The sequence below is a fragment of the Mercenaria mercenaria genome, unplaced genomic scaffold, assembly GCF_021730395.1.
Source record: "Mercenaria mercenaria strain notata unplaced genomic scaffold, MADL_Memer_1 contig_4680, whole genome shotgun sequence".
Classification (NCBI taxonomy): Eukaryota; Metazoa; Mollusca; class Bivalvia; order Venerida; family Veneridae; genus Mercenaria; species Mercenaria mercenaria.
In genome coordinates this window covers 1-59,048 of record NW_026462927.1, presented here as the reverse complement: position 1 = coordinate 59,048, position 59,048 = coordinate 1, and the positions used below count along the sequence as shown (strand labels likewise).

Genomic DNA, 59,048 nt, shown 5'->3' with positions numbered 1-59,048 from the left:
GATCTTCACCAGCCTTGCACATAGAGGTCAAAGGTCTGATACAAGATTGACAACTGACGACTTTGTCCGGAGCATTTCTTTTCATGCATTGAGGGATTTTGATGTAACTTGGCATAAATGATTTCCACCATGAGGCACCCTTGACTTTAATCCCCTACCACAAGTGATGGGGGTTTATAGAAATGGTATCCTTGGTCTGTCCTTCAGTCCTTCCATCCTTTTGTCCATCTGTAACATTTCGTGTCCGCCCTGTATTTCCTAAACCCCTCCAACGATTTTCATGAAATATTTGTCAAACAATCACCTCATCAAGATGATGTGCAAACTAATGGGTCAGCCATGTCAGCTCAGGGTCAAGGTCACAACTCCTCTCTGTATGGCTATTTGGATTGGAAAGCTTTGAAAATTTTCTCAGCTGAAACAAAGAATAAACAAGAGGGCCATGATGGCCCTATACATTGCTCACCAGAGTTGATCTGGCCTACTGACCTAATTTTTGACCCCACATGACCAAGAGTTGAACTTGACCTAAAGATCATCAAGACAAACATTCTGACTAAATATTATAAAGATATGTTTACAACTGCGGCCTCTAGAGTGTTCACAAGCTTTTCCATTGATTAGACCGATGACCTAGTTTTTGACCCCACATGACCCAGATTCGAACTTGACCTATAGATTATCAAAACAAACATTCTGACTAATTCCCATAAGTTTCAAACTTAATTTGTGGTCTCTAGAGTGTTCACAAGCTTTTCCATTGATCTGACCTACTGACCTAGTTTTTGACCCCACATGACCCAGTTTCAAACTTAACCTAAAGATCATCAAGACAAACATTCTGACTAAGTTTCATAAAGATTGAGTCGCAAATGTGGCCTCTAAAGTGTTCACAAGCTTTTCCTTTGATTTGACCAGGTGACCTAGCTTTTGATCTCACATGGCCCAGATTGAAACTTGACCTAGAAATCATCAAGCTAAACTTTCTGACTAATTTTCATAAATATTGGGTTACAACTGTGGCCTCTAGAGTGTTCACAAGCTTTTCCACTGATCTGACCTACTGACGTAGTTTTTGACCCAACATGACCCAGATTCAAATTTGACCTAGAGATTATCAATACTAACATACTGATCAAATTTCATAAAGATAGCGTCACTAATGTGGTCTCCAGAGTGTTCACAAGCTATTTCTTTGATCTGATGCACTGCCCAAGTTTTTGACCCTACATGACCCAGTTTCGAACTTGACATAGAGATCATCAAGACAAACGTTCTGACAAAGTTTCATAAAGATTAGGTCACAAACGTGGTCTCTAGAGTGTTCACAAGTTTTTCCTTTGATCTGACCTACTGACCTAGTTTTTTACTCAACATGACCCAGTTTCGAACTTGACCTAGAAATCATCTATACAAAGGTTCTGACCATGTTTCATAAAGATTGGGTCAAAAATGTGGTCTCTAGAGTGTTCACAAGCTTTTCCATTGATCTGACCTACTGTCCTAGTTTTTGACCCCATATGACCCAGTTTCGAAATTGACCTAGAGATCATCAAGACAAACATTCTGACAAAGTTTCATAAAGATTGGGTCAAAAATGTGGTCTCTAGTTTGTTCAAAAGCTTTTCCTTTGATCTGACCTACTGACCTAGTTTCTTACCCCACATGACCCAGTTTCGAACTTGACCTAGAGATCATCAAGACTAACATTCTGACCCAGTTTCATAAAGATTAGGTCAAAAATGTGGTCTTTAGAGTGTTCAGAAGCTTTTCCACTGTTCTGACCTGCTGACCTAGATTTTGACCCCATATGACCCAGTTTCGAACTTGACCTAGAGATCATCAAGACAAACATTCTGACTAAGTTTCATAAAGGTTGGGTCAAAAATGTGGTCTTTAGAGTGTTCACAAGCTTTTCCTTTGATCTGACCTACTGACCTAGTTTTTGACCCCACATAACCCAGTTTCGAACTTGACCTAGAGATCATAAAGACTAACAGTCTAAGTTTTATAAAGGTTGGGTCAAAAATGTGGTCTCTAGAGTGTTCACAAGCTTTTCCTTTGATCTGACCTACTGACCTAGTTTTTTACCCCACATGGCCCAGTTTCGAACTTGACCTAGAGATTATCAATACAAACATTCTGACAAAGTTTCATAAAGATTGGGTCATAAATGTGGTTTCTAAAGTGTTCACAAGGCAAATGTTGATGGACAAAGGACAACGCACGTGGACGGACGCCGGACAATGACCGGTCACAGTAGCTCACCTTGAGCACTTTGTGCTCTGGTGAGCTAAAAATAGATCGGCAGCTTCAACATGTTCAAAGGCATATAGAGCAAATCTCGCCAACATCACATGGCAGCTGAATGAGATCTCGTTTTACCGGTATATGAAACAGACAACAGGAAGATAAGAATTTGTGTTGTGAAAAACTTTCCTTCAGGTCGTTTGTTTATAATGATAATGGTGTTTGTTTTAATGTTATTAGTATTTTCTACGCGGGGAAGGAATGAATTTATGATTGAAAGTCTGATTAAACAACAGTTGTTGCTTGAAAATTGGACCCGATTCGGTTTATTATATGCCAGCTGTATCGCCAGTGTAATAGTTTAATAAGTGTCTGTTGATTTGATCACGATTGATGAAGTCGGCAAACGCTTCAATAAGATGATGGGCTGATACCAGCTCACGCAACATTATCTCCTGTTGCCATTCTGTGTATTTTACACTTCTTTGTAAAGCTGTTTGGCTGAAAGCCTTGGCCTGATTTTAAGATAATTAGATAGAATATTTCCTTGTAACAAAACTATTCAGTCCAGCTCTAGGTTAAGATGAGTGATCTTGGGCTGTTATTCCACTGTTGTTATGATATACATGTAGGTGTAACTGTAATATTTTTCTTTTATAGATTTTTAAAAATGGTAGAACAACTAATTTTGATGCCAACTTAGCAGAGCAAAGAAAAGGAACAAGTACAGATATATACAAATACAGAGAGCTAGGACATTACTATAGAATACAGAAGAGAATTTGCACATGATCCATATTCCTTATGAATGCATTACCAATGCAAATCTTCACAAACTCGAAATTAGGCATATAGGCGGTACATAAGAATACAAACAGAAGAGACATGTTTTAAAAAGTGGATATATTTTTAAGGAGTTATCCAAAGTGACATTGAACAATATAATATTAAGAATCTTGTCACAGCTGTCATCTAAAGAAATGCATTAGAATGCATACGGGAAGAAAATCATTTCTAATTGTGCATGTAATCAAAGAGAACATCTGAAGAATGAACTGGGAAAACACACAGGAGAGAAATGCTTTGAATGTCCTTTTTGTGAAAATGTTTCTAATCACAGCGATAATTTGAATAGACATAATAGAATTCATACTAAAGAAAATGTTTTAAATGAGGAGTTTGTGACTATGCATGTAATGACGGCAGTAGTCTAAAGAAACGTAGTATAATACATACTGGAGAGAAATGCTTTAAATGTGATGTTTGTGACTATGCTTGTTATGAAAGCAGTGATCTGAAGAGACATAGGAGAATGCATACTGGAGAGAAATGCTTTAAATGTGATGTTTGTGACTTTGCTTGTAATCAGAGCAGTAATCTTAAAGTACATAGTAGAATACATACAGGAGAGAAATGCTTTAAATGTGATGTTTGTGACTTTGCATGTAATAGGAGCAGTAATCTGAAGAGACATAAGAGAATGCATACTGGAGAGAAATGCTTTAAATGTGATGTTTGTGACTATGCATGTAGTGAAAGCAGTCATCTGAAGAGACATAGGAGAATACATACAGGAGAGAAATGCTTTAAATGTGATGTTTGTGACTATGCTTGTAATGAGAGCGGTAGTCTGAAGAGACATAGGAGAATACATACTGGAGAGAAATGCTTTAAATGTGATGTTTGTGACTATGCATGTAATGAGAGCGGTAGTCTGAAAAAACATAGGAGAATACATACTGGAGAGAAATGCTTTAAATGTGATGTTTGTGACTTTGCTTGTACTGACGGCAGTAGTCTTAAGATACATAGGAGAATACATACAGGAGAGAAATGCTTTAAATGTGATGTTTGTGACTATGCGTGTAATCAGAGCAGTAATCTGATGGTACATAGTAGAATACATACAGTAGAGAAATGCTTTAGGTGTGATGTTTGTGACTTTGCATGTAATCAGAGCAGTAATCTGAAGGTACATAGGAGAATACATACTGGAGAGAAATGCTTTAAATGTGATGTTTGTGACTTTGCATGTAGTGAAAGCAGTAATCTGAAGAGACATAGGAGAATACATACAGGAGAGAAATGCTTTAAATGTGATGTTTGTGACTTTGCTTGTAATCAGAACAGTAATCTGAAGGTACATATTAGAATACATACAGGAGAGAAATGCTTTAAGTGTGATGTTTGTGACTTTGCATGTAATCAGAGAAGTAATCTGAAGGTACATAGTAGACTACATACTGAAGAGAAATGCTTTAAATGTGATGTTTGTGACTATGCATGTAATAAGAGCGGTAGTCTGAAAAAACATAGGAGAATACATACTGGAGAGAAATGCTTTCAATGTGATGTGTACTGAAGAGACATAAGCGGATACATACAGGAGAGAAATCCTTAAAATGTAATGTTTGTTACTATGCTTGTTATCAAAGCAGTGATCTGAAGAAACACAAGAGAATGCATCACGGAGAGAAATGCTTTAAATGTGATGTTTGTGACTATGCTTGTAATGCAGGCAGTAGTCTTAAAAAACACAGGAAAATACATACTTGAGAGAAATGCTTTAAATGTGATTTTTGTGACTTCGCATGTTATGACGGCAGTAGTCTGAAGAAACATAGGAGAATACATACTGGAGAGAAAAGTTTTAAATCTGATGTTTGTGGACCACAGTAGTCTGAAGAGACATAGCAGAACACATACTGGAGAAGAAAGCTTTAGGGGACACATATTGCTACATTCACAGTTCATATGTAGAAATGAGGAAGGGGTGCATATGCAAGAAATTGATGGTGGGAAGATAAAAAAACATATTCCTAAACTGATATAATATTAATGGACACCTGTAATATTCAGTAATTTGTGGATAAGGATGTGGTACTATGAATGTAATAGAAAAACAGAGGTCTTTGTGAAAGTACATTCAACACAAAATATTAAGCTTTTGTATAAGGAAAGAACCATTTTTTTTCAATACCCGTGTTACAAATAATGTTGAAGAGATGAGATTTTCTTTCTAATGCACCAGGTTTGCTTAAACATGTAAAAAATGAACGCCATGTCATTTCAACTCGGAGATGGATGCCATCTTTCTCATTGATAAAAAGTGTAAACCAACAAATCAGAGTGGGATTAGCATTGTAAGGGCATAACATGACATTCTACACAATGAATACCTTAGAACAAATAGGTAAGATGCTACACAGGTCTGGTGGGTTAAATGCATAACGTCGATTACTTGAAATTGATCTTGAAAAGATGGTTAATATTAGTTTATTTACACGGTTTTTAATTTTCCACAACTTCTCGGCGATTCACTGCAAAAATTATTACTGCGCCGGACGAACGGTAACTCTAATAAACAATGGGAGACAGCTTAGGTGTCAGCACGTGTATGATTTTTTAAAAAAACGTGTCGATGATTATAATTTCTTATCAAATAATGAATCCTGTTCAGATATTCGTCTTTAATATCAGAAAAATATTAATTTATATGGAAATATAAAAAAAATATTACTTACAGTGGACTACTTTGCGCATCAAACTGGTTTCCGCTTCAGTTGTGAGGCACTGTCGTTATACTTTTTGACAACAATAACAAAACACAAAATGAATCAATAAAGTCACTTATAAACCGACTGCTACTTAGATCAGTGTAAGTATAGTTGTTGTTACAACACTATACTTGTGCATTACGTTATGAGATAAAGTTTTTCCTAAACTGCATAATCCATTAATTACGTTAAGATGATATTGCATTTACAACTTCTCTGACCCCGTTTTTTACGTGAATGACAGCAATCTCGTGCAACTCATGCAAACAGAGTTATGAAAAGTATGGTGGAGAATTCAAGGACAAATTATAAATGACATTAAATTGAGGATAACTGTATATTCGTCCAGTTTTGATCATTGACATTCCTGCTGTATATTAGTAAGTTTTGTGAATAACAGTCATTTGTTAGAATGTTACTTTTGCACATATACACATTGATTGGACCTCTCAACCAAGTTTCATACCTTATTTAAGGGTTTTTTAAGACAATACATTTTCAAAAGTTTGTTGAATGTGTTTTGATATTTAAGTGCATTGTACTTCATGAATACCAAGTTGAAAATTAATAATGGAACCATTTCTAGGCCCTTATTATAAGCAACTCGACTTCTGTAATGATAACTGTTTAATGTATTAAGGGGAATATACTCTTTTAATTTTGTAATGTGGCATTCCTTGACCATATCTTTTTTATGCACTACTTTTTAAACAAACTAAATAATATATTTTAGCTTACATATGCAAAATGAAAAGAAAGACAGTGAACTTATTTCACTTTTTTCTTTAAATTAGAATCCGTAGGATATTGATAAATGTTTGGACACCGTAAAACGCTATTATTTTCGCACAAAAAATATTAATTGTTGACTTTGAATGTACACAAAAAGTCGAATGTAATTCAACAGTAACTTTCGTGGTTTCAGTTTTTCTCATTTTTATTATGCCCCCGAAGGGAGGCATATTAGTTTTCAACTGTCCGTCCGTTCGTTCGTTAGTTAGTTCGTCACAACGTTAACCTTTTGCATGAAGGCACTTTACTCGCGAACCAATGTATCCAGGACCTTCAAACTTCACATGCTGATAGTACTTATTGAATATATCACCCCTCCTGACTTTGGGGTCAAAGGTCAAGGTCACAGGGCCCAACGTTAACTTTTTGCATGAAGGCACTTTACTCGCGAACCGCTGCACCCAGGACCTTCAGACTTCACGTGCTGATAGTACTTATTAAGTACACCACCCCTACTGACTTTGGGGTCACCAGGTCAAAGGTCAAGGTCACAGGGGCCAACGTTAACTTTTTGCATGAAGGCACTTTACTCGCGAACCACTGCACCCAGGACCTTGAAACTTCACATGCTGATAGTACATATTTAGTATACCAACCCTACTGACTTTGGGGTCACCAGGTCAAAGGTCAAGGTCACAGGGGCCAACGTTATCTTTTTGCATGAAGGCACTTTACTCGCGAACCACTGCACCCAGGACTTTCAAAATTCACGTGCTGATAGTACTTATTGAGTACACCATCCCTACTGACTTTTGGGGTCACCAGATCAAAGGTCAAGGTCACAGGGGCCAACGTTAACTTTTTGCATGAAGGCACTTTACTCGCGAACCGCTGCACCCAGGACCTTGAAACTTCACATGCTGATAGTACTTATTAAGTACACCACCCCTACTGACTTTGGGGTCACCAGGTCAAAGGTCAAGGTCACAGGGGCCATCGTTAACTTTTTGCATGAAGGCACTTACTCGCGAACCACTGCACCCAGGACCTTGAAACTTCACATGCTGATAGTACTTTATTTAGTACACCATCCCTACTGACTTTTGGGGTCACCAGATCAAAGGTCAAGGTCACAGGGGCCAACGTTAACTTTTTGCATGAAGGCACTTTACTCGCGAACCACTGCACCCAGGACTTTCAAACTTCACATGCTGATAGTACTTATTGCGTACACCACCCCTACTGACTTTGGGGTCACCAGGTCAATGGTCAAGGTCACAGGGGCCAACATTAACTTTTTGCATGAAGGCACTTTACTCGTGAACCTTTCACCCAGGACCTTCAAACTTCACATGCTGATAGTACTTTATGAGTACACCAACCTTACTGACTTTGGGGTCACCAGGTCAAGGTCACAGGGGCCAACGTTAACTTTTTGCATGAAGGCACTTTACATGCGAATCACTTTATCCAGGACCTTCAAACTTCACATGCTAATAGTACTTATTGAGTACACCACCCCTACTGACTTTGGGATCACCAGGTGAAAGGTCAAGGTGCTACGGGGGCATTTGTCACCATTAGTGAGAGCTCTTGTTTTAGTGAGCATTCCTTTGTGTACTTATAACAGTTGAAACCGTATCCATTTCATGTACCAAAGCTTTGTACTTTTTTGCAGGTAAATTTTATCATTCCCTACACACTTTTTTCTAATTTCAAAGTATGCGGCCCCTTAAACATTATGTTTGTTATTATGCATCAAATCAAAGTTATCATCTAGTAAGAAATAAGAGAAAACATACAGTGGAGAAGTGTGTAATAATCAAAGTTTCATAAAGATTGGGTCAAAAATGTGGTCTCTAGAGTGTTCAAAAGCTTTCCCTTTGATCTGACCTAGTTTCTTACCCCACATGACCCAGTTTCGAACTTCACCTAGAGCATCAAGACAAACATTCTGACCAAGTTTCATAAAGATTGGGTCAAAATTGTGGTCTCTAGAGTGTTCATAAGTTTTTCCTTTGATCTGACCTACTGACCTAGTTTTTTACCCCACATGACCCAGTTTTGAACTTGACCTATAGATCATCAAGACTAACATTCTGACCCAGTTTCATAAAGATTAGGTCAAAAATGTGGTCTTTAGAGTGTTCAGAAGCTTTTCCAGTGCTCTGACCTGCTGACCTAGATTTTGACCCCACATGACCCTGTTTCGAACTTGACCTAGAGATCATCAAGACAAACATTCTAACCAAGTTTCATAAAGGTTGGGTCAAAAATGTGGTCTCTAGAGCGTTCACAAGCTTTTCCTTTGATCTGACCTACTGACCTAGTTTTTGACCCCACATAACCCAGTTTTGAACTTGACCTAGAGATCATAAAGACTAGCAGTCTGACTAAGTTTCATAAAGGTTGGGTCAAAAATGTGGTCTCTAGAGCGTTCACAAGCTTTTCCTTTGATCTGACCTACTGACCTAGTTTTTGACCCCACATAACCCAGTTTTGAACTTGACCTAGAGATCATAAAGACTAGCAGTCTGACTAAGTTTCATAAAGGTTGGGTCAAAAATGTGGTCTCTAGAGTGTTCACAAGCTTTTCCTTTGATCTGACCTACTGACCTAGTTTTTGACCCCACATGACCCAGTTTCAAACTTGATTTAGAGATCATCAGGACTAACAATCTGACCAAGTTTCATAAAGGTTGGGTCACAAATATGGTCTCTAGAGTGTTCACAAGCTTTTCCTTTGATCTGACCTACTGACCTAGTTTTTTACCCCACATGGCCCAGTTTCGAACTTGACCTAGATATTATCAATACAAACATTCTGACAAAGTTTCATAAAGATTGGCTCAAAATGTGGTTTCTAAAGTGTTCACAAGGCAAATGTTGATGGACGAAGGACAACACACGTGGACGGACGCCGGACAATGACCGGTCACAATAGCTCACCTTGAGCACTTTGTGCTCTGGTGAGCTAAAATAGATCGGCAGCTTCAACAGTCAGTGGTGTAACTGTCAAATTACCTCTCTTTATTTCAAATTAAAATGGGTATATCTCTGTAACTAATGAAGAGACTGATGTGAAAATTCATTTATGTTAACAGATTTATTTGGCAGATCCTTCTTTTGTTCACTTACAATATTTTTTTTTTAATTACTTCCCTTTTACGTTACTATAAATAGCTTATTTTTAGTAACTTTTTTATTATTGGCCATAGGAAAAAACCGAGACCACTTTTCTGTGGTACAACATGGATGGTACCTCCAATTTTTAGGTGTATTTTGACATATCTATACCTTGTAAGAATTTTTTTTTTCTTTTTGGTTAAATTTCTTCCCTTTGTTGTTCCTGTCCTTTGGATTTAGATATTTTTCTGAGAACCTTCTTGTCCTCGAAGTGCAATGATAACAGGTGAGTGATATAGGGTCATCATGGCCCTCTTGTTTAGATATTCTGACTTTCTGTTACTAGAGTTATATAGGGATGTTACTTTTTGTTACCTATGTTACTAAGAAAATAAAATCACATGTTCTGTCAGAAATCAATAAATTTCAGTATATGACTGTGTGTGACCTTTTTGTTACTAGAGTTTTATAGGGATGTTACCCTTTGTTACCTATGTTACTAAGAAAATAGAATCAGGGGTTTTGTCAAAAATCAATAAATTTCAGTATGTGACTGTGTGTGACATTTTTGTTACTAGAGTAACATCCCTATATAACTCTAGTAACAAAACGTCAGAATATCTAAAAGATTATATACATGAAATACATTGGACAGGGGAGGTGGCGTCTGCATCGGATCTGCAATGTTTTTTTCATGTTCTTTTCTCATTTTTCTTTAATAAGAACCCAGTTGCCCCTCCATGCATTATTTCATCACGAGCGGGTACCAGGGTAGAACCACCAACCTCCCGTAAGCCAGCTGGATAGCTTCCTCACATGAAGAGCCTCAAGTGAGGCTCGAGCCCACATTGGTGAGGGGCAAGTGATTTGAAGTCAGCGACCTTAACCACTCGTCCACGGATAAATTATCTAAAAGGAGGTATCACAAAATTTAATCGTAATCTTCACATTGTTTTCAAACTTTTAATAAAATAGTGTCGTATAAAAGAGGAAGCATGTGTTTATAATTAGATTATATCGATTTAGAATTCTTCCGACTATAAATGCCTTGCCGGGTCATTTTAAATTTGTCCACACATACGGGAGAGATGCCTCATGTTTTGCACATTCCAAATGCAGTATATTTCTTTCTTGTGGGCACGAACCAAAGCTCGTATTTATATAATAATCAATACATACGTAGATCTTAATTCGAACTGAATATGTCTATACATTTGCAGTGATTTGTTAGTTGATAAAGAAGAACAATGTAGAGTGGTTAATTCCACGGCTATTTCGCGACTGAGCTAGGACTAAGGGATGCATATAAAAATATTTAGAAAATGCAGACCCTTTCTAATTGTTGAAAAAAAACAAGGAAAGCTTGAATTACCTGTAAAGAAAAAATATTCCCTTAAAGAATACTTGTAGGGATATTTCAGAGAGATTTTACTCGTACCGCGGTGTTGCACACAGCCGTAAACTGTATGACAACATGCGTAATACTTTCTCGGATACCTTTCAAATTACTACATGCACATCTTTTACTTTTATGGAAATGTATATTGTTAACAAAATGTGAAAATTACATCTGATTGAAGTATTCAATCGCATACAATTTTATTCACATCATTGCCTCAACGACCGCACAGTAACGAGTCAATGAAGAACTTACATTTATTTAAGTATATAGCTCACTTTTTATTGAACATCTGAGTCATTTAAAACATTTTTCTAGAACTGTATTTTTAAAAGTGGCATGTGAGATAATGTCTTGACGTGAACCAGTGCAAGTTGACGCAATAAGGTAAAATATTCGGAAAGGTGGGAGAGGGGGTGGAGGTAACTCATCGGAATATACTTTCTGACTGGAGAATACAACTGAACATTTGCGTATGTTTGAAATGCTTTCCTCTTTGGGGTTTTTATACCTGCCAGAGATACATTATTTTATTATATAAATTTAAGTTGAAGATATTTATTTTTCTTACTGCTCTTAAGATTACACTTCTGTCTAACTTTGTCAAAACAATGGTGCTGTTGCACGTTTTTAGCTCAACTATACGAAGTATTAGGAGAGCTATCCTACTCGACCCGGCGTCTTTCCACGTCCCCACCTTGGTTAAAGTTTTTTTTCAATTTTTTTCAACATGTGTCTGTAATTATTTGATGGATTTGATTCAAACTTAAAATGCTTATTCCTCATCATCATACACATCATCTGACATAAGGGCCATAACTCTGGCACCAATATTTCATGAATTATCCCCCCTTTTCACTTAGATTACCAGGCTAAAGTTTTGATGCACTTTCACTCTATCTCTGTTATTACTGAGTGGATTTGATTCAAACTTAAAAGAGTTGTTCAACATCATCACCCACATCATATGACACAAAATGCATAACTCTGGCACCTTTTTTTCATGATTTTTCCCCCTTTTTACTTAGTATTTCAGGTTAAAGTTTTGGTGCACTTTCACTCTAACTCTGTTATTCCTAACTGGATTTAATTCAAACTTAAAATAGTTGTTCAGCATCATCATCCACATCATATGACACAAGATGCATAACTCTGGCACAATTTTTCATGAATTATTCCCCTTTTTACTTAGAATTTCAGGTTAAAGTTTTATGCACTCTCACTCTATTTCTGTTATTACTGAATGGATCTGATTCAAACTTAAACAATTGTTCAACATCATTACCCTTATCAGATGACACAAGGTGCATACCTCTGGCACCAATTTTTAGCTCACCTGTCACAAAGTGACAATGTGAGCTTTTGTGATCGCGCGGTGTCCGTCGTCCGTCGTCCGTGCGTGCGTCCTTGCGTGCGTAAACTTTTCCTTGTGATATCTCTAGAGGTCACATTTTTCATGGGATCTTTATGAAAATGGGTCAGAATGTTCATCTTGGTAAATTCTAGGTCAAGTTCGAAACTGGGTCACGTGCCATCAAAAACTAGGTCAGTAGGTCTAAAAATAGAAAAACCTTGTGACCTCTCTAGAGGCCATAATTTTCAATGGATCTTCATGAAAATTGGTCAGAATGTTCACCTTGATGATATCTAGGTCAAGTTCGAAACTGGGTCACGTGCGGTCAAAAACTAGGTCAGTAGGTCTAAAAATAGAAAAACCTTGTGACCTCTCTAGAGGCCATATGTTTCAAAGATCTTCATGAAAATTGGTCAGAATGTTCACCTTGATGATATCTAGGCCAAGTTCGAAATTGGGTCACCTGCGGCCAAAAACTAGGTCAGTAGGTCTAAAAATAGAAAAACCTTGTGACCTTTCTAGAGGCCATATATTTCACAAGATCTTCATGAAAATTTGTCAGAACGTTCACCTTGATGATATCTAGGTCAAGTTCGAAACTGGGTCACGTGCCGTCAAAAACTAGGTCAGTAGGTCAAATAATAGAAAAACCTTGTGACCTCTCTAAAGGCCATATTTTTCATGGGATCTGTAGGAAAGTTGGTCTGAATGTTCATCTTGATGATATCTAGGTCAAGTTCGAAACTGGGTCACGTGCGGTCAAAATCTAGGTCAGTAGATCTAAAAATAGAAAAACCTTGTGACCTTTCTAGAGGCCATATATTTCACAAGATCTTCATGAAAATTGGTCAGAATGTTCACCTTGATGATATCTGAGTCAAGTTCGAAAGTGGGTCACGTGCCGTCAAAAACTAGGTCAGTAGGTCAAATAATAGAAAAACCTTGTGACCTCTCTACAGGCCATATTTTCCATGGGATCTGCATGAAAGTTGGTCTGAATGTTCATCTTGATGATATCTAGGTCAAGTTCGAAACAGGGTCATGTGCGGTCAAAAACTAGGTCAGTAGGTCTAAAAATAGAAAAACCTTGTAACCTCTCTAGAGGCCATACTTGTGAATGGATCTCCATAAAAATTGGTCAGAATGTTCACCTTGATGATATCTAGGTCAAATTCGAAAGTTGGTTACGTGCCCTTAAAAAGTAGGTCAGTAGGTCAAATAATGAAAAAACGTTGTGACCTCTCTGGAGGCCATATTTTTCATGGGATCTGTATGAAAGTTGGTCTGAATGTTTATCTTGATGATATCTAGGCCAAGTTTGAAACTGGGTCAACTGCGATCAAAAACTAGGTCAGTAAGTCTTGAAATAGAAAAACCTTGTGACCTCTCTAGAGGCCATACCCTTGAATGGATCTTCATGAAAATTGATCAGAATGTTCACCTTGATGATATCTAGGTCAAGTTTGAAACTGGGTCACGTGCCTTAAAAAACTAGGGCAATAGGTCAAATAATAGAAAAACCTTGTGACCTCTCTAGAGACCATATTTTTCAATGGATCTTCATGAAAATTGGTCAGAATTTTTATCTTGATAATATCTAGGTCAAGTTCAAAACTGGGTCACATGAGCTCAAAAACTAGGTCACTATGTCAAATAATAGAAAAAACGACGTCATACTCAAAACTGGATCATGTGGGAAAAGGTGAGCGATTCAGGACCATCATGGTCCTCTTGTTTATTATTGGCCGTAGGGAAAAACTGAGACCGCTTTTCTGTGGTACAACATGGATGGTACCTCCAATTTTTAGGTGTATTTTGAAATAGCTGTACCTTGTAAGAATTTTTTCTTTTTGTTTTTGGTTAAAGCAATGGTACTCAGGTGAGCGATATAGGGCCATCATGGCCCACTTGTTTATTAATTATTCCCCCTTATTACTTAGAATTTTAGGTTAAAGTTTTGATGCTCTTTCACTCTGTCTCTGTTATTACTGAATGGATTTGATTCAAACTTAAAATAGTTGTTCAACATCATCACCCACACCATATGACACAAGGTGCATAACTCTGGCATCAATATTTAATGAACTATGCCCCTTTCTGCTTAGGATATACTTGTATAGTGTTTTGATACATTTTATCTTTACCTCTCATTACTTTAAGTTTATATTTTTGACATAGACTCAGGCTATTATTAGTTACACTGTCCTGTCACCAACAAGCAGTGTAACGATTTTATCTTGCTATAATCAACACATTTTGTAAATTAACAAAGCTACTTACAGTGCAGACTTTATGCTTTACACCAGCCATAAAATGCACAATGTTCTGTGTTTGTGTTAAATCACAAAACACAAAGCGCATTTACACATGTTATGAACTGGTTTAGATTAGAAACACTAAAAAACTTCTTGTCGCAATCCGACAGCCATTTTGTTTTAATCAATTTTTCATATCTGAAATATACTAGCAGGATATGGAATATATCCTGTCTCCATGTGACGTCTATTGACCAATAAAAATGCAAGAAACTTGTAGCAGGCAAGATAATGTGCAATATCTTCATCCACAATTTGAGTCATTAAACACTCCAGTGACAGCTCTAGTTTCCTCAGATGTGCCCAGTTTCACTATCCAGCATCAAAATAGTCGAGCGCGCTGTCTCCTGTGACAGCTCTTGTATGATTTTATTTGTTTCACAATTTTAAAATGTATTACTGTTATATGTTTTGTGTGTTTTAAAAACTCAAGGGTTACAGGTTAGGTCGTATAATGAGAAAAGCATGTATGATTGCTTAAATTTGTTTTATTGAAAGTTCTGTATGGCAATAATAATACTATTGTGTAAACGTCTGCCAATTTTTAGTAACGTTTAATTAAGCAAAAAATAGTTGTTACGTAAAAAGTTTTGTTAGATGACTGTATTAGTATCTCGATGCTTTAGAACATGCCCTTATAATCGCACAACATTGCGGTATTACAATAACATGTTTTTCATTGATCGCGGCCGAGGCCGCGATCATTTTGAATAGGACAAGTATATACATGCTGGGGAAAATATTTCATGATGGACCTGTGAATTCTTTACTTGTGGGTGAAACAGGTCTCATAAGCGTAAATACGACTAGCTTCTACTGATTATAAAACATACCGTACGATTTGTTGTGAATTAACTGTTGTACTTTTAGTAGTTCAACCGTCACCCTTGTTTAAGAGCAACATTTAAAAAACACGTTTTTTTTTCATCCTCAAGTAATAAGTAAGTAGACTCGCCCAGTTTAATCAATCTAGACGCATGCATAGAGCGCTTACTTCACCCGATTTACATTCGGAACATTTTCACGCGTTACGGGCTTTATCGTATGTTTAACATGGGATTTTTGAACCGTCCAAAGATATTGGAAATGTTTGTCTCATTGTTTATTTTTTTTAATAAAAATGTTACTGCTTTCATTTTCTACCACTTATTTCCACCCTTGCCTGAAAGAACAGTAATGAGTTTGTACACAGTTTAACCAAACACAAGTTTACCTGCATAAACAGAAAGCTAGATATGTCACCATGCGCGGATCCAGATGGGGGGGGGACCCCCTCTGAAAAATCTTTAAAAAAGGAAAGAAGACAAGAAGGAAAGAAAATGTTTTTCGAAAAAGGCAACATTAGGACTGCATGTAAAGTATATGCGGCTGCTGCTACATACGACCCCGACATAATTCATATTATTTATCTAAAAGAAACTAAGAATTTTACCTTCAAGAAAGCTTGATTTTATCATTTTTCCCAAATTTAACAGGTTAGTCCATAAAACTGTCCCAGAATGCAAAAAATGAAGTGCTAAATTTCAAAATTTCCAGGGTGTGGGGGGGGGGGCAGGGAATCAGACCCCCTCTGAGAAAATTGGCTGTGTCCGTGCATGGTCACTATACCTGTCCAGTACTGGACATTATGGTAAACGCTTCTTTCCTGCACAAATGACAATTTCGCAACTTCTGTCCGGTTTGTACAAGTTTCTGGCCGCGATAAACCATTTGACTTGAGATCTAAATTGAACATGTAATGTTATATTTGATAGCAGAAATTAATATATTACCATGTATTTAAGACAAATTTTGATGTTGAAGCAAATGAAGATGCTAGATATAGTTAAGTTTAGATCAAGTCTCGTGTCTCTTAGATCATCATCTCACCAACTGTTAATAGAAAAAGGAAGACATTTAGGTATACCTAAAAATGATATATTATGTTTTAATTGTAATGGTTGTGTCGAAGACGAGTACCACTTTATACTTATTTGTCCAGTTTATAGAAATTTACGACAAAAATATCTGCAAGAAAAATATTTTAGAAACCCAAATGTTAATAAATTTTGTATTTTGATGTCAACTTAGCAATGTATATAATTATATTATGCTTTTAAGTTAAGGGCGAATTATTGTGACAGTCGGTAATATGATTAGTAATCTGTATAATGTGTGACGAACTGTAAATCACTGTATATTTGTGTATTATATTTGATAAAATGTCAGCTGTGTATCACACAAGTACATACTGTATGCATGTATTGTATTAGCTTAGCTATGTAAATATTGTGTATATGGGCCCTGTTAAATAAACTGAAACTGAAACTATTTATTTTTATTATATTGTGGCTACTTTTATCTAACATGTTTAAATCAAACAGTGTTTCCTCAGTTAGACGATATACTGTGCTAGTCTGTCGTATGACTGTGGACAAAATATTTATAAATGTACATTTTAAATTGGTTTCCAAGTCAGCAAAGTGCATTGATATTAGGACAGGCTACCTCATTCGTGTATGTAAAATTGCTTCTGTATTATAAACAATAAACCTATGTACCATTGCTATGACATTACGTAAAGGCGAAACAATTGCGGTTTAGTAAATGTGTATGTTAGCGGATGTGACCAACGGGAAAAGTGCGTCGTGATACGACATTACGTTTGCCATTCTTACAGTCGCTGCATAGTTTCCGAGAAGTATAACACACAGAATATGTAAAATTAGACCATCAGGAATTATTCAAGTAGTAGTTATATTATATAAATCATCATCATGGTTTGAAAATTTATATTTTACTATGAAATACATGTTTTTTTGTTTAAAGTGCGTTTGAAGACTACCTGCCTCTACAAACTATATAAACACGCTCATATGTTTGATACTCAAATGTGAACTACGAAAGCACAGTCCATTTCTTAATGAAAGGGAATATAAGGTGGACGTAAGTAGTTTTCTACACCAGTTGGTACTAAAAACCGATTGCATTTGATGAAATGAAATACACGGTGTATATGCATATCAAATCCTTCTCTGTGGTAAATGACAAAACGGATCCCTCTCTGTTCGCGCACAGGACCTTAGTTGTGCTAAACAATGAAGTCCAAAGTCAGGAAGCTCGAGAAATCGAAATTTTCGTCCTGAAGTCATGTTTGTGCATAAAAACATAAACCGTTGGAAGACATAGCTATATACCATTGCTTTTTATCGTTACATTTGATTTATCAGTTCACACAAGTCCAAACGAAGATGGAATGTAAACGGGGGTACTGGCTCTAAGGAACATCGTGTGATTTTCCTTGAATATAGCAAGTATCTCGTACCTTAAATGTGAGGTCGTTGATCCCATTTTACTTATAAACACACTTTATGTGGTTATATTCATCAGATTTCCTTAAAAACGCCGGACCTACTTTCTTATTTAGTGATTTCCTCTAGAATACTAAATGCCCACGTGCAACATGTCGATCCCGTTAGCTGTGAAAAGGACTGGAGTTGCACACAACACTCTGTCTCATTGAGGCAAACATTTATGCCAAATAATAAAAAAAGTTACAATATAAGTTAGGAAGTGTCTAAGGTACGGATCCGTACCTCTAGAATCTGATTCTAGAGGCACGGATCCGTACCTCTAGACAAGCCTGTTAGGGGTTTTCGGCACGGAACTGATTGTTTAATAATCAATTAAGCGACATTAAGTAAAAGAAACTGTTTGTGAAAACGTCTTTTGTATCTCGTAACGGCTACCAAATGTGTGAAAAACATAAATACACTAAGGGTTAATTAGAAATTTAAAGAAAATTCTCCCAACATATGTAGCATTATTTTGTTTAATATTTATTTCTTTTTTTCTGCCAGTTCAAATCCTCGTGATTTATTTGGTGTTCCTCGGTTATTTACGTTCCGAAAGGAAATGTAAGAAATGAATACCAGTCGTTTCACCCCTAGTTGTTTCACCTCCCCAAACCCTAGTTGTTTCACCCCCTGTGTGAATATGAAAAGTATGATTGATTTAAGTTAAAGTTTCAGTTTAAGGTAGTTTCTGCACGTTTGAAAAACCGGAAGTGATGGCGTAACGTTATTTATCCGGAAAACATAGAATAAAGCCTGGATTCGGCGTACGGAAATGAAAATCAATGTATGAACTAATCGAAACCTGTGAGTAGATTTATTACCATGGCACTGTTGCTATAATTCTAAAGTTAAAATATGATATGAAAACATACGGCACGTCAAAACATTCAAAATAATGTATTAAAATTAGTGTGAAATGTCCGGTTCACTTTAATCATGGTCAGATATCTAAAAAATAAGCACACGGACCTATACATTTTATTTCACCAAATTATAGTCCATATGTTTATCAACAGCCGTGAGAAGTTTCATCAAAATCTACATTGTAAAAAAAATTATATTCGCGAAAATGTTATGAAATTTATGATTTTTACATAGACTCCCATTATGAAATATTGCATAAGGTCCAAATTTTTCAAATCAGTCTAGCAAAAGATCAAGCACACGACCCTATCTTTTTTATTTGTTGAATTTTCTAGGTGTATTCTGAAATTTTGAAAAATCAAAGTTTAATCAAATTCTACATTGTAGAAAATTTTCGATCCAAACGTGCAGAACTACCTTAAATTATCTAACAAGAGTGCCAGAATGTCAAAATATACTCCCGTCACAGCAAATTTCTTTACACTAGCACCTGTATTTGCAAATGGAATTTTAATTTTGTGGTTGTTTACAATGTTTTTTAGTAATTTTTGTAACTTTTGTTTTCCTTAATCCACAAAAAACTCCTTACCAGGTAGAGATACCTTAAAATACACCTAAAAATTGAAAATAACATCGATGTTGTACCACAGAAAAGTGGTTTTGTGTTTTCCCTACGGTCAATTATAAAAAAGTTACAATGTAAGTTATTTATAGTAACAGCTAAGGGAAGTTAATCTTTAAAAAAAATTTAAGTCCACACAAAAATCTTACCAGGTAGAGATAGGTCAAAATAACCTCAGAATTGGATGTAACATGCATGTTGTACTACAGAAAAGTGATCTCGATTTTTCCCTACGACTAGTAATGAAAAAGGTACAATATAAGCTATTTATAGTAAAACAAAAGGAAGTAATTCTAAAGAAGGGACCTGCGCCTGACACTCCGTCTCATCATGGTGTACAATTGTGCCAAGTTACATCAAAATCCCTCTATGCATGAAGAAGAAATGCTCCGGACAAAGTCATTCTTGTATCTGACCTTTGGCCTCTAAGTGTGACCTTGACCTTAGACTTAGGGTCCTGGTTCTTGCGCATGACACTCCGTCTTGCGGTGGTGAATATTTGTGCCAAGTCAAAATCCCTTCATGCATGAAGAAGAAATGCTCCGGAAAAAGTTTTCATTCTTGTATCCTTTGACCTCTAAATGTGACCTTGACCTTAGAGCTAGGGACCTGGTTCTTGTGCATGACACTCCGTCTCGTGGTGGTGAACATTTGTGCCAAGTTACATCAAAATCTCTCCATGCATGAAGAAGAAATGCTCCGAACAAGGTCATTATTGAATTTGACCTTTGACCTCTAAGTGTGACCTTGACCTTTGAGATAGGAACCTGGGGTTTGCGCATGACACTCCGTCTTACTGAGGTTAACATTCAATAATTCAATGTCAAATATAAACAAGATTGCTCCATGCATGTCAAAGTTATGGTCCGGACAAACAAATCAGGACGGACGCACGCATGAACACACGGAGGCACGCACGCACGCACATACTACGCACATCCGTGCAGTCTTGTCAGGATCCATGCTGTTCGCTAATGCTTTCTCTAATTGCAGTAGGCTTTAAAATCGAACAGCATGAATCCTGACCAGACTGCGTGGATGCGCAGGCTGGTCTGGATCCATGCTGGTCGCAAACCCACTATGTTGGTTTTTTATTGGCGCGGCTCGTATTTAAGTGCTTGTCCTGCATATGTATTGCTATGTGTGTTTTCATAACTTCTGCACTTATATGCACTTAGAACTCTTTCGCATTCACCCCTCGAATTAAGAACTTTCATTACTTGCATAAGCACCAATTTCACATTCTCTGGCTATTGTATTGACATTATGTGTTTTTAGATTAGATTTGATTGCATGCATTAACACAAAGTCACATTTAAGGTCTTTTTCCACTGTATGAATTCTACTATGTACACTCAAGACCGCTATAACTATCATATTTAAAACTTTTCTCTCCAGTATGTATTCTCCTATGTTTCTTCAGACTACCGCCGTCATTACAAGCAAAGTCACAAAAATCACATTTAAAGCATTTCTCTCCAGTATGTATTTTCCTGTGTTTTTAAAACTACTGCCTGCAACACTGGCACCAGATCAGAAAGAAAATGCCTCCGTACGTGTTATACCTTACCCCTGGGTATTCTATTAGAACCAAGGTCATGAACGGGAAAGTGCACTAACCCGTTTCAATCGTACATTTCTCAACTTAAACGCGCAGTTCGGTGAATGGGTACCTAGTATATTGAACAAGCGATAATTTATCTTCCATCGTGCCCCAGTCACATTGTCTCATATTCCATATTGCTGAGATTATCAACATATTTTATGCTTTCGTCAACGTTACAGAAAAAACTTGCTTGACCTTCCCTAATGAACATCCGGTCTAGAGGTCACGGCAGTGTGCACATGTTTGGCGAAACGTAAACAAACAAAAACAGAATTAAAAAAAAATCACAATTTTACACTAAAACTCGAAATGATGAATGAAATTCCTCTTGTATATGATCTTTCATTTGAAATCGTACATTGGTCTGCATCTGTTCTGTTTATTTTATTCATTTTGCACATTAATGCTGCATTTTCATATTTTAGCGAACACGTGTAGTAAAATGACAATTGACATACATTTTCACAACAGCCAATCAGATTGGTTTTGTAATCTAGAACGGAACTTCACCAGGGAAGTTCAAGCAAGATTTTGTGTAATGTTGAAATTACTATAAACTACGTGTTGTTTTTCTAAGATAAGATGTATTGAAAAAATGAGACCGGTACACAATGGAAGATAAATTACCACTTGTTTGATATCCATAGTACATATTTATCACACTGTGTGTTTTAGATACGAAATGCGCGATTGAAACGGGTTAGTATATTTTCCCGTTCATGACCATGGTTCTTATAGAATACCTAGGGGTAGGGTATAACAAGTACGGAGGCATTTTCTTTTTGATCTGGTGCCAGTGGCCTGCAATACAAGCATAGTCACAAACATCACATTTAAAGCATTTCTTTCCATGATTCATTCTCTTGTGTTTCTTCAGATCACTGCTTTGAAAATAAGCATAGTCACAAACATCACATTCAAAGCATTTCTCTCCTGTATGTATTCTACTATGTCTCTTCAGACTACTGCCATCATTACATGCAAAGTCACAAAAACACATTTAAAGCATTTCTCTCCAGTATGTATTCTCCTATGTCTCTTCAGATTACTGCTCTGATTACACGCAAAGTCACAAACGTCACATTTAAAGTATTTCTCTCCTGTATGTATTCCACTATGTACCTTAAGACTACTGCCGTCATTACAAGCATAGTCACAAACACCACATTTAAAGCATTTCTCTCCAGTATGTATTTTCCTGTGTTTTTTTAAGACTACTGCCTGCATTACAAGCATAGTCACAAACATCGCATTTAAAGCATTTCTCTCCTGTATGTATTCTCTTGTGTTTCATCAGATCACTGCTTTGATAACAAGCATAGTAACAAACATTACATGTTAAGCATTTCTCTCCAGTATGTATCGGCTTATGTCTCTTCAGACTACTGCTCTGATTACAAGCAAAGTCATAAACATTACATTTAAAGCATTTCTCTCCAGTATGTATTCTCCTATGTTTCTTCAGACTACTGCTCTCATTACATGCATAATCGCAAACACCACATTCAAAGCATTTCTCTCCTGTATGTATTCTACTATATCTCTTCAGACTACTGCCATAATTACACTCAAAGTCACAAAAATCACATTTAAAGCATTTCTCTCCAGTATGTATTCTCCTATGTGCCTTCAGATTACTGCTCTGATTACACGCAAAGTCACAAACATCACATGTAAAGTATTTCTCTCCTGTATGTATTCTACTATGTACCTTAAGACTATTGCCGTGATTACAAGCATAGTCACAAACACCACATTTAAAGCATTTCTCTCCAGTATGCATTCTCCTATATCTCTTCAGATCACTGCTTTCATAACAAGCATAGTCACAAACATCACATTTACAGCTTTTCTCTCAAGTATGTATTCTCCTATGTTTCTTCATTATTGCTTTGATTACAAGCATTGTTACAAACATCACATTTAAAGAAATTTTCTCCAGTATGTATTAAACTACGTTTCTTCATTCTACTGCCGTCATTACATGCATAGTCACAAACTTCTCATTTAAAACATTTTCTCTAGTATGAATTCTCTTATGTCTGTTCAAATTATCGCTGTGATTAGAAACATTTTCACAAAAAGGACATTCAAAGTATTTCTCTCCTGTGTGTTTTCCCAGTTCATTCTTCAGATGTTCTCTTTGATTACATGCACAATTAGAAATGATTTTCTTCCCCTATGCATTCTAATGCATTTCTTTAGATGACAGCTGTGACAAGATTCTTAATATTATATTGTTCAATGTCACTTTGGATAACTCCTTAAAAATATATCCACTTTTTAAAACATGTCTCTTCTGTTTGTATTCTTATATACCGCCTATATGCCTAATTTCGAGTTTGTGAAGATTTGCATTGGTAATGCATTCATAAGGAATATGGATCATGTGCAAATTCTCTTCTGTATTCTATAGTAATGTCCTAGCTATCTGTATTTGTATGTATCTGTACTTGTTCCTTTTCTTTGCCCCGCTAAGTTGGCATCAAAATTAGTTGTTCTACCATTTTTAAAAATATATAAAAGAGAAATATTACAGTTACACGTACATATTTATCATAACAACAGTGGAATAACAGCCCAAGATCACTTATCTTAACCTAGAGCTGGATTCAATAGTTTTGTTACAAGGAAATATACACGCCTCAACAGGTGTATCATTGAAGGTTCCATGTTCACCGCCATTTGAGTACATCTGCGGATGTCTCTAAATTGATTTTTTTTGTACTTTTAGCATATGTAAATGTTGGTTCTGCTCAACCCGGGGCTAGAGGGCGTGGACGGTAGCATGCATTTCCACTACCGTCTATGCAACATTTTCGTTTTTGTCGTGTTGGGCGACCTGTGAAGCTTCCACTTTTCTCTATTCTATCTAATCATCTTAAAATCAGGCAAAGGGTTTCAGCCAAAGAGCTTTACAAAGAAGTGTAAAATACACAGAATGGCAACAGGAGATAATGTCGCATTATCTTACTAAAGCGTTTGCTGACTTCATCAATCGTGATCAAATCAACAGACACTTATTAAAGTATTACACTGGCGATATGGCCGGCATATAATAAACCGAATCGGGTCCAGTTTTCAAACAACAACTGTTGTTTAGTCAGGCTTTCAATCATAAATTCATTCCTTCCCTGTGTAGAAAATACTAATAACATTAAAAAGCACCATTATCATTATAAACAAACGACCTGAAGGAAAGTTTTTCACAACACAATTTTTTATTTTTCTGTTGTCTGTTTCATATACCGGTAAAACGAGATCTCAATCAGCTGCCACTTGAGGTTGGCGAGATTTGCTTTATATGCCTTTGAAGTTGCCGATCTAATTTTCATTCTTTGTTTCAGCTGAGATTTTTTTTTAAAGCTTTCCAATCCAAATAGCCATATAGAGAAGAGGTGTGACCTTGAACTTGAGTTGACATGGCTGACTCATTAGTTTGCACATCATCTTGATGAGGTGATTGTTTCACCAATATTTCATGAAAATCGTAAAGAGGGGTTTAGGAAATACAGGGCGGACAAGAAATGCTACAGACGGACAAAAGGATGGAAGGACTGAAGGACAGACCAAGGATACCATTTCTATAATCCCCCATCACTCGTGGTAATGTATTAAAGTAAAGGGTGCCTCATGGTGGTGAACAGTTATGCCAAGTTACATCAAAATCCCTCAATGCATGAAAAGAAATGCTCCGGAGAAATTTGTCAGTTGTCATTCTTGTACCAGACCTTTGTCCTCCAAGTGTGACATTGACCTTAGTCCTAGGGACCTGGTTCTTGCGCATGACACTCCATCCCATGGTGGTGAACATTTCTGCCAAGTTACATCAAAATCCCTCTATGTATCAGGGCCTCCTCTGGGTATTTCATACTTGTCGCCATAGTTTCTGAACATTTTAAAGAAATTAGCCAGGATGCAAATTGACCCATTGTGTTTTTGTTTTCATACCCATTGTTAAAACCTTTTAGGATAAATGAGGAATTAAAAATAATCTAAAATATTTGCAAAAAGTAACAAACTTAATGTATCCTTCACACTAATTAAAAATTTGACATACAACTGCATGTTACAAACATACATTTCGGTCTTTCTGTAACAAGAGGGCCATGAAGGCCCTGTATCGCTCACCTTAAAGATCATCAAGATAGTTTCATTAAGATATGGTCATATATAATGATTTTAAACCACCAACACATAATATATTGCTTTAATAGAGAAATAATCGCTCTTGTTTGGTATTAACATATCTGTTCACTAACATGAAAGATCACCAGTTTTCTAATTTATATAAATTAAAAACATTAATAGTTGAATTAAAGCTTGAATTTCAAACAATTTTTGGTATACACTAGTATTATATCATGAATAGTCAGTTTAAATCACTAAAACACAATACGATGCTTTGATAAAATAATAGTCGCTCATGTTCGTTATTTAGTCATGTTCGTAGGCATAAAACAGATCGCCAGTATTGTATTTTATATAAACAACAATCTTTAATGTGCTTGAATGTAGTACATTTTTTGTATGTGCATGTATTTTAATATATATAATCATTTTAAATCACCAACACACAATATATTGCTTTAATAGAGTAATAATCACTAATGTTTGGGGTCTCATTTTTTAGCTGATTTTGCAGCTTTTGTGTTTGACTGAAATTATTTTTCTTGCATCAAATATGAACCCCACTTTTCTTTTGATTTTTAGTTAGCACTGACAATATTCTTCAAGAAAATGTAAGTTACAGACATTTAAATGGGTCCTGATGTATGCTGCGGTCATTGGAAATAGGTCAATTTATATAGAATAAAGAACAACAGCTATTTAGTGTGTTATAATCTCAATATTTGCATAAAAATATACAAACCCGTTTAATATAACTTTTCAGCATTTTCCTTCTTTATGTATATCGTCAGCAAAATGCGTCAGCAAATTAGACCCTCTCCTATTCAACACCCCTTTTTCTTTTCGTTTTCTTGAAGCAAATGTATGAATATCTTGTGGAAAATAGGTCTACGACTGAGTGAAAATCTAGAAACTGTAACAAAATAGTTCTGAAGTAGCTGAATTTTATATGAAACAAAGAACAATTTCTTTTATTGGTATATAGCCTTCATATAAATGACATAGTTGTTTCCCCTTACTTAGTTTCGCCATTAATCTGGAAAATTTTTATTATCCGTGGATCGGTGTGTTTATGAATTAATTGACAAACTTATTCAACAAAATCATTCTACATTATATTTATAAGAGGCAGATAGACTATTGTTTTAATACAGTTAACATTTCTGTTTGGAACTGTTGGAAGCAGCTAGGAGCACAGGTGCTAGACACATAATCAAATATTTCTCAGAGTCTCTTTTTATACATATCTGGAACAGCTGATACGGGGACTGGAAAGCGGCATTTATCTTAGGCTGTGACTAAATACAGAGTTGGTGCGCCCGTGATATATTACAGACTCCGGTATATACCGGATTAACTAAATTTGAACAAAAATACCTTAAATGTATATATTTTGTAACCATGGTGATTCTAACCCTAACTTTAGTCAGTATATTATGCACATTATACACTAAATGCGAGCGGACATGCAAAAAAAATGAGTATTTTTGCCGTGCGTTCCATTTGATAATAATTCCGCGCATGCGCAGAACTGCTGCACCAACTCTGCAATGAGAAACATTCTTTTTCTTATCTTATGCTGTCGTCCAATCAAAGCGTATGCCGTAGGTTATTCTGCTATTACTCACACACTTACGCCTTACAGTTTAACTCGTCCTTTCAGTGAAAATCTGGGAAAGCATTTGTTGAATTTTTTGTTGAAAACAAACGTTCTGCCATGAAATTATTGCCGGCATCTGTTTTTAAATGAAAAAATATTTACATTAATGTTACTTTTCACCCTGTGAAAATGGCTAAATCTACTGGTTTCAGACCAGTTTCCGATAAAAAATGAGGGTTTTCATAATATTTATTTTTAAATACAAATTGTTTACAAAAGTAATATACAAATCGTTAAACCCTAGTCTTTACTCTTTGCAAGGATGTAAACAATACCGGCCTTATCTGCGCATGCGTCCAAAAACAGGGGCTTTGAAAGGGCAGTCTAATTTACGTTAATTGGTTTATCTACAGTACCAGTTTCCAATAAATGTTTTTTTAAGCAGCTTTAAAATTGTTTTGATTGAAAATCTTTTATAATTTTGATTTTAAATTATGTAATTAACCTTCACTACTTTTTCCCATAAATCGTACAGGGTGTGGCTATCTTCCGTTCCGTTACGTAAGGTACCGAACAGCACCTGTACAATCATATTATGCAACACTTCAGACAAGCACCTTTCACATCGTGTATTTATCTAGCTTGTAAACAGTAGTTTATTTGATTACTGTATACATTGTACCCCCGGTATATGGGAGTTTTATATTGATTTTAAGTCCTTAAGCTGTGTTATATAGATTTTATAAAAGTAATAAAAAAAAGATAAAAGTTTAAGCGGAGGCTGGGATTCGAACCCACGACCTCTTACATCTGAAGCGAGCGCTCTACCTTGTAACTTTCAAAATCAGACAAAAGTAACTACAGACCAATATCAATACTCCCAATTTTATCTAAACTTATAGAAAGACATGTATCCAATTAAATGAAAAACTTCCTAGAAATAAATAATCTTCTCCATTCAAAACAATCAGGCTTTCGTTGAAACCATTCTTGTGAAACTGCCCTCACCAACATAATTGATGAATGGATTACTGCTATAAATAATAACTCCTATGTTGGAACTATTTTCTTAGATCTGACCAAAGCCTTTGATCTAGTAAACCAATCAAATGAAAAACTTCCTAGAAATAAATAATCTTCTCCATTCAAAACAATCAGGCTTTCGTTGAAACCATTCTTGTGAAACTGTCCTCACCAACATAATTGATGAATGGATTACTGCTATAAATAATAACTCCTGTGTTGGAACTATTTTCTTAGACCTGACCAAAGCCTTTGATCTAGTAAATCACTCTCTGTTGATAGACAAATTAAAATTGTACAACTTCAGTGAATCTTCTATAGCATGGTTATCATCATATTTAGAGAACCGTTCCCAAAAAGTTTGTGTAGCTGGTCAGCTATCTTCTGCCCAAGATATTTCTGCTGGTGTACCCCAGGGCTCTGTTCTGGGGCCAGTATTGTTCATACTGTATATCAATGACCTTCCACTACACACAGGTAAATCATCAATTGACATGTTTGCAGATGATACAACAATATCTGCCATGGGTAAATCAATAACGGAAGTACACAATACACTACAGGCTGACATAAACACTATTGAAAATTGGTGCACTGATAACTCAATGCGTCCTAATACATCTAAAACAAAAGCTATGTACATCACTGCCTCATATAAAACAATAAAATAACAAATCACACAACCTGTAATACTATTCAAATGCAGGGTCAGGCACTTTCATACTCATCCACTGAGAAACTCTTAGGAGTGCATGTTGATAAACATCTAAACTGGAAGTATCAGGTTGAACAAACAATGAAAAAATGCAATACATATTCATATCTTCTGTTACGAATAAAATCTTTCCTAAACTTACACTCCCGAAAGCTGTTTTTCAATGCCTATATTTTGCCACATCTTGATTATTGCTGCACTATATGGGGAAACTGCAGTGACGAGCTTCTAGAAACTGTTTTGAAATTCCAAAAACGTGCTGCAAGAATTATTCTTGACAAAAAATTTGATGCCCCATCTGCTGAATTATTTACAAAATTGAAATGGATGACTTTTTCTGACCAAATTAAATACAAAAAAGCAATCCTAGTATATAAATCGATTCATGACCAATGTCCTAACTATCTTACTTCAAAATTTACTCGAAGCAAACATCCGATCGTGAACTTAGATCTAGAGAAAATGATGAACTAGTAGTACCTATGCCAAAAAAGGATTTTTTTCGCAAATCTTTGCACTATTCTGGAACAGTTATCTGGAATAACATACCTAAATATATACGTTCTTCAGACACCCTGGAGAAATTTAAAAGATCGTACCTTCAATGGCAATACTCTGACAGTACAATAAGTCATAATTGCAATTAAATGTCAGGAAATACTGTCTCTACCATCTCTCTCCATTTTCATTGTAAATAGATTCTTCAGTTGTTAAATGTAGTGTCCTGTATTGTATATAATCTTTCATTCTCATATTATTTTTCTGATAACATATAACTTTGTGTGTTTTATTTTGTCATAATTTTATCCATGTTTGTATATAGCCATGTATATGTGGACCATATTGTAAATTGGCTTAGCGAAATATGTTATCCACTATAAATAAAGTCGTTATTATTATTATTATTATTATAATTATTATAACTAAATACCCATGTGATGCGATAGCAATATAATTTCCTTAATATTTTATCTAATTATAAAGGGAGAGTAATTCTACAACGGAGTGCAAATCATAAGCTCAGGATTTACCTCCCTAGAATAGGACAAACATGGGTTTGTCTTCCGCGCATGCGTGTCATGTTGAATCCCTCAGATGTAAACAAAACAGAAAGTTGATTGCTTAATAAAGAAGGTAGAATTTCTCTGTAAACACTTGTCATTGATGAACGAAATTTCGCTCGATGCTTGCTTGTGAAACAGCCTTCCAAAACATATAGTACTCCCTTTATGAAGGGTTACATGAAAGGAGAAGTTACGAGAATTAGGATACTGGTACTGTTCGGGTACAGGTCCGATACCAGTAGGCTTGTCTTACCCAGAGAGAAAGATGTCGTTTTTTTACATGATATTTGCCTTGTTGATTCAGGGTATTTAGAACAATAAAATTAGGACATATTTTTATGAAAATAGCAAGTCGAAACTGTGAACTGTTGCCTGAAAATATTTGTTTATGATATTGCTTTGTTCTTCACCATTTAAATGCGTGTTAAACCTAGATGATTTTCTGCAGTTTTATCTAAAAGTTCGGAATACTAAATGTAACTTCGTTGTCGGTCTTTATAAAAAAATATTGTTATTTTAATTTAAGTACATTGTATTTTTCACACATCAGTTTTAAGATTAAATTTATTAAACTAATTTTGGAGTTTAAACAACAATTTCGTTTGAAACATTCTCTGCATTCAAGAAGAATGTTTGTTTCTGTATGTAGAAATCTGACATTATAAACAATAATTATAATTATGGCTCGATCTACAAGATTAAGAAAAGTGCAAGCTTTCTGGTTTTTTTTTCCAATTTATTTATTCAAATCCAAGAAAAATCGTTCCTTTGATAAACAGTCAGGGGTGTAACTGTTTTAAGTTATGTAACCTATTTCAGTTACTTTTTCAAGCATTTTATAACCTGTATCAGTTATAAAATATAGATAACCCAGGTAAGTTATTCAAAAAAGGCCTTTTTACTGTTCTCACAAAGTGACCTTTAAAGTGTCATTAGTAGCAAACTGTGGTTAATCAAATTCTCTTTTAGCCTGATCATGACCTGATGAGCATAATGGGATGTTAAGAGTTTTATAGCTTAAAAACCATTTGCGTAAGACTTTATCAGCCTTGCGTAAAAAAATTTACTGCATAGCTGGAAAGATAAAAGGCCAAGGATTCAGGAAATGATTGCATTAGTCACATTCAAAATGAGGAATTGACACAGGAGGGCTTTGTAATATTTTATGAAACAAGTTATGAAAGTAAACGCAGTAACTCAAATAGGTTATAAACTGTGATAACTTGAAACAGTTACACCCCTGACTGATAAAGGTTTGAAGTTACGTGATAAAATATTTCTTCAGGGAAGTGAGCTCGAGTTAATTCATAATAATTAAGTATATCACCACATGCAGTCGCATGCTGTTTTTCCTTCAGAATCCCTTTAGATCAATCTCTGATCATCTAATTATCGCCACTTAACATGTGACTGGTAAACCCTTTGAACAAAAAGTGTTATAGCTCCATGATTAACATGAGGTAATATGCTAATTACACGTTAATCGATAGTGGCGAAAACAAAATATCGATCGCTAACGAGTGGTCGATATTTACAGGTATGGACGACAGCATAATACAGATAAATGTATTGATTTATACGGAGTGTCTACTCCCCGTATTAGACCTTCCTGTACATATATAGGCCTATTAAGAAAAATATTTGATTATGTGTCTATCACCTGTGGCTAGGATTAGCAACAACCACCACCTTTTGTTGGTTTTGATTACAAGATGAAAATTGTTTTTGGACTCTTTTAAAAATGCATACAGTAGGTGCCTGTCAAGTCTTGGTGCCCATATGGTTGCGCCCCCTCCAAAAGAAAACAATTATAAATAAATAAAAAATAAAAATACTGTTTTAAGCCTAAAACAAAAAAAAAAAAGATTTTTCCCCTATATAGTATCCAGTTCAGTACCAATGCAAGCTACTCTGCTGCCATTTACACATTGGACATTTAGAAAACAGTAAACAATCCTATTCTACCTAGTTTACAACCTAAATAACTTACATTTAAATTCTAAGACGCCCAATACGGAATAAGTTTTCTACTTTTGTTTTTAAACAAAATGGCCGATCGTCACTGTTATTTTGCAAGTGTGTAGACAATTTGGCTTGTTTTTAGCTCACCTGAGCACGAAGTGCTCAAAGGTGAGTTTTAGTTTAGTGATCCCCCTGTGTCCGTCGCCAGTCGTCCGTCGTCAACAGTTGGACTGTTAACACTCTAGAGGTCACAATTTTGGCCCTAGGTCACCAGGTCAAATCAAAGGAAAAGCTTGTTAACACTCTAGAGGTCACAATTTTGGCCCAATCTTAATGAAACTTGGTCAGAATGTTACCCTCAATAAAATCTTTGACGAGTTTGATATTGGGTCATCTGGGGTCAAAAACCAGGTCACCAGGTCAAATCAAAGGAAAAGCTTGTTAACACTCTAGAGGTCACAATTTAGGCCCAATCTTAATGAAACTTAGTCAGAAGGTTACCCGCAATAAAGTCTTTGACCTATTCGATATTGGCTTATCCAGGGTCAAAAACTAGGTCACCAGGTCAAATCAAAGGAAAAGCTTGTTAACACTCTAGAGGCCACATTTATGACTGTATCTTCATGAAACTTTGTCAGAATGTTATTCTTGATGATCTTTAGGTCCAGTTTGAATCTGGGTCATGTAGTTTTAAAATCTAGGTCACCAGGTCAAATCAAAGGAAAAGCTAGTTAACACTCTAGAGGTCACATTTATGACCATATCTTAATTAAACTTGGTCAGAATGTTAATCTAGATGATCTTTAGGTCAAGTTGAATCTGGGTCGGATGGGGTCTAAAAGAAGGTCACCGGGTCAAATCAAGGGAAAAGCTTGTTAACACTCAAGAGGCCAAATTTATGACTTTATTTTCATGAAACTTGGTCAGAATGTTAATCTTGATGATCTTTAGGTCAAGTTCGAATCTGGGTCATGTGGGGTCAAAAACTAGGTCACCGGGTCAAATCAAAGGAAAAGTTCTAGAATCTAGAGGCCACATTTATGACCATATCTTAATGAAACTTGGTCAGAATGTTAATCTTGCTGATTTTTAGGTAAGTAAGTCAGTTGAGTGATACAGGGCCTTCATGGCCCTCTTGTTTTGATAAAGTCAAATATCTCTGTTACTATTAAAGCCTTTGACTTGAAACTCAAAATAGCTATTTACTATCAAAGACTACACCAGGAGACAAAATTCCCATAACTCTGATTTGAACTTTCACAGAGTTATGTCCCTTTTTAACTTGGATTTTTTTACTGGCAAAGCTCTAATTCAGAGTCAAGCACTGAGAAAAGTCGAGCGCGCTGTGTTACGGACAGCTCTTGTAATATTATGTAAGCTGGTATCTCAGTAACCACTTGCGGGAATAGATTGAACTTTCACATACTTATTTCCTGTGATAAACTAACTTATGATGCATAGATTTGATAACTCTACTTTGCATATTAAAAAATTATGCCAATTTTAGCTCACCTGTCACATAGTGACAAGATGCGCTTTTGTGATCACCCTTCGTTCATCATCAGTCCATCCGTCCGTCAACAATTTCTTGTCTGCATGATATCGGTTTCATTTATGATTTTATTTTAACCAAACTTGCAAACAACTTGTATCACCATAAGATCTCGGTTCCTTTCTTGAACTCGCCAGATCCCATTATGGGTTCCAGAGTTATGCCCCTGAAAGGGCCAAAATTAGCTATTTTGACCTTGTCTGCACAATAGCAGCTTTATGATTTGATTTTTACCAAACTTGCACACAACTTGTATCACCATAAGATCTTGGTTCCTTTCTGGAACTGGCCAGATTCCATTATGGGTTCCAGAGTTATGGCCCCTAAAACGCCCAAAATTAGCTATTTTGACCTTGTCTGCACAATAGCAGCTTTGTTTATGATTTGATTTTTACCAAACTTGCACACAACTTGTATCATCATAAGATCTTGCTTCCTTTCTGGAACTGGCCAGATTCCTTTATGGGTTCCAGAGTTATGGCCCCTGAAGGGGTCTAAATTAGCTATTTTGACCTTGTCTGCACAATGGCAGCTTCATTTATGATTTGATTTTAACCAAACTTGCACAAAACTTGTGTCACCATAAGATCTTAGTTCCTTTCTTGAACCGGCCAGATCCCATAATTGGTTCCAGAGTTATGGCCCCTGATAGGGCCAGAATCTTAATGTAACTTGGTCAGAATGTTTATCTTGATGATCTTCAGGTCAAATTCGAATCTGGGTCAGGTGGAGTGAAAAAGCAAGGTCACTAGGTAAAATCAAAGGAAAAGCTTGTTAACACTCTAGAGATCACATTGATGACTGTATCTTCATGAAACTTAGTCAGAATGTTAATCTTTATGATCTTTAGGTCAATAGGTCAGGTGAGCGATACAGGGCCTTCATGGCCCTCTTGTTAACTTTTTTAGCTCACATGTCACAAAGTGACAATGTGAGCTTTTGTGATCACGCAGCGTCCGTCGTGCGTACGTGCGTCCGTGCGTGCGTAAACTTTTGCTTGTGGCCACTCTACAGGTCACATTTTTCATGGGATCTTTATGAAAGTTGGTCAGAATGTTTATCTTGATGATATCTAGGTCAAGTTCGAAACTGGGTCAACTGCGATCAAAAACTAGGTCAGTAGGTCTAAAAATAGAAAAACTCTGTGACCTCTCTAGAGGCCATACTTTTCAATGGATCTTCATGAAAGTTATTCAGAATGTTCACCTTGATGATATCTAGGTCAAGTTTGAAACTGGGTCACGTGCCATCAAAGGTCAGTAGGTCAAATAATAAAAAACCTTGTGACCTCTCTAGAGGCCATATTTTTCATGGGATCTGTATGAAAGTTGGTCAGAATGTTCACCTTGATGATATCTAGGTCAAGTTCGAAACTGGGTCAACTGCGGTCAAATACTAGGTCAGTAGGTCTAAAAATAGAAAAACTTTGTGACCTCTAGAGGCCATACTTGTGAATGGATCTTCATGAAAATTGGTCAGAATGTTCACCTTGATGATATCTAGGTCAGGTTCGAAACTGGGTCACATGCCTTCAATAACTAGGTCAGTAGGTCAAATAACAAAAAAACCTTGTGACCTCTCTAGAGGCCATATTTTTCATGGGAACTGTATGAAAATTGGTCAGAATTTTTATCATGATGATATCTAGGTCAAGTTCGAAACTGGTTCAACTGCGGTCAAAAACTAGGTCAGTAGGTCTAAAAATAGAAAAACCTTTTGACCTCTCTAGAGGCCATACTTTTCAATGGATCTTCATGAAAGTAAGTCAGAATGTTCACCTTGATGATATCTAGGTCTTGTTCGAAATTTGGTCACGTGTTTTTAATAACTAGGTCAGTAGGTCAAATAGCAAAAAAGCCTTGTGACCTCTCTAGAGGCCATATTTTTCATGGGATCTATATGAAAATTGGTCTGAATGTTCATCTTGATGATATCTAGGTCAGATTTGAAACTGGGTCAACTGCAGTCAAAAACTAGGTCAGAAGGTCTAAAAATAGAAAAACCTTTTGACCTCTCTAGAGGCCATACTTTTGAATGGACCTTCATGAAACACTCTTAGAGATCACATTGATGACTGTATCTTCATGAAACTTAGTCAGAATATTAATCTTTATGATCTTTAGGTCAATAGGTCAGGTGAGCGATACAGGGGTCTTCATGGCCCTCTTGTTAACTTTTTTAGCTCACATGTCACAAAGTGACAATGTGAGCTTTTGTGATCACGCAGCCTCCGTCGTCCGTACGTGCGTCCGTGCGTGCGTAAACTTTTGCTTGTGACCACTCTAGAGGTCACATTTTTCATGGGATCTTTATGAAAGTTGGTCAGAATGTTTATCTTGATGATATTTAGGTCAAGTTCGAAACTGGGTTAACTGCGATCAAAAACTAGGTCAGTAGGTCAAAAAATAGAAAAACCTTGTGACCTCTCTAGAGGCCATACTTTTCAATGGATCTTCATGAAAGTTATTCAGAATGTTCACCTTGATGATATCTAGGTCAATTTCGAAACTGGGTCACGTGCCGTCAATAACTAGGTCAGTAGGTCAAATAATAAAAAATCTTGTGACCTCTCTAGAGGCCATATTTTTCAGTGGATCTTCATGAAAATTGGTTAGAATTTTTATCTTGATAATATCTAGGTCAGTTTCAACACTGGGTCACATGAGCTCAAAAACTAGGTCACAATGTCAAATAATAGAAAAAATCATACTCTGTTTAAAACTGTGTCATGTGGGGACAGGTGAGCGATTCAGGACCATCATGGTCCTCTTGTTTGAGGGGTGGTGGTGCGGCACCCATATGGGCACTAAGACTGGACGGGCATCTGTGCTTTTATGTGTATGAAAGACAAATCAATTGTTTTATTGAACATAAAATTTACTGATAAAGTTTTTTTGGGTGTTAAATGTCATGTCCTAGATTTTGACACATGACAAATTTTTTAGTTTTGAGCTCGACTATATAGGTCGGCATTACAGTAAAACTCCCGTATTGAGTGTACGCACGCATTGACAGCGTTTTTTTTTTCACCAAAATATTCGGCGAAATTCGGCCCCATTCCCCCCTCAAAATAGTATGGTTTTTCCCCTTCCTGATGCATAAAATTCCCCTATGAAAATACAAAAAAGTGCCAATCAATTAAATCATAATTCACTAGTTTATTAGTCCCCTACTGGTTGAAAACCAGTTTCGGGGACTATAGGAATGCGCTTTAACGTCATTCTGTCATTCCGTCCGTCCGCAATTTCGTGTCCGGTCCATAACTCTTTTATCCATGAAGGGATTTTAATATTACTTGGCACATATGTTCCCCATGATGAGACGACCTGTCATGCGCAAAACCTGCACCCCTAGCGCAAAGGTCAAGGTCACAATTTGAGGTCAAAGGTCAACAGGGCTTTTTTCCTGTCCGGTCCATTATTCTCCCATCTATGAAGGGATTTTAATATCAATTGGCACAATTGTACCTCATAATAAGACGATATGTCGTGCACAATATTCAGACCCCTAGCTCAAAGGTCAAGGTCACACTTAGCAGTCAAATGTTAACATGGCATTGAACAGGGTCTTTTTCCTGTCCGGTCCATAACTCTGTCATACATTAAGAGATTTCAATATTACTTAGCACAGATGTTCCCCATGATGAGACAACATGTCCTGCGCAAATGCCGGAGCCCTTGCTCAAAGGTCAAGGTCACCATTGGGGGACAAATGTCAATAGGGCTTTTTTCCTGTCCGGTCCATAACTCTGCCATCCATGAAGGGATTTCAATATTACTTAGCACAAATGTGCCTAATGATGAGGCAACATGTCATGCGCAAAATCCGGACCCCTAGCTCAAAGGTCAAGGTCACAATTGGAGGCCAAAGGTCAATAGGGTTTTTTTCCTGTTCGGTCCAGAACTTTGTCATCCATCAAGGGATTACAATATTACTTGGCATAAATGTTCCCCATGATGAGACGACCTGTCATGCGCAACACCTAGAACCCTAGCTTAAAGGTCAAGGTCACTCTTTGAGATCAAAGGTCAATAGGATTTTTTTCCTGTCCGGTGTATACCTTTGTCATGCAAAACAGGATTTGAATATCAGTTGGCACAAACATTTCCCTGGATGAGACAAGATGTTGTGCGCAAAGCCCCGGCTCTAGGTCTAAGGTCAAGGTCATACTTAGAGGTTAAAGGTCAAATTCAAGAATGACTTTGTCCGGAGCATTTTTTCTTCATGCATGGAGGGATTTTGTTGTAACTTGGCAGAAATGTTCACCACTATGAGGCACACTTTTTTTAGAATTATGTCCCTTTGTTGTTACTATAAATAGATTATATTGTAACTTTTTTATTACTGACCATAGGGAAAAACTGAGACCACTTTCCTGTGGTACAACATGCACGGTACATCCAAATTGTTGGTGTATTTTGATCTATCTCTACTGGTAAAGAGTTTCTTGTGGACTTATATTTTATAGATTTTTTTTTTTTTGTATAATCGGCCAAAAAAAAATCCAAATGAAAACAACTGTACGTTTTTATATATGCAAATTTTAATCCAAGTGCTTTGTTATATTTTATTGTATATATAGTACAATATTGTTCATACATCATTGACAGATATCAGTTCATTATGTTATACTGCAGAAGAGAAAATTAGGTGCCTTCAAGTAGGGGACTTTGTATTGCATGGCAATACTTCATTCACTTGTTTTATTTATTTTCATATAGTAATCATATAGAAAACAGTTCACCGCGATACCTCGTGTTTTGTTTACATTGGCTCCGGTTGGAGTAATTTCCCTTGATAAATCAGTGGCTGTTTTCGATTCGACCACTCGACCGACTCTAGTGCGACTCGACAGCCAATCGAACGCCAAGGTTTGACGCTAGCGTCGATGTCAAAGGTCTGAAAGAGTTTGATCTCGGGGAAACCCCGGAGTAAATTGAGTAAGCGGTGCATGATAAGTTCTATTCGTGAAAACAACTCAAAGAAAATGGCAGCTGGTGGAAAAAGCACGAGGTATTTATTTGTTAAAACTTGATTCATCTGTTTAAAACAAAAGTGTTGTCTTGCATGGAACTTTAAGACATAAAAAACACGTCATTCAGTGCCACGTATGTTGTTTACATCCAGTCACTAGATGCGTCCGATTCGAAATTTAAGTGCGCATGCGCACAAAATCTACATTCAGTCAGTGGAGTCACTCGATGCGTTCGATTCGACTCTTGCTCTATCCCAGGGTAGATGAATCGAAAACAGCACTTTATTATTTTTGCACAACAACGGTGTTGAATGTTAAGTCTGTAAATGATTTGCATTCTATTTGTTTGGCCGGGTAGTGTTTTTAGCTCACCTGTCACATAGTGACAAGGTGAGCTTTTGTGATCACCCTTCGTCCGTCGTCAGTCCATCCATGCGTCCGTGCGTCTCGTGCGTCCGTCAACAATTTCTTGTCTGCACGATAGTGGTTTCATTTATGATTTTATTTTAACAAAACTTGCACACAGCTTGTATCACCATAAGAGCTCGGTTCCTTTCTTGAACTGGCCAGATCCCATTACAGGTTCCAGAGTTATGGCCCCTGAAAGGGCCAAAATTAGCTATTTTGACCTTGTCTGCACAATAGTAGCTTTATTATGCCCCCCTTCGAAGAAGGAGGGGTATATTGTTTTGCAGATGTCGGTCGGTCGGTCAGTCGGTCAGTCGGAATGTAGACCAATCTGTTTCCGGATGATAACTCAAGAACGCTTGGGCCTAGGATCATGAAAGTTGATAGGGAGGTTGGTCATCACAAGCAGATGACCCCTATTGATTTTGAAATCTCTATGTCAAAGGTCAAGGTCACAGTGACCCAGATTAGTAAAACGGTTTCCAGATGATAACTCAAGAACCCTTGGGCCTAGGATCATGATTGTTGATAGGGAGGTTGATCATCACCAGCAGATGACCCCTATTGATTTTGAGGTCAGTACGTCAAAGGTCAAGGTCACAGTGACCCTGAACAGTTGAACGGTTTCCGGATGATAACTCAAGAATGCTAAGGCCTATGGTCATGAAAGTTGGTAGGGAGGTTGGTCATGACCAGCAGATGACCCCTATCGATTTTGAGGTCAGTATGTCGAAGGTCAAGGTCACAGTGACCAGGAACAGTAAAATGGTTTCTGGGCAATAACTCAAGAACGCTTGGGCCTAGTGTCAGGAAAATTAATAGTGAGGTTGGTCATGACCAGCAGATGACCTCTATTGATTTTTAGGTCATTAGGTCAAAGGTCAAGGTCACATTGGCCAGGAACAGTTAAACGGTTTATGATATTCTTGTCCAAAACCACAGGGCCTAGGGCTTTGATATTTGGTATGTAGCAAAATCTAATGATCCTCTACCAAGATTGTTCAGATTATTTCCAATGGGTCAAATATGGCCCCAACCCGGAGGTCACATGGTTTATATAGACTTACATAGGAAAAAACTGTGAAAAGCCTCTTGTCCAAAACCACAGGTCCAAGGGCTTTGATATTTGGTATATGACATCATCTAGTGGTTCTCTACTAAGATTGTCCAAATTATTCCCCTAGGGTCAAATATGGCCCCGCCCTAGGGGTCACACGGTTTACATTGACTTATGTAGGGAAAAACTTTGAAAATCTTCTTGTCCAAACCACAAAGATTAGGGCTTCGATATTTGTAATGTAGCATCATCTAGTGGTTCTCTACTAAATTTGTTGAAATTATCCCTCTAGGGTCAAATATGGCCCTACCCCGGGGGTCACATGGTTTATATAGACTTATATAGGGAAAAACTTAGAATCTTCATGTCCGTAACCTATATCATTCAAATTTGGACCACATGTATTGTTTTGAGTGGCAAGATGAACCTTGACACGAGTTGACCTTGATCTTGACCTAGTGACCTACTTTCACATTTCTGTAGCTACAGCCTTCAAATTTGGACCACATGCATAGGTTTGTGTACTAAAACAAACTTTGACCTTGTTATTGACCTAGTGACCTACTTTCACATTTTTGAAGGTACAGGCTTCAAATTTGAACCACATGCATAGTTTTGTGTACCGAAATAAAATTTGACCTTGATTTTGACCTAGTGACCTACTTTCACATTTCTCAAGCTACAGCCTTCAAATTTGGACCACATGCATAGTTTTATGTACCGAAATGAACTTTGACCTTGAAATTGATCTAGTGACCTACTTTCACATTTCTGAAGCCACAGCTTTCAAAATTTGGACCACATGCACAGTGTTTTGAACTGAATGAAATTTGACCTTGATTTTGACCTTGAGCTAGTCTTGAAATTTGAAACGTTCAAAAATGGATCAGTGGTGGGTGCCAAGATCACTCTGTGATCTCTTGTTAGGTTAATAGGTTAAAGGTCAAGGTCAGATTGAACCAGAACTGTATAACTTTTGTTTACAGTGAGCATACAATTTCTGTTCCTTGTGCAATTACTGAATGCATCAAGGGGGGCATTTCGTGTTCAACGAGCTCTTGTTTATAATTTGATTTTTACCAAACTGGCACACAACTTGTATCACCATAAGATCTTGGTTCCTTTCTTGAACTGGTCAGATTCCATTATGGGTTCCAGAGTTATGGCCCCTGAAAGGGCCAGAATTAGCTATTTTGACCTTGTCTGCACAATAGCTTTATTTATGATTTTATTTTAACTAAACTTGCACAAAACTTGTATCACCATATGATCTTGGTTCCTTTCTTGAACTGGCCAGATTCCATTATGGGTTCCAGAGTGATGGCCCCTGAAATGGCCAGAATTAGCTATTTTGACCTTGTCTGCACAATAGCAGCTTCGTGTATGATTTGATTTTAACCAGACTTGCACAAAACTTGTATCACTACAAGATCTTGGTTCCTTTCTTGAACTGGCCAGATTCCTTCATGGGTTCCAGAGTTATGGCCCCTTAAAGGTCCAAAATTGGTTATTTTGGCTTTTGCAGCCATAACGAGACTTCATTTATGGTTTTATTTGATACAAACTTCCAAAATATCTTCAACAACAATAAATTTTGGATTCCATGACGAATCTGTCAGATCCATTCGTAGGTTCCAGAGTTATTTTATATCTGATTACCTCCCCTGATTGTAATCAAAATGGATTTATATCAGTAAGTACTTATAGGACTTATTTGAAATTTCATTATTGTCATTAGTTGGACTGAGCCAATGAGGGTATATAGCTATGGACTGATTTTATGTCAAATTACCTCCCTTTATTTCAAATTAAAATGGGTATATCTCCGTAACTAATGAAGATACTGATCTGAAATTTCATTTATGTCAACAGATTTATTTAGCAGATCCTTCTTTTGTTAACTTACAATCATTTTTATGCCCCCGAAGGGAGCCATATAGTTTTTGAACCGTCTGTCTTGTCTGTCAGTCTGTCGGTCTGTCCGCAATTTTCGTGTCCGGTCCATATCTTTGTCATCGATGGATGGATTTTCAAATAACTTGGCATGAATGTGTACCACAGTAAGACGACGTGTCGCACGCAAGACCCAGATCCGTATCTCAAAGGTCAAGGTCACACTTAGACATTAAAGGATAGTGCATTGATGGGCGTGTCCGGTCCATATCTTTGTCATCGATGGATGGATTTTCAAATAACTTGGCATAAATGTGTACCACAGTTAGACGACGTGTCGCGCGCAAGACCCAGGTCCGTAGCTCAAAGGTCAAGGTCACACTTAGACGTTAAAGGATAGTGCATTGATGGGCGTGTCCGGTCCATATCTTTGTCATCGATGGATGGATTTTCAAATAACTTGGCATGAATGTGTACCACAGTAAGACGACGTGTCGTGGGCAAGACCCAGGTTCGTAGCTCAAAGGTCAAGGTCACACTTAGACGTTAAAGGATAGTGCATTGATGGGCATGTCCGGTCCATATCTTTGTCATCGATGGATGGATTTTCAAATAACTTGGCATGAATGTGTACCACAGTAAGACGACATGTCGCGCGCAAGACCCAGCTTCGTAGGTCAAAGGTCCTAAACTCTAACATCGGCCATAACTATTCATTCAAAGTGTCATCGGGGGCATGTGTCATCCTATGGAGACAGCTCTTGTTTTTTAATTAATTCCCTTTTACGTTACTATAAATAGCTTGTTTTTAGTAACTTTTTTATTATTGGCCGTACGGAAAAACCGAGACCACTTTTCTGTGATACAACATGGATAGTACCTCCAATTTTTAGGTGTATTTTGACATATCTGCACCTTGTAAGAATTTTTTTTCCTTTTGGTTTAATTTCTTCCCTTAGTTGTTCCTGTCCTTTGGACTTAGATATTTTTTCTGAGACCTTGTCCTCAAGTGCAATGATAACAGGTGAGCGATATAGGGCCATCGTGGCCCTCTTGTTTCCATCTTCTAGTCAGTCAGGGTTTGATTTTATGCTTTGGGAAGGGTTTAGTCCAACGCTTACACTTTATTTACAGTTTGTTTTTTATTGTGACAGGTCAAATGTAATGGTGTCTGCAAATGAATGTCAGAATAAAAAAGCAGCCACTGACTCAGCGACAGCTTCTTTAGGAAGGGACCTAATGTGTCTTGTAAATTTTGGTAGTTCAATGAATTTTCCTGTGGATTGAATACTCAAAATTTCTGGTCAAAAATGGATCTCCAAATTGAAAGATTTATTTTGTTATCTGGTATTAATATGCTATATTGTGTTAAATGTCATGCCACATGCTCTTAAGGGCCATGAGTTTATCAAACTTGAAACTAATTTATTTCAACACAAATAAAAATTCCCCTTTTCTTAGTTTTACGTCGTATTTTCCCCCCTCCAAAGGGCACCGACCCCCTTCCCCTAAAAGTGAAAAAAAATCACTGATTGAATGTACATTATTAAACCTATGTTAAACCTAACCCTAACATATAGTCAGTATACTGGTAGTACACCCAATACGTGTTTACATCCAATAGGGGCGATTTAATGTTGACGATCGACTATACAAAGTTTATGGAGAGCTGTCCTACTCCCTACTCACCCCGGCATCGAGGCCACATTTGTGACCAAATCTTAATTAATTTTGGTCAGAATGTTACCCTCAATAAAATCTTGGACGAATTCGATATTGGGTCATCTTGGATCAAAAACTAGGTCACCAGGTCAAATCAAAGGAAAACTTTGTTAACACTCTAGAGGTCACAATTTTAGCTGAATCTTAATGAAACTTACTCAGACTGTTCCCCTCAATAAAATCTTGGACGAGTTTGATATCGGGTCATCTGGTTTCAAAATCTAGGTCACCAGTTCAAATCAAAGGAAAAGCTTGTTAACACATTCTTGAGGCCACAATTTTGGCCCAATCTTAATAAAACTTGGTCAGAATGTTGATCTTCATATTCTGTAGGTGAAGTTTAAATCTGGGTCAGGTGGGTCAAAAACTAGGTCACTAGGTCATATCAAAGCAAAAGCTTGTTAACACTCTAGAGGTCACAATTTTGGCCCAATCTTAATGAATCTTAGTCAGAATGTTTCCCTCAATAAAATCTTGGACGAGTTCGATATTGGGTCATCTGGGGTAAAAAACTAGGTCACAAGGTCAAATCAAAGGAAAAGCTTGTCAACACTCTAGAAGTCACAATTTTGGCCCAATCTTAATGAAAGTTGGTCAGAATGTTCCCCTCAATAAAATCTTGTACAAGTTCGATTTTGGATCATCTGGGGTCAAAAACTAGGTCACCAAGTCAAATCAAAGGAAAGGCTAGTCCACATTTATGACCATATCTAAATGAAACTTGGTCAGAACGTTGATCTTGACGATCTATAGGTGAAGTTAAAATCTGGATCAGGTAGGGACAAAAACAAGGTCACTAGGTGAGATCAAAGGAAAAGCTTGTTAACACCCTTGAGGTCACAATGTTGGCCCAATCTTAATGAAACTTGGTCAGAATGTTCCCCTGAATAAAATCTTGGACGAGTTCGATATTGGGTCATCTGGGGGTCAAAAAGTAGGTCACCAGGTCAAATCAAAGGAAAAGCTTGTTAACACTCTAGAGGTCAAATATTTGGCCCAATCTTAATGAAAGTTGGTCAGAATGTTCCCCTCAGTAAAATCTTGGACGATTTTGATATTGGGTCATCTGGGATAAAAAACTAGGTCACCAGGTTAAATCAAAGGAAAAGCTTGTTAACACTCTAGAGGTCACAATTTTGGCCCGATCTTAATGAATCATGGTCAGAATGTTCCCCATAGTAAAATCCTGGACTAGTTTGATATTTGGTCATCTGGGGTCAAAAACTAGGCCACCAGGTCAAATCAAAGGAAAAGCTTGCTAACACCGTAGAGGCCAAATTTATGACTGTATCTTCATGAATCTTGGTCAGAATGTTAATCTTGATGGTCTCAAGGTCCAGTTTGAATCTGTGTCATGTAGGATCAAAAACTAGGTCACCAGATCAAGTCAAAGGAAAAGCTAGTTAACACTGTAGAGGCCACATTGATGACCATATCTTAATGAAACTTGTTCAGAACGTTGATCTTGATGATCTATAGGTCAAGTTTAAATCTAAGTCAGGTGGAATCAAAAACTAGGTCACTAGATCGGATCAAAGGAAAAGCTTGTTAACACTCTAGATGTCACATTTATGACTTTATCTTCATGGAACTAAGTCAGAATGTTATTCTTGATGATCTGTAGATCAAGTTCGAATCTGGGTCATGTGAGGTCAAAAACTAGGTCACCTGGTCAAATCAAAGGAAAGCTAGTTTACACTTTAGAGACCACATTTATGAACATATATATCTTAATGAAACTTGGTCAGAATGTTATTCTTGATTATCTTTAGGTCAATAGGTCAGGTGAGCGATACAGGGCCTTCATGGCCCTCTTCTTTACTTTTTTTTGTAATTTCTTGACGGATTTGCTTCAAACTTCAAATAGTTATTCCTCATCATCACCCACATCATATATGGCACAATGGCCTTAACTCTCACACCAGTATTTCATGAATCAGCCCCCTTTTTACTTAGAATTTCAGGGTAAAGTTTTAACTGCCTCGGTAGCCTAGTGGTAGAGCGTCCGCTTCGAGTGCGGGAGGTCGTGGGTTCGATCCCCGGCCGCGTCATACCAAAGACGTAAAAAATAGTACTAGCAGCTTCCTCGCTTGACGCTCAGCATTAAGGGGATAGTGCTAGGACTGGTCAGCCCGGTGTCAGTATAATGTGACTGGGTGGGGTATCATGCCACGTGTCTACGGGGTGATATTCCAGTGAGGCAGCACTATAAAGTTGGCCATTGTGCTCACTGCTACAAGTAGACACCGTCGTTTATATGACTGAAAAATTGTTGAAAAAGACGTTAAACCCGAACACACACACACAGGGTAAAGTTTTGATGCACTCTAACTATTTCAGTTATTACTTTATGGATTTGATTGAAATTTAAAATAGTCTATGCATCGCTCAGTAGTACATAAGATTATCTAGATTACACTCCGGGAGAACTACGTTCCAACGTAAGTCAAGTCTCATCGATATCATGTGACATACATCAACGATGAAGCTAAGGTATCGCTTCGAATGACTTTGTAAATTCACTTATTATGTGTAATTAAGCATATATTTTACGTTTTCATAACTGAAAAGATAAGTTTGATGTGTAGAAGATATATTAGCTATTTGTAGCATTTTGCAAGATACAACGAACTAGTTACAAATACACTTATGTAAGCTACATAAATGTTGCAAGGCCGCAACGATAACATACATTATGTGACAACGTCTTACATACAGTGTTGCAAAGTCTCAGCATCATAATTACCATTTGAACTTGTAGAAAATTACACTTATTAGATAGTACGTACATGCGTACGCCGGTAATCAATACTGTATAGATAATTAGGATAGTAAGCATTACTCCAAGAACTTTCCACATAAATTAGCTATTTCGTAACAAATGTTTTCGACACCATGTGCAGGCGTATTGCTCATTTTATCCGCATATAATAATTATTATTACGTCGTGCAAATGTATTAGGAACCTGAGACGTCATAACTCGTAACCATATAATAAAATCTGTAAAAAGATCCTTTGGAAGCAAAGAATGCAACCAAGAAGAATAATAGCAGACTCGGTTTGATTGAGTCTGTTCATGAGAGGTAATGAAATGTGCAACACCTCTCACGACCCTAGCACCGGCTTAAGCGGAACTCTATTATATATGTGTTGAATGGACTCCATGATCCCAAAGGACCAGAAAATATAACAACATTGAATCTAAGTACGGGGAGACTTTTTACAGCCGCCGCCACACGGCACTTAAAGATTGCTGTTGTGATAGTTAATAAAATCTGTAAAAAGATACTTTGGAAGCAAAGAATGCAACCAAGAAGAATAATAGCAGACTCGGTTTGATTGAGTCTGTTCATGAGAGGTAATGAAATGTGCAACACCGCTTACGCCCCTAGCACCGGCTTAAGCGGAACTCTAATATATATGTGTTGAATGGACTCCATGATCCCAAAGGACCAGGCGCAAGTGCCCTCAGGACGAATATTTCTGTCGAGTTCGTAAACACATAAGTGGATTTTTTCTTGCATATCGCATAAAAACTACCGTTTCATTCAGACAGATCATTTTTGTTGCATGCCGTATTTTACAATAACAACAGAAATTTAAAAGCAATTAGAAACACTTCATTTGCAGTACTCATTCTTATGGCAGAGCATGCACCCACAGCGCGGGAAATGAACGTCCGTAAGCCGAAGTGACGTCATTACATTCAAGTGAAGCACAATAACAAAGTTCAACTTTAGTTTTATCGTTTTATGAACGTATTTCAGACCGACAAAAATACTACATGTAAATAGGACGAAGAGAAGGTCTCAAGGTACATGATAATGTCTAAGTTCACATATACAATACCATATAATATCAAAGCAGCACAAGTTGTCATAACCAGCACGAGAACCATCGCATGGGTAATGCCAGATGGGTTTTGCAGGCATTTGTAATGTCGACGGAAAGGCCAGTCCGGTGTATTTTTCCTTATTACGTATCTAAAATTATTTCAATTGAGTTTCAATGGACTACGATCGTGCAATATTTTTCCTTATTATATATGTTACTATAAATAGTAACAAAAAGCCGTTTAAAACGGTCATTACGGCTTCTGTTTATGTATCCATAATGGCGCAGTGCGCCTCTGGCGCCATAACCATAACGGCCCCGGGTAACCAGAACGTCAGCGCGTTTTGATGTTGACGTCATGAAGCAACATTATTTATGGCGATCGAAAGGTCGCTGAATCAGATCGATTGTCAAATATTGATGGCATTGTTGATAAAAAAAGCAAAACAAATAATTCTTTTAGGTGTTTGGAAAATATATAAAATGAAAATACCAAAATAAATATGAAGTGAACGTATATGATAAAAAAGTCAATAAACGGCTGGTTGTGCCTTCTAGCCGCAATGGCACACCTAGTTTAATAATAGTCCTCGAAATAAAGCCCTTGTGTGATTATAACACTAGACGTGCCATTATGGCAAGAAAGCACAACCCAGTCGTATATTAACTTCATAGCAATTCTTTATGATATGATTTCTTTTCAACCCTAAATTATGCTTTATGTAAGAAAAGTACAACTATCAAGGCATTTGATTTTATACAACATGTAGCCCCTTATCCAAATGGTATAGAAACTGAAAAACCCCAGTAAATGCTTGAACAAATGAAAACTGCACGTTAAACTCTTCTTAAACGATTATATACACGTGTAATAAACAGGTAAATAGATGGGAGAACGTTGTCTTTGAGTGATAATGGCCCTAAAAACAAATAATAGCCCTCGAGCTATTATCACCTTGGCAGGGCCATTATTACTCAAAGGCACACTCTCTCATATATTAAACTGTACATATGTTATTGCGGACAACGCTTTCATATCGGAGAGTAATGTTTTCTAAACGTTAAATGGAAAGAATCGCGTGATGTCCATGACGTCCACGCGTACGTTGCGACATCTATTTGACGTTTCAACTTGTGGAAATATGAATACGCGTCAGCTTGATTTGTTTATTAGATTTTCGGAGAAATTCTTCTCTTGTTTTTCCTGTTTTCGTACCAGAAAGAAAATTTAGACATAAAGTAATTACTTGATAGTAGGTATGTAATAAAAACGTTATCAACTTTGTATGTGGGTATATGCACTCGTTCTTTCGCTCCTAAGGTTGCGCAATATTACTGCTGCAGAACAAGTGCATTATATCCACATGCAAAGTCAATAACCTATAAATATCGACGTTTTAGTTTTATTTTGGGTGCGTGTCGTCAATTGTGACGTCAGTTTCATGGATGTCGTCATGTTTTTAAGTTTTTTAACTAGGACATTTTCAGTTCCATTGGGTTAAAGAACAACTTTTTTATCATTGATATAATGAATAAGGACAACACGAACAAACAATGGAACACAGTGGGGCACCGCCTTGGAACGGTCAGTGGCAAAAACACCACTGGGGAGCTTAAACCGGTTTATGGTGCGCACCCAACCTCACTCTTACCCCTACCGTGTTCCAAAGACACGGGACAGTGTAAATAAAGTAATCCCCTCCAGGTGAATCTCTTACACACGTTATGGAAACAGAAAGGCATGACATGTAAAACACAAAAATGCTCGTGTATAAAAATATAAAAAGCAAACCTAAGAACCAAAACGTATGTACTCAATGCCTTTTCGCGCATATTTCTCTATTTCCGCTGCAGAACGCGTGCATATACCTAGATACAAATCTAATAACCTACGATTACATGCTTACTTCAGGTTTCTTAGTTGCGTCCTGTGCTTCAAAAGAATCGTTTTACAGACTTAATAATAATTAAGGTGTGCGCATGCAATAGTATAAGCCAACTCCGCGGCTACCCCGTACATATTGCTAGTAAGATATCTTGGGGAAACCGTCAAATGATAATAAAAGAAACGGATAAAAAAATACTAGTACATATGTACATACTTTGAACAAAATCTGATATTCAGTCACAGACTTGCTGGTACATTTCACTCGGATATAAGTAATGTTTAGCCGCAAGACTTCGATGAGTGTCAGTAACGCTTACCTATGTCGCGTTTAGAGTTAGTAACATCATCGGTTAGAATGAGGAACATGATATTAAATAAATATTGCCTGTTTATGATAAAGCAGTTGCAGTAATATATTTCTAAGATTATAACTGGTATTGCCTTAAATCGATCGTTGACTGTCAGTAAGTATTGCTGTTGAAAAATGTAGTATATTTGTTTTATTCTGGAAAATAGCAAAATGATTCTATTTTCTAAATAACAGACAACTGTTTTTGAAATTCGAATGTTTTGATAAATTTATGCGATTACTTCTAGAATCTGAATACATGTTCAAGTCAAGACATAAGTAAATATCATAAAAGTAATTGCTATATATGAAAATAATATAAGCCGTGTCACATTGAGCGATACCGTAACCAGAAATCGTTGAGATATGTCACATTATATCGTTGAGACATGACTTACGTTGGAACGTAGTTCTCCCGGAGTGGATTAGTTCAGTACATTTTCAAATGGTTGTTGTAACAACCCTTACGGAAAATTATTGTTTACCGCTAACACCTACAATCATGCTGCGAATATCAGACGAACATGTTGTGAACACTTTTGATACAATGTTTGCGGGATGTTCTTTTGGTGTTCACTTTTCACATGCAAATTAGATTTGCCACGAAAAAGTTAACGGGTAACTATTTGCTGCGACCATCCTGGGAAAAGGCTGCTGCGAATATGTCGCAAACTAGCTGACAACCATGACTACCAAGCAAAATCGGGTTAAAAATAACCCACAAAATAGCATGCACAGAAAAAGTGCAAAAACAACATATATTCCCAGGACTGTCCGGGAGTTTCCGGTATTAGACCCACTTTCCCAGATGTACGGAAAACGTAAATATCTCCTGAAAAATCATTTTTCCATAAAAGCATATACCATTAGTATGGCAGCATCCAAATTCCAAGCTTATGCTTTCATGAATCATTACACACTGTGGCTGACGTAATTTATGACTCCAGATACCAATATCGAGGTCATGCTCTGATGACATGCCGCAAACAGGTGTGTGTATAGGCTATTTTTAGACTGTGTTAATTGGCTAGTGATAATGTTTACATTAATATGATAGAGAAAGGAGCTTATTATGTCTCCAACCACACAGTGGTGTGGGAGACATATTGATTTACTCCAGTCTGTCTGTCTGTCACAAAGCTGGTCCGCACTCTAAGTCAAACATTTCTCATCTGATCTTCACCAAACTTGAACAAAATGTGTTTGACCATAAGTCCTCGGCCAGGTTCGATAACTAGCCAAATCGGCTAAGGCACTTCGGAGTTATGACCCTTGAATTACCGAAAATTGGCATTTTTACTCTTGTCCGTGCTCTAAGTCAAACATTTCTCATCTGATCGTCACCAAACTTGAACAAAATGTGTTGGAACATAAGTCCATGGCCAAGTTCGATGAAGAAAGGCATGAAGAAGAAATGCTCCGGACAAAATAAATCTGGAATTTGACCTTTGACCTCCACTGTCGATCGCCAGTGTTGCCATTTGCGATAATTTTTAGAATTTGGCACTAAATTTTGCGAATTGGCGAAAATAAATGGCGCATAGTTTTTTGGTCATTCATTTTTTTTTTAGCTCACCTGAGCACGAAGTGCTCAAAGGTGAGCTTTTGTGATCACCCTATGTCCGTCGTCCGTCCGTCCGTCGTCAACAATTTGACTGTTAACACTCTAGAGGTCACATTTTTGGCCCAATCTTAATGAAACTTGGTCAGAATGTTACCCTCAATAAAGTCTTGGATGAATTCGATATTGGGTCATCTGGGGTCAAAAACTAGGTCACTAGGTCAAATCAAAGCAAAAGCTTGTTGACACTAGAGGTCATAATTTTGGCCCAATCTTAATGAAACTTGGTCAGAATGTTACCCTCAATAAAATCTTGGACGAGTTTGAAATTGGGTCATCTAGGATCAAAAACTAGGTCACAAGGTCAAATCAAAGGAAAAGCTTGTTAACACTCTAGAGGTCACATATTTGGCCCAATCTTAATGAAACTTGGTCAGAATGTTACCCTCATAAAAATCTTGGACGAGTTCGATATTGGGTCATCTGGGATCAAAAACTAGGTCACCAGGTCAAATCAAAGGAAAAGCTTGTTAACAGTCTAGAGGTCACATTTTTGGTCCGATCTTAATGAAACTTGGTCAGAGTGTTATCCTCAATAAAATCTTGGACGAGTTCAGTATTGGGTCATCTGGGGTCAAAAACTAGATCACCAGGTCAAATCAAAGGAAAAGCTTGTTAACACTGTAGAGGCCACATTTATGATATATCTTCATGAAACTTGATCAGAATGTTAATCTTAATGATCTCAAGGTCCAGTTTGAATCTGGGTCATGTAGGGTAAAAAACTAGGTCACCGGGTCAAATCAAAGGAAAAGCTAGTATACACTGTAGAGGCCACATTTATGACCGTATCTTAATGAAACTTGGTCAAAATGTTAATCTTCATAATCTATAAGTCAAGTTCAAATCTGGGTCAGGTGGGGTCAAAAACTAGGTCACCAGGTCAAATCAAAGGAAAAGCTTGTTAGCACTGTAAAGGTCACATTTATGACTATATCTTCATGAAACTTGGTCAGAATGTTAAACTTGATGATCTTTAGGTCAGTAGGTCAGGTGAGCGATACAGGGCCTTCACGGCCCTCTTGTTTTCCGTAATGATATAAGCGGGTCTAGAATTGGTTCTTGATACACGTGTTTACCTAAGCGCTGGTTGTGAACAAAATCGGTAACCGATATAGGCAGTGTATTTGTAAATGAGAAGATAATTGCGTAGTTTTGTGTGAACTGATAATTAATCAGTTATACAAAACATCTGCCAGCTTGTATATTTGAGACCCCAGTATATACTGGTGGTGTATGATCTTAAGTTTCCATGAAAAATTTTGTCATGTTGTTACTAGTCCCCTACTGGTTGAAAACCAGTTTCGGGGACTATAGGAATGTGCTTTTCTGTCATTCCGTCCGTCCGTCCGCAACTTCGTGTCCGGTCCATAACTCTGTCATCCATGAAGAGATTTTAATATTACTTGGCACAAATGTTCCCCATGATTAGACGATGTGTCATGCGCAAAACCTAAACCCCTAGCTCAAAGGTCAAGGTCACAATTGGAGGTCAAAGTTCAACAGGGCTTTTTTCCTGTCCAGTCCATAGCTCTCCCATCCTTGAAGGGATTTTAGTATTACTTGGCACAAATGTTCAAGATGAGATGACGTGTCATGCGCAAATCCCGGACCCCTAGCTCAAAGGTCAAGGTCACAGTTGGAAATCAAAGGTCAACAGGGCTTTTTCCTGTCTGGTCCATAACTCTCCCATCCAGAAGGGACTTTAATATTACTTGGCAGAAATGTACTTCATAATAAGACGATGTGTCATGCATAACTTTCAGACCTCTAGCTCAAATGTCAAGGTCACACTTAGCAGTCAAATGTTAACAGCATGAACAGGGTCTGTTTTGTGTCCGGTCCATAACTCTGACATTCATTAAGGGATTTTAATATCACTTGGCACAAATGTTCCCAGTGATGAGATGATGTGTCATGCGCAGATCCCTGACCCCTAGCTCAAAGGTCAAGGTAACAATTGGGGGTCAAAGGTCAACAGAGTGTTTTTCTGTCCCGTCCATAACTCTGTCATCCATGAAAGGATTTTAATATTACTTTGCAGAAATGTTCCCCATGATGAGTCAACATGTCATGCGCAAAGCCCAGACCCTTAGCTCAAAGGTCAAGGTCACGATTTGAGGTCAAAGGTCAATAAGGTGTTTTTCCTGTCTGATCCTGAACTCTGTCATCCATCAAGGGATTACAATATTACTTGGCATAAATGTTCCCCATGATGGGACGACGTGTCATGCGCAGCACCCAGTACCCTAGTTTAAAGGTCAAGATCACACTTTGAGATCAAAGGTCAAGAGGATTTTTTTCCTGTCAGGAATATAACTTTGTCATGCAAAACGGGATTTAGATATCAGTTGGCACAAATATTCCCCTGGATGAGACAATATTTCTTCCGCAAAACCCAGGCTCAAGGTCTTAATGTCAAGGTCACACTTGGAGACCAAAGGTCAGACACAAGAAAAACTTTGTCTGGAGCATTTCTTCTTCATGCATGGAGGGATTGTGATGTAACTTGGCAAAAATATTCACCAACATAAGACGGATTGTCTTGCGCAAGAATCAGGTGCCTATGTCTAAGGTCAAGGTCATATTTAGAGGTCAAAGGTCAAATTCAAGAATGACTTTGTATGGAGCATTTCTTCTTCATGCATGGAGGGATTTTGATGTAACTTGGACTAAATGTTCACCACCATGAGGCACCCTTGTTTTTAGAATTACGTCCGTCTGTTTTACTATAAATAGATTTTATTTTTTATTACTGGCGGTAGAGAAATATCGAGACCACTTTTCTGGGCTACAACATGCATGTTACATCCAATTTTTAGGTGTATTTTGACCTAACTCTACCTGGTAAAGAGTTTCTTGTGGACTTATATTATATAGATTGTTTTGGGTTTTTATGATCTTACTGTGTCCGTCGTCAGTCGTCCGTCGTCGTCAACAATTTGACTGTTAACACTCTAGAGGTCACAGTTTTGGCCCAATCTTAATGAAACTTGGTCAGAATGTTACCCTCAATAAAATCTTGGACGAGTTTGATATTGGGTCATCTGGGGTCAAAAACTAGGTCACCAGGTCAAATCAAAGGAAAAGCTTGTTAACACTCTAGAGATCACAATTTTGGCCCAATCTTAATGAAACTTGGTCAGAATCTTCCCCTCAATAAAATCTTGGACGAGATCGATATTGGGTCATCTGCCATAAAAAAGTAGGTCACCAGGTCAAATCAAAGAAAAAGCTTGTTAACACTCTAGAGGTCACAATTTTGGCCCAATCTTAATGAAACCTGGTCAGAATGTTACCCTCCATAAAATCTTGGATAAGCTTGATATTGGGTCATCCAGGGTCAAAAACTAGGTCACGAGGTCAATTCAAACGAAAAGCTTGTTAACATTGTAGAGACCATATTTATGACTGTATCGTCATGCAACTTAGATAGAATGTTAACCTTGATGATCTTTAGTTCAAGTTTAAATCTGGGTCAGGTGGGGTCAAAAACTAGGTCACCAGGTCAAATCAAACGAAAAGCTAGTTTACACTCTATAAGCCACACTTATGACCATATCTAAATGAAAGTTGGTCAAAATGCCAATCTTGATGATTTTTACGTCTGTTTCTTCATAAAACTGGGTCAGAATGTAAACCTTGATGATCTTTAGGTCAGTAGGTCAGGTGAGCGATACAGGGCCTTCATGGCCCTCTTGTTTTAGGATTAATTTCCCTTTGTTGTTACTATAAATAACTTATATGAAAACTTTTTTATAATCGGCCAAAACAATTCAATATGAAAACAACTGTGGGTTTTTATATATGCACATTTTAATCCAAGTGTGTTGTTATAACATATTGTATATAGAGTACAATATTGTTTATACATCATTGACAGATATCAGTTCATTATTTTATACTGCAGTAGAGAAAATTAGGTGCCTTCCAGTAAGGGACTTTGTATTGCATGGCAATACTTCATTCACTTGTTTCATTATGAAAATGCTACCTACATATCAAGCATAGATCTGCCATGTGATTTTAGCAAAACAATTGCAAAGAAAATAAGGAAAATAGCTCTACGGAGCAAAAATACTGAGGACTATTTGTATCCGCCATTATGCGACTACCTTTTTTTTCATGCCATTTTTCTATTTAGTGTCTGTATGCCTTAACAATGGGTATGAAAACAAAAACACAATTGGTCAATTTTTATCCTGGCTAATTTCTTTAAAATGTTCAGAAACTTTGGAAAAGTATTAGTTGCTACCATGTTAATAAAAGACAGTCTGGATTATAGTAATCTCATTACAGTTTAAGTTATACATGTATACTACATTAAATTTAGAAACTGAACTTTTCCTTTGCTTTTACTTCTACAATTATTTAATACACCTGGTTATTATTCCTAATGTAAATATTTACAATAATTAATTTCCCTATGCACACTGTAACAACCAAGTGAGAGAAATAACAGTGACTCAGAACTTTGGCTCAAAAGTGGCTCCAACTTTTTTAATTTTGGCGAAAAGGTTGCGACAATTATGAAAAACTCAGAGGAGGCCCTGATGCTTTGAGGAATTTTGATGTAACTTGGAACAAATGTGCGCAAGAACCAGGTCTCCAGGACTACGGTTAAGGTCACACATAGAGGTCAAAGGTCTGATACAAGATTGACAACTGACAACTTTGTCCGGAGCATTTCTTTTCATGCATTGAGGGATTTTGATGTAACTTGGCATAAATGTTTTCCAACATGAGGCACCCTTGACTTTAATCCCCTACCATGAGTGATGGGGGACCATAGAAAATGGTATCCTTGGTCTGCCCTTCAGTCCTTCCATCCTTTTGTCCATCTGTAACATTTCTTGTCCACCCTATATTTCCTAAACCCCTCCAACGATTTTCATGACATTGGTCAAACAATCACCTCACCTAGATGATGTGCAAACTAATGAGTCAGCCATGACGGCTCAATGTCAAGGACACAGCTCTTCTCTATATGGCTATTTGGATTGGAAAGCTTTGACAATTTTTCTCAGCTGAAACAAAGAATAAAAAATAGATAGGCAACTTCAAAGGCATATAGAGCAAATCTCGCCAACATCTCATGGCAGCTGAATGAGATCTCGTTTTACCGGTATATGAAACATTTGTATTGTGAAAAAACTTTCCTTCAGGTTGTTTGTTTATAATGATAATGGTATTTGTTTTAATGTTATTAGTATTTTCTACGCGGGGAAGGAATGAATTCATGATTTAAGGTCTGATTAAACAACAGCTGTTGTTTGAAAATTGGACCAGATTCCGTTTATTATATGCCAGCTGTATCGCCAGTGTAATACTTGAATAAGTGCCTGTTGATTTGATCACAGTTGATGAAGTCGGCAAACGCTTCAATAAGATAATGCGCTGATACCAGCTCACGCGACATAATCTCTTGTTGCCATTCTATGTATTTTACACTTCTTCGTAAAGCTCTTTGGCTGAAAGCCTTGGCCTGATTTTAAGATAATTAGATAGAATATTTCCTTGTAACAAAACTATTCAGTCCAGCTCTAGGTTAAGATGAGTGATCTTGGGCTGTTATTCCACTGTTGTTATGATATACATGTAGGTGTAACTGTAATATTTTTCTTTTATAGATTTTTAAAAATGGTAGAACAACTAATTTTGATGCCAACTTAGTGGAGCAAAGAAAAAGAACAAGTGCAGACATACACAAATACAGATAGCTAGGACATTACTGTACATTACAGAAGAGAATTTACACATGATCCATATTCCTTATGAACGCATTACCAATGCAAATCTTCACAAACTCGAAATTAGGCATATAGGCGGTACATAAGAATACAAACAGAAGAGACATGTTTTAAAAAGTGGATATATTTTTTAAGGAGTTATCCAAAGTGAAATTAAACAATATAATATTAAGAATCTTTTCACAGATGTCATCTAAAGAAATGCATTAGAATGCACACGGGAAGAAAATCATTTCTAACTGTTCATGTAATCAAAGAAAACATCTAAAGAATGAACTGGGTAAACACACAGGAGAGAAATGCTTTGAATGTCCTTTTTGTGAAAATGTGTGTAATCACAGCGATAATATGAATAGACATCAGAGAATTCATACCAGGGAAAATGTTTTAAATATGGAGTTTATGACCATGCATGTAATGACGGCAATAGTCTGAAGAAACGGAGAAAATTTCTTTAAATGTGATGTTTGTAACAATGCTTGTAATCAAAGCAGTTATCTGAAGAAACATAGGAGAATACATACTTGAGAGAAAAGCTTTAAATGTGATGTTTGTGACTGCTTGTTATCAAGCAGTGTTCTGAAGAGACATAGGAGAATGCATACTGGAGAGAAATGCTTTAAATGTGATGTTTGTGACTTTGCGTGTAATCAGAGCAGTAATCTGAAGAGACATAGGAGAATACATACTGGAGAGAAATGCTTTAAATGTGATTTTTGTGACTTTGAGTGTAATGACAGCAGTAGTCTGAAGGCACATAGTAGAATACATACAGGAGAGAAATGCTTTAAATGTGAGGTTTGTGACTTTGCATGTAATCAGAGCAGTAATCTGAAGAGACATAGGAGAATACATACTGGAGAGAAATGCTTTGAATGTGATGTTTGTGACTTTGCTTGTAATCAGAGCAGTAGTCTGAAGAGACATAAGCGAATACATACTGGAGAGAAAAACTGTAAATGTGATGTTTGTGACTATGCTTGTTATCAAAGCAGTGATCTGAAGAGACACAAAAGAATGCATCATGGAGAGAAATGCTTTAAATGTGATGTTTGTGACTATGCTTGTAATGCAGGCAGTAGTCTTAAAAAACACAGGAAAATACATACTTGGGAGAAATGCTTTAAATGTGATCTTTGTGACTTTGCTTGTAATGGCGGCAGTAGTCTGAAGAAACATAGGGGAATACATACAGGAGAGAAAAGTTTTAAATCTGATGTTTGTGGACCACAGTAGTCTGAAGAGACATAGCAGAACACATACTGGAGAAGAAAGCTTTAAACATTATGTTTGTTATTATGCATCAAATCAAAGTTATTATGTAATAAGAAATAAGAGAAAACATCCAGTGGAGAAGTGTGTGAAAGTTCTTATGAAAACACATATAGCAATACATATGCGAGACAAGCGCTTTAAATGTAGTGATTGTGATAATGCATCAAATCAAAGTTTTGCTCTGATAAGACATATGAGAATGCAAAAGCAAACAGGAGAGAAAGGCTTTAAATGACCCGTTGTGATTATGCATATTATAATCATAGTAGTCTGGCTGTACATGTGAGAATACATACAGATGAGAAAAAATTAAATGTATATTTTTTTAGCACACCAGAGCCAAAGGCTCATGGTGAGCTTTTGTGACCGCTCAATGTCCGTCGTGCGGCGTGCGGCCGTCAACAATTTGTAAAAAAATCTTTTTCTTGAAAACCACAGGGCAGAATTACACCAAACTTCACAGGAATGATCCTTGGGTGCCCCCCTTTCAAAATTGTTCAAAGAACTGAATTCCATGCAGAACTCTGGTTGCCATGGCAACCGAAAGGAAAAACTTTAAAAATCTTCTTGTCCAAAACCACAGGGCCTTGGGCTTTTATATATGGTGTGTCGCATCATCTAGTGGTCCTCTACCAAGTTTGTTCAAAATATCCCCCTAGGGTCAAATATGGCCCCGCCCCGGGGGTCCCAAGTTTTACATAGACTTATATAGGAAAAAAAGTTTAAAAATCTTCTTCTCTGAAACCACAACACTTAGACCTTTGATATTTGGTTTGTAGTATTGTCTTATGGTCCTCAACCAAAATTATTCAAATTGTACCCCTGGGGTGAAAAGAGGCCCTGCTCTGGGGGTCCCAAGTTTTATTAGACTTAGATAAGAAAAAACTTTAAAAAATCTTCTTGTCTGAAACCATATGGCCTAGACTTTTGATATTTGGTATGATGCATTGTCTAGTAATCCTCTACCAAAATTGTTTAAATTATGCCCATGGGGTTAAAAGAGGTCCTGCCCTGGGGTCACTTAGTTATTATGTGAGTTGTTTAGGAAAAATACTTAAAACATCACCT

The 59,048-nt window shown here is 37.0% G+C and overlaps 2 protein-coding genes across 7 annotated transcripts; both read left to right on the top strand.

The window, feature by feature from the left end:
• The first annotated feature begins 2,891 nt into the window (after window positions 1-2,891).
• On the top strand, window positions 2,892-15,866 carry LOC128554062 (zinc finger protein 600-like). Its single transcript, XM_053535277.1, has one exon. The coding sequence runs from the start codon at window positions 3,563-3,565 to the stop codon at window positions 4,610-4,612; it is 1,050 nt and encodes a 349-aa protein (XP_053391252.1). The 5' UTR covers window positions 2,892-3,562; the 3' UTR covers window positions 4,613-15,866.
• A 10,443-nt stretch (window positions 15,867-26,309) lies between these two features.
• Window positions 26,310-59,042, top strand: LOC128554063 (zinc finger protein 519-like). 6 transcript variants are annotated; one of them, XR_008369510.1, is made up of 3 exons: window positions 26,310-26,355; window positions 37,929-38,220; window positions 56,586-59,042. XR_008369510.1 is itself a non-coding variant. In XM_053535278.1 (2 exons), exon 2 carries the CDS (start codon window positions 57,303-57,305, stop codon window positions 57,939-57,941), a length of 639 nt encoding a protein of 212 aa, XP_053391253.1. In that variant the 5' UTR covers window positions 26,310-26,355; window positions 56,586-57,302; the 3' UTR covers window positions 57,942-59,042. The 6 variants fall into 6 exon arrangements, 3 of the variants coding, with proteins under 3 accessions (XP_053391253.1, XP_053391254.1, XP_053391255.1); XR_008369511.1 differs by lacking the exon at window positions 26,310-26,355 and adding an exon at window positions 26,360-26,489; XM_053535278.1 differs by lacking the exon at window positions 37,929-38,220.
• The last annotated feature ends 6 nt before the right edge of the window (window positions 59,043-59,048 follow it).

Coding starts and splice junctions, on each gene's coding strand:
- LOC128554063 (XM_053535278.1), top strand. CDS start 57,303: ATGCATACTGGAGAGAAATGCTTTAAATGTGATGTTTGTGACTTTGCG.
- LOC128554062 (XM_053535277.1), top strand. CDS start 3,563: ATGCATACTGGAGAGAAATGCTTTAAATGTGATGTTTGTGACTTTGCT.